The sequence below is a fragment of the Coregonus clupeaformis genome, chromosome 15 (genome assembly GCF_020615455.1).
Source record: "Coregonus clupeaformis isolate EN_2021a chromosome 15, ASM2061545v1, whole genome shotgun sequence".
In the NCBI taxonomy this organism is placed as follows: domain Eukaryota; kingdom Metazoa; phylum Chordata; class Actinopteri; order Salmoniformes; family Salmonidae; genus Coregonus; species Coregonus clupeaformis.
In genome coordinates this window covers 53,237,385-53,302,724 of record NC_059206.1, presented here as the reverse complement: position 1 = coordinate 53,302,724, position 65,340 = coordinate 53,237,385, and the positions used below count along the sequence as shown (strand labels likewise).

The window sequence follows — 65,340 nt, the reverse complement described above, 5'->3', positions numbered from 1 at the left end:
CAAGTAGAAATCGGCTGTGGAGAGCACTGAAAGATACGTTTCCAACAAATGTGCATCCTGACAACATTCTGATTGACCCACTAGGACAACAAGAAAATCCGAGAGCCTATGTGTCAAGAGTTCATCAAGTGTGGAGAAATATTACCGGAAATGATCCAGATATGAGTCAAATTGAGCAGTCAATTTTGAGAGCTAAACTACAGATGGGACTGCCCTCACCAGTAACGAGCAAACTGGCAGAGGTGGTTGGACTTGGAAGCATGACAAAAGGTGTCTATACAGATCATATAGCCCATCAAGTGGATCTGTACCGGAAAAAGGAACACAACCAGAAAGAACAGGACCAAGAAACTCTCAGAAAACTCAATCAAATACAACTGGTGGAGAATAAGAAGGAGAAGAAACAAGCTTTGGTTATGAAGAATCAGTGTGCACCAAATCAACAATCACTGCCACAGCTTCAACCGAACCAGGTCAAATGCAATTGTACCAGCCACAAGTAGTGGTACAAGTTGTTTCATATTCATAGCCAGTCTCTGGACAGACACAGAATTGGAGAGGAAGAGGACGAGAAGGCTTAGGAAGAGGAAGAGGAGGAAGATTTAAGCCATACTTCCAGCAATCTTCAGAAGTGTGTTATAATTGTGGACAGGTTGGTCACTTTGCCCTGAATGTAATGGGCCAGGAGGAAACACCAGAGGGAATTTCAGAGGAAGATACAGGGGCCAGTCAAGATCATCTGGAGGACCGGTGAACCCTTATAGGGGCCCGGAGCAAGGATTCTAGAGGTGCCCAGAAGATCCGAAAGGGGGGTGTCAGCTGGTAGCATCAGGACCGGAAAAAGATCCAACAATTGAGGTGAAAATAAACAACCAACCATGGGAAGTGATGGTGGATAGCAGAACTGCTTTTATTTGTGTTCAGCTTGAAGATGTTATACATCTCACTATGTCAAATCAACTAATTAGGACAGGGATTTGAGGGAGTGAAACAGCTGATTCCTCTTACGGAACCAATTGAGCTCTGCTATAAAAATCAGAAAATTACAATACCCATACTGGTATCAGAACATACACCTATCGCATTGTTGGGAAGAGATGCATTGTGTAAATTGAACTGTACAATAAAATGTACACCAGACGGCTGTCTGGTAGAAGTGCCAAAGGAAAAGGTTTACCAATTGTTGATGACGACAGAGATGGATTTTTCTTCAGTATTCTGGATTGGAAATCTCAGTGAATTTTTTTTGAAGCAGGCTAAGATATGGGAGAAATTCATTGTGGCAAACATGCCAGATGCGAGGCTTCCGGAATATCCATTTAATTGTACGCTCAAGTATTTCAAGAATGCTGCCCAATCGAACTCAGAGGAATGGTTGAGTCATCAACCAAAGAAAGTTCAACTCAGCTCATGTTGCATACTTTTAGGACCACAAGGAGCAGCTATGAAGATAAACACAGACGATTATCTGGATAAAGAATTTGAGATTGAGAAGAGTGTGCCACATGTGACCTTGTTGGTTTCTGAAGGCTATGAGCAGAAGCATATAGGAGAAATGATGACAGAAGCAGAGAAAGCTGTTTTCGTACCGATGAAAGAGAATTTGGGGATTTGGAGGAGTGAAGATCAGCGATTTCTCAAAATCATGATTTCGGCTCAAGGACAAGGAGAGCCACAAGCTGTACGGATGACACATAAATCTATTTGTAGTGTGAAGATGGATTAATACTCTATGAAAAAGGAGATGTTGCAAAAAGTTTAAGAATGTTTGTGGTATCAAAGTAGTACTGATATTGGACTTGTGAAATCAGCCCAATTGAGGTGAAAGTTGAACTTCGACCAGGAGCCAGACCTCCTTGGAAGAATCAGTATCCATTGAAAGATGAAGCAATCCAAGGGATCGAACCACAAATTGAAGGACTTTCGAAAGCAGGTGTTTTGAAGACAATAAAAAAAAAATCTCAGAGTAACATGCCTTTGTTGCCTTTGGAGAAACCATGAGGGGTTGATAGTAGCGCCTCTAGACCTATTAGGTCTGATGATTTAGGAAGCTATGGGTTAGCTAATGTTGCAAGGGGGGTTAGGAGAAAGATCACAAAGGAGTATGGTTTTTGTGAACCATATTTGCTTTAACAGGTTGACTATGTCATAGGCAGGTGCACAATCTGTCTGAAAAATAATGTTTGCAGGGGTGTGACTGTTATTCTTGGTTACATTCCTACACCAAGAGGTGCATAAGATGTCCAACTAAGCTAAAAGATGCTCAGTCGGTTGCAAAGTTTTTGTGTAAAGAAGTCATAAGCAGGTGGGGACTTCCCGATTTAATATCCTCAGAAAATGGGAAAGAGTTTTGTGGATAAATCAGTGAAATGGTTTTTGAAAAAATTGGGAAAAAAAGTCTGACTAAAATGTTATGAAAACTAGGGTTGAAGTAACTCTAGGAAATTTTCAATATCTGATTGTGTGATAATTTTCGCATGTCTTTACATATTATTGTGATATTTAGTGTTTTGTTATGAATCAAAGGGGGGAAATGGAATGTGATTCATTTATATATCATTTTATATTATTTTGATATAGATGTTTTAATTTTCATGTGTTGTTTTGCAAAAGATACTGGTTTGTGTTTTCTTTTCTTCCAGAAGTATATGGGAATGTGTAGAGGGGATTCAAATACTCAAACATGGACAATATGAATGGACTGGAGGAAGTGGAACAAGGAAGGTGTGGAAATGTTCAGATTCCATCATCGACGTTGCATTGAAAGTCGACACTGTGGAGGAGCTGCAGTGTAGTGGACTACATTCCAGTGTTATATTCTTTCTTTATTAATTTTTTGAAGAATTATGTTTTCTGTTGTTGGGTACATGTGGGGACCTCAGATGTTTTTGTTTATTTCATTGAAGCTTAGGGATATTGGGTCTAGGCAGGGACAGAGAGAATCCACAGGAGGATCCGATGGGTCGACCAGCCTGAATGTGGACATTTTTGATTGTATTTTGTTTTCTGAGGTTTTCATGTGTATTCAATTGCATCATAGCTTAAAATGCATTGATAAAGATTTATAAATTGATCTGGAGTACTTAGGTGGTCGCCTGGGGCAGAGGGGCCGTGAGAGAATTTTCCTGTCTTGATTGATTGATGGATATTTGGAATGAAAGCTGCCAGACAGGTTTTTCGCTCTTACACTCCATAACAATTTATTTACACTCCATACAAAAATGTGTCTATATAAACATGTGTTTACTCTCCATAAATTTTGGTTTATTGCTAAAGTTACTCAAGAACAAAAATTGTTATTTGTCATAATCCTATTCTTTTTGTTTTCGAGACTTAATTAGTCTCAAAGGGGGGAAATATGTAGTGTCTGAAGGTCTATGATTTTGCTGACATTTGCAAATGGTGTAATAGATGAACTTTACTCTGCTTTGCTGAAGCATCTGGAAAGCATTGCTACATAGGCTTCTTGGAATAGAGGACATTTGGAGATGTGGGGAGGCCGGGGATTGGTCTGTCAAAAACCACCCATCTTATGTTACATAGGATATAAATACCATGTTTTAAACAAAGGACAGGGAGAAACAACATATTAGCGCTAACTGGGCTAGTCATTGTCTAAATGACAGGTAAAAACACATTCATAACCATAAAGGGCTAGTTACCCCCTAGTACCCTACAGATTGGCTCATCAGATATAGTTTCCTAAAACCAATCTTATAGGATCTTTGTGAGGATTTAAGACCTACTTTAGAAAAGGCAAACACATGCCATTTCGGTGCACATCAAAGTGTTATGCACCCTCGGGTTTTTGGCAACGGGCACTTTTCAGCGGGAGCTTACCCATCGGCATCTCACAATCCTCATGAGCCAATGTTTTGAATGCAGTTTATCATAGCGCACTGTGCTTTATTACGGCAAACACATTTTGTACTCATCACTGCATTCTACATTAACATTTACATTTTAGTCATTTAGCAGACGCTCTTATCCAGAGCGACTTACAGGAGCAATTAGGGTTAAGTGCCTTGCTCAAGGGCACATTTACGTCATTTAGCAGACGCTCTTATCCAGAGCGACTTACAAATTGGTGCATTCACCCTATAGCCAGTGGGATAACCACTTTACACTTTTTAGTAGAAGGATTACTTTATCCTATCCCAGGTATTCCTTAAAGAGGTGGGGTTTCAAATGTCTCCGGAAGGTGGTGAGTGACTCCGCTGTCCTGGCGTCGTGAGGGAGCTTGTTCCACCATTGGGGTGCCAGAAAGTTGTCACTAGGTTGATACATTGCTATGTTTTCATTTATAAAGCCCTTTTACAAAAAGCCCCACTGTACCAAACATCTTTACTAAACTGTAGACATGTTAGTTCAAATCAAATCAAAATTTGTCACATGCGCCGAATACAACAGGTGTAGACCTTACAGTGAAATGCTTACTTACAAGCCCTTAACCAACAATGCAGTTTTAAGAAAGAATACCCCCAAAAATAAAAAATAAATACAATATAAAATAATACGAAATAAAAGTAACAAATAATTAAAGAGCAGAAGTAAAACTAACAATAGCGAGGCTATATACTTGGGGTACCGGTACCGAGTCAATGTGCTAGTCAAGGTAATTTAGGTAATATATACATGTAGGTAAAGTTTTTAAAGTGACTATGCATAGATAATAAACTGTCACGCCCTGGCTCTGGGGACGCTTGTATGTTGAGCCAGGGTGTGAGTTTTCTTTGTTTGTTCTAGTTTTGTATTTCTATGTTGGCCAGGGTGGCTCCCAATCGGAGACGGCTGTAGCTCGTTGTCTCTGATTGGGAGCCATACTTAGGTAGCCGTTTGGCATTGTTTTATGTGGGATCTTGTTCCAGTGTAGGTTTGTGTTTGAACCGAGGACGTCACGTATCGATTTGTTGTTTTGTTCGGGTGATTATTCTAATAAATAAAAGTATGTTCGCCTTCCACGCTGCGCCTTGGTCCTCTGTATCAGACGATCGTGACATAAACAGAGAGTAGCAGCAGCGTAAAAGGGGGGTAGCCATTTGATTAGATGTTCAGGAGTCTTATGGCTTGGAGGTAGAAGCTGTTTAGAAGCCTCTTGGACATAGACTTGGCGCTCCGGTACCGCTTGCCGTGCGGTAGCAGAGAGAACAGTCTATGACTAGGGTGGCTGGAGTCTTTGACCATTTTTAGGGCCTTCCTCTGACACCGCCGGGTATAGAGGTCCTGGATGGCAGGAAGCTTGGCCCCAGTGATGTACTGGGCCGTACGCACTACCCTCTGTAGTGCCTTGCGGTCGGAGGCCGAGCAGTTGCCATGCAACCAGTCAGGATGCTCTCGGTGATGCACCCAGTCTCAGGGATGGCTAACTCTGGAAATTCCTTTTGTTTCTACGGAGTTATGTAAATCAGCTTTTAGGTTTCTTGCACCATTAGTGGAATAATCTTCAAAATGTTCCTAAATGTGATGGTTTGGTGCCTCTAGGGCAATTCAGAAAGCTGATTGAGGACCTTATTACTGATTAATGTGTTCTTTTTTATGACCATGGTTTTTGTTTCTGCATTTATATTTTGATGTGTGTAATTTCTGTAATTCAGGGCTAATCTGTAAAATAGACATTGATCTCAGTATGACTCCCTGATAAAATAAAGGTTAAATAAAAAAATAAGTAAATCATTAGCAAAACAAACTGTAACATACATTTCCATACACCATTGCACAACAGGTTTCTTCGCCATCAATGGGTTCCCAAATAGCCTATGAACGGAACAATAGACAGCACTCACATCGCCATAAAAATCACCATCCCAAAACGAGTTCAACTATGTGAACAGAAAAGGCTTCCACTCTTAGTGTGCAGGTGATAGGTTATGGGATGTGCAAAAAAACGCTGCTGAATGAGGTGGCCAGGTGGAACGCAGAACTGTTGTCCTACAGTGAGGGAAAAAAGTATTTGATCCCCTGCTGATTTTGTACGTTTGCCCACTGACAAAGACATAATCAGTCTATAATTTTAATGGTTGGTTTATTTGAACAGTGAGAGACAGAATAACAACAAAAAAATCCAGAAAAACGCAGGTCAAAAATGTTATAAATTGATTTGCATTTTAATGAGGGAAATAAGTATTTGACCCCTCTGCAAAACATGACTTAGTACTTGGTGGCAAAACCCTTGTTGGCAATCACAGAGGTCAGATGTTTCTTGTAGTTGGCCACCAGGTTTGCACACATCTCAGGAGGGATTTTGTCCCACTCCTCTTTGCAGATCTTCTCCAAGTCATTAAGGTTTCGAGCCTGACGTTTGGCAACTCGAACCTTCAGCTCCCTCCACAGATTTTCTATGGGATTAAGGTCTGGAGACTGGCTTGGCCACTCCAAGACCTTAATGTGCTTCTTCTTGAGCCACTCCTTTGTTGCCTTGGCCGTGTGTTTTGGGTCATTGTCATGCTGGAATACCCATCCACTACCCATTTTCAATGCCCTGGCTGAGGGAAGGAGGTTCTCACCCAAGATTTGACGGTACATGGCCCCGTCCATCGTCCCTTTGATGCGGTGAAGTTGTCCTGTCACCTTAGCAGAAAAACACCCCCAAAGCATAATGTTTCCACCTCCATGTTTGACGGTGGGGATGGTGTTCTTGGGGTCAGAGGCAGCATTCCTCCTCCTCCAAACACGGCGAGTTGAGTTGATGCCAAAGAGCTCAATTTTGGTCTCATCTGACCACAACACTTTCACCCAGTTCTCCTCTGAATCATTCAGATGTTCATTGGTAAACTTCAGACGGCCCTGTATATGTGCTTTCTTGCTTTCTTGAGCAGGGGGACCTTGCGGGCGCTGCAGGATTTCAGTCCTTCACGGCGTAGTGTGTTACCAATTGTTTTGTTGGTGACTATGGTCCCAGCTGCCTTGAGATCATTGATAAGATCCTCCCGTGTAGTTCTGGGCTGATTCCTCACCGTTCTCATGATCATTGCAACTCCACGAGGTAAGATCTTGCATGGAGCCCCAGGCCGAGGGAGATTGACAGTTATTTTGTGTTTCTTCCATTTGCGAATAATCGCACCAACTGTTGTCAACTTCTCACCAAGCTGCTTGGCGATGGTCTTGTAGCCCATTCCAGCCTTGTGTAGGTCTACAATCGTGTCCCTGACATCCTTGGAGAGCTCTTTGGTCTTGGCCATGGTGGAGAGTTTGGAATCTGATTGATTGATTGCTTCTGTGGACAGGTGTCTTTTATACAGGTAACAAACTGAGATTAGAAGCACTCCCTTTAAGAGTGTGCTCCTAATCTCAGCTCGTTACCTGTATAAAAGACACCTGGGAGCCAGAAATCTTTCTGATTGAAAGGGGGTCAAATACTTATTTCCCTCATTAAAAATGCAAATCAATTTATAAAAAAATTTTAATGCATTTTTCTGGATTTTTTTGTTGTTATTCTGTCTCTCACTGTTCAAATAAACGTACAAAATCAGCAGGGGATCAAATACTTTTTTCCCTCACTGTATATGCCTAGAGGGAGCTGTTGAGGATGGATGGCTTATTGGTTTGTTGCCTACTCATTTGAAGTACATTTGCCATTGCTAAAGCAACTTAAATGGTCCTCTCTTTGTAGCTATGTTTGTTTTTACTGGTCAAACCACGAGCAAGCCGAATAAAACCTTTCGGTTGTACTCTCTGACACTAGCACCTCTATGTAATTCAGTCTTTTTTTTTGCTTTTTCCAGTTGCACCATTGTAGGCTATTTCATGGTATGGCGTTGTATATTCCCCACGGGCTTTAAAAGGGATGATTTTGACCATATATGCTTAATTAGGGGCGTGTCTAAATGCAAATAGCCAAAGTCGTGCATTAGCACTGAGGCGGAGTGTATATTTCCACAATATGTTGGAATAAAACTGTGAAATTGTCAAAATGATGTTAATGCCCTTTTAGTGTGAGAGCTGTTTGAAAAGACCACCAGAGACTTCAGCCTGTTTTGGTGGGATGGAGTTTTGGCCTGCCTGGTGACATCACCAAGTGGTAAATTAGTTAATAAACCAATAAGAAAGAGTTCCAAACCAATGCCATTAAAAGTTAGTTTTCCCCTCCCCACTTAAGACCACTCCGACAGTCCTAGCAAAATTCTTGCTTGAGAAATTACTCTTTGCTAAGAAGCTATTTTTGTTTATTGTTGACCATTTTAATTGAAATCAATCACAGTAAGGTACTTAATTGTTACCCAGAAATGTTTTGATATTGAGATAAAAACAGCTGCGTTGGATCTTTAAAGGAAAATACCACTCAAAAACTATATTTTGGTGTTTGTTTCATTAGTCCACTGTTGATGCAGTCCCAAAATGTTTTGCATGTCAGCAATCAAGTTTTCAAGATATAGAACTTTCAAAATACAGAAAGTGTTACAGTATGCTGAGACAGACTGGCGTAGTCATGTTGGAAAAGACTCAAGTTGGCTCTCCTGTTTCATACTAATACTGTAATGTTACAATGAGCAAGCAGGCAAACCATAGAAATAGAATCCCTAGAATGGAACTCTTCAATACAGAATCAGCCATATTTAGTGTACCCATTAATTTACCAGTCACATAGCCATGGGGAGAGGTTCTAATCCCTTTCTAGGCATTCTATTTCTGAGGCAAACACACATGTTGTGAATAGATGTAATAAGACAAACTAATAGACATCTTATTTTGTTATGTATACTTTATTCAACATTTAACAAATGTAACTAAACTCCTTGTCACAGTTAGTTGCATTTTTTGATTCCATGCTAGTGTGTTTCAAACTCCACCTTGTATTTCACTAATCTGCAGAGTGAGAACATAAAAATACAAGTTTATAAATTCACAGATACCTCATATAGCACAGTAGTAGTCCACCACAAAAACAAAGTATGCTTCCTTTCAGATTCGTATAGTTAATCGTTATAGGCACATGTGCTTTTTCATAAATTGTACTACAGTGCACTCCGCATATAGTGATCGCATCTGTGCAGGACTGTCAGTGGTTTATCACAGTGTACTGTATCTAGGGTGTCCAATCAAAAACGCTTCTTTTGACCAATAGGTAAAAATAATGTTAATTGTGTAGATAATCCTCTAAGAAAGAATTAAGGCTACTGGCTACCTGACAGGCTCACTTTCCCGTTGAACTCGTCGTCTTTCTTCTTGAATCCACAGGACATAAAACAATAGAGGTTAGATGAATATTGATTTTGAGACATGTTTTCATATTTTAGTATATGCTTTTCATATTAATTCAAAATTCAATTTTTGGGGGGGAGATTTCTCACAAAAACAAGTGTATATCTGTGAAATGTCAACAGCGAACAGAGTGTATAACAAGCTTTTTATTTTCAAAGCCTTTTACATTTAATTAAGCTTTTTGCGACCTGCGGAAACAACCTTTAAGACGACAACCACAAAATGTAAAATCCTCAAGTTATTACGAGAAACAGAGCGTCAACAGAGCGCAGTGCTTATTATCGGCTGTATTAGGTTACGAAATCCGACTTTTTGGATATCATGTTAATGATATGTTAGACAAAGGCTCCAATGAACAATTCAGAACATTAATAATCAAATTTGTCTTGGTAAAATGTATTTTATAACATAAGGAAGTGACATTTCATCAGCAAAGCGCGTTTTCGACTCCGTCCTGTATATAGTATTTGTATTTACTTCAAAGCCACAAAGTCCACAGACAGCAAGACAGAACGTACAGGTAGTTCCTCCGGTGTCCAGGTGGCTGCCTTAGTGGGAGGGAGTTACTGAAGATGACAACTGGACCAGAAGGGCATATAGACCCCACTCAGGACTGACTGACGGAGACTACAGGCCACACACACAGACTGATGTACACACACACTGGCGTTCACCCACTAAGCTAAAGACACACGTTACACACACACAACGTCATACACACATGGCACAGACTCCATTAAGGAACACAACGAGGCACGACGGGACTTGGCAGGGCGACATGGAATGTTTTGATAATTGATTCTGGATTGTTACAGTAGTTCTGGATTGTTGTGAGATGAGGCACTTGACAGTGCTGTACTTCTAATAGCCATCGGAATCCTCCTGCAAGTACAGAGGGGGAATGGTTACTTTTAGAATTATTATGAAATTATTTTCCCACTTGTGTAACAACTGATAACATTAAACTCTATTACCATGTACAAAGCAGTTACTATGTTACTACAGTTATTTCAAGTTTTAATGTCACGTGCACAAGTACAGCAGAATGCCTTTCTTGCAAGCTCCAAACCCAACAATGCAGCAATCAATATCAACGTAGCACTAAAAATAAGCTAAGGTAGAACAAAAACACACGAGAATTAAAAGTAAGAAATAAGAAGAACACGAGAAAGTAAGAAGCTATATACAGGGTCAGTTCCAATACCATATTTACAATGTGCAAGAATACTGGAGTGATAGAGATAGATATGTATAGGGGTAAGGTGACTAGGTATCAGGATATATGATCAACAGAGTAGCAGCAGCGTTCACTGAGTGTACAAAACATTAGGAACATCTTCCTAATATTGAGTTGCACTCCCTTTTGTCCTCAGAACAGCCTCAATTCGTCGTGGCATGGACTACAAGGTATACTACTATTTCTGATACACACGGGAAACACATCTACACTGATTGAAGTGGATTTAACAGGTGACATCAATAAGGGATCATAGCTTTCACCTTGTTTCACCTGGTCAGTCTGTAATGTTTTTTACACTCAGTGTAAATGATTGAGTACGTGTGTGTAGAGTCAGCATAAATGTGTGCGTGTTGGAGTGTCAGTGTGCGTGAGTGTTTAGAGTCCTGTGAGTGTGCATAGACAATGCAAAAATGAAATACAAGGGTCAACTAATGTGTAGTTACATAGGTATTAGGATAACTTAAGGTAAAGTATTACCCTATTTGTACATAATGTTAAAAATAAGATGAATTAACAAATCACATGCATACATGGTGGTGATGGATCATGATGATGGTGGATGGAACCCAAAATGACCTATTGTGAGCAAACGGGAACATCACCCTTCTGAACAGCCAAAATAAACAATAAAAGCCATGTAAAACAATCTGATGAATGAAACATGGGAAAGGATGACTAACTAACAAGGGGAGGATGATGAGAAAACCATTCATTATTGATGCACTAACCACGTTTCCATCCAACCATTTCATATGGATGAATTTCCTGACTTATGAAAAAAAGTCACGACCGGGCTGATGGAAACATTAAATGCCATTACAATTTTATGAAATGCCATCAAGACAATTTGTTCGTTCGACATGGTGGGATCTTTTTGTGTCTGTAAAATTAATTATGCAAGAAATGGCGGAGGAAACACCTTTATGTGCAAACATTGTGTCACACCCTGGCTCTGGGACTCATTATGTTGAGCCAGGGTGTGTTCATTCTATGTGTTCTGTTTCTATGTTGGGTGTTCTAGGTTGTTTATTTCTATGTTTGACTGAGTGACTCCCAATCAGAGGCAACGAGTGTCAGCTGTGTGCTGGTTGTCTCTGATTGGGAGCCATATTTAACTGTCTGTGTTTCACTTTGTGTTTGTGGGTTTTTGTTCCGTGTTCGGTCATTGTCACTGAGGACTTCACGAGTCGTTTATTGTTTTGTTATTTCGTGTGTATGCTTTAATTAAATAAAGCAAGTATGTTCGCAACTAACGCTGCGCTTTGGTCCACTCCTTCATACGACGTTCGTGACAGAAAAACCCACCATAAAAGGACCAAGCAGCGTGTCCAGGAGCAGGCAGACTGGACATGGGAGGAAGCGCCAGGAAAGGAGATGGAGAGGCTGGCGATGGCCCAGGTGGGCAAATCGTTGTCCTGGGAGGACATGCTCGGGGGCAAGGGACCTTGGGGTAGGATTAAGGCCCTGGCGAGAGAGGAGCAGCGGTGTCAGCAGTGCCATCGTCGGACGGACGAGAGGCACCCCCAATAATTTTTTAGGGGGGGGCACACGGCATGGGCGACTGGGCAGCAGGAGGCTGCCACAGGGCGAAATGGGAGACGAGGAGAGAAGGCCACCGGGTTACGGGAGCCATTGGCGAGAGGAGGGAAGGAAGTTGTAGAGGCACGGCGAGAGGTACTGAGGTGTATTGCCAGTCCGGTCCGGCCCGTTCCTGATCCCCGTTTAAGGCCAGTGGTGTGTGTTCCCAGTACGGTCCGGCCTGTTCCTGCTCCACGCACCAAGCCTACGGTGTGCGTCGCCAGCCCAGTCCGGCCTGTCCCTGCTCCACGCACCAAGCCTACGGTGTGCGTCGACAGCCCAGCCCGGCCTGTCCCTGCTCCACGCACCAAGCCTACGGTGTGCGTCGCCAGCCCAGTCCGGCCTGTCCCTGCTCCACGCACCAAGCCTACGGTGTGCGTCGCCAGCCCAGCCCGGCCTGTCCCTGCTCCACGCACCAAGCCTACGGTGTGCGTCGCCAGCCCAGCCCGGCCTGTTCCTGCTCCACGCACCAAGCCTACGGTGTGCGTCGCCAGCCCAGTCCGGCCTGTCCCTGCTCCACGCACCAAGCCTACGGTGTGCGTCGACAGCCCAGCCCGGCCTGTTCCTGCTCCACGCACCAAGCCTACGGTGTGCGTCGCCAGCCCTGCCCGGCCTGTTCCTGCTCCACGCACCAAGCCTACGGTGTGCGTCGTCAGCCCAGCCCGGCCTGTCCCTGCTCCACGCACCAAGCCTACGGGGTTCGTCGCCAGCCCGGCCCGGCCTGTCCCTGCTCCACGCACCAAGTCTACGGTGCGCGTCGCCAGCCCGGTCCGGCCTGTTCCTGCCACTCGCACCAAGCCTACGGGGTGCGTCGCCAGCCCGGCCCGGCCTGTCCCTGCTCCACGCACCAAGTCTACGGTGCGCGTCGCCAGCCCGGTCCGGCCTGTTCCTGCCACTCGCACCAAGTCTACGGTGCGCGTCGCCAGCCCGGCCCGGCCCGTTCCTGCCACTCGCACCAAGCCAGGGGTGCGAGTCGTCAGTCCGGCACAACCCGTGCCTGGGTCATCGGTGCCAATTCAGGTACCGCTCTACTGCTCCACTAAGGAGCTGAAGCCTACCGCTCCTGCTACGTCCAGTCCAGCTCCAGCCAGCGGGGCCAGACCGGACCAGGGGCGCTATGGGGGGTTTGTTGGAGGGTGGTGGGCAAGCCCGGAGCCGCCGCCGAGGAGGAATGCCCACCCAGCCCTCCCCTGTTTTGCTCGTATTTAGGCGCGGTCGCAGTCTGCGCCTTTAGGGGGGGGTACTGTCACACCCTGGCTCTGGGACTCATTATGTTGAGCCAGGGTGTGTTCATTCTATGTGTTCTGTTTCTATGTTGGGTGTTCTAGGTTGTTTATTTCTATGTTTGACTGAGTGACTCCCAATCAGAGGCAACGAGTATCAGCTGTGTGCTGGTTGTCTCTGATTGGGAGCCATATTTAACTGTCTGTGTTTCACTTTGTGTTTGTGGGTTTTTGTTCCGTGTTCGGTCATTGTCACTGAGGACTTCACGAGTCGTTTATTGTTTTGTTATTTCGTGTGTATGCTTTAATTAAATAAAGCAAGTATGTTCGCAACTAACGCTGCGCTTTGGTCCACTCCTTCATACGACGTTCGTGACACATTGATATAATAACCATCCATAAACTTGGAGTGACGCGATGATATGGTGTGTGGTCCTCCCACTACGACTCGGGAAAGCATGCAGTTTATTAGGCTACAGATGAAATAGATTATGATGAACTTCACAGGGTGGTGAATGTGCAAGGTGATGAGCTTGATGCTCCTTTCCAATAAATATTGAGTGTTATTCTGGTGATGATCGAAGCTTGGCTGCCGTTTGACAAATACAAATAATAAATCGCTCTTATCCATAATAATCTCATAATGTAGGTAGCCTACCCACACTGTATCTGCGTACTATTGGCTAGAGCGCATGTGCCAAGATCAGAGTGGGAACATTTGCTACATAAATCAAATCAAATTGTATTTGTCACATCCGCCGAATACAACAGGTACCTTACAGTGAAATGCTTACTTACAAGCCTTTAACCAACAATGCAGTTTTAAGAAAAATAAGTGTTCAGTAAAAAATAGATAAGTAAAAATGTGCGTGGGCACAGGTTAGTCGAGATAATATGTACATGTGGGTAGAGGTAAAGTGACTATGCATAGATAATAAACAGAGAGTAGCAGCAGCGTATAACGGTTGTGACAAAACCATCAGTAGAGTTGAAAATGCGATGGAAACCCATTTAACTTCTATTTTTCATTCGATACATGGGAATCTATGTACACTACGTGAATCTCTTCCCCTGTGTGCACTACGTTATCACGCACAGCCTTTTATCCACAAAAAGTCTGATTAAACATGTCACTGGTGGGAAAATGTGCATCTTGTTTTATGCAGATTTTAGAATATTTACATGAAAATCTAGCTAATGACTCAGTTTGAGACTCTTATCTCTGAAATTTTGATTAGATTGTCACAAAATACCATAACAGGGCTCTCGAACCCTGTTCCTGGAGAGCTACCCTCCTGTAGGTTTTCATTCCAAGCCCAGTTGTATTTTACCTGATTCAGTTTATCAAAGGGCTAATTATTAGATTAAGGTTAGCTAATTAGGGTAGCTAATTAGCTAGATTAGGGTTGGAGTGAAAACCTACAGGACGGTAGCTCTCCAGGAACAGGCTTGGAGAGTCCTGGACTAGAGCCTCTGACACAGGTTTCAGCTACAGTACAGTAGGCTTGTTGAAATAGCGCTCTAGAACAGTGGTTTGCCTTTTGAGGAACTCTCAGGTACAAAAACGCTTTTCACGAGAGTGGGCACCCCTGGCTGGGTGGGCACCCCTTGCCCACAAACCCCGGATAGACTGGTCCACGGGGTGGCTCATTCTGGAGGGAGGCTCCGCCCCGTCCTGTTCCGGTCTCCACCGACCACTCATCAGCCCAAACCACCATCCCAGACCACCTACCAGTCCTCACCTCTTCCCCAGGTCCCGCACTCCGAACCGCCCTAGCGGCAGATGCCACCGGGAGGACGGCGGCTACAGACTCCGTCACCAGCCCAGACCTGGCAGGCGTTCCCCGGGAGTATTGGGATCTGGGGGAGGTGTTTAGTAAGAGGCGTGCCAAGGGCCTACCTCCTCACAGGCCTTACGTCTGTGCTATCGATCTCCTGCCGGGCGCCATGCCCACACGAGGGCGATTATTTTCCTTGTCCCAGGCCGGAGACGCTGGCCATGAGGGAGTATATCGACGAGGCACTCGTATCTCTACCTCACCCGCGGGCTTCTTCTTCGTGGGGAAAAAGGACGTGGGGGCAGCAGCCGTGCATTGATTACCGGGCGCTCAACGACAACACAGTTAAGAACCGCTACCAATTCCCCATGATGACGACAGCAATCGAGTCATTGCAGGGAGCCCGGGTCTTCACCAAGCTGGACTTACGTAATGCCGACAACCTGGTGAGGATTCGGGAGGGGGACGAGTGGAAGACTGCTTTTAACACACCCAGAGGGCATTACTAAGTCATGCCGTTCGGTCTAGCCAACGCGCCTGCGGTGTTCCAGGTGTTGGTCAATGGCGTGCTCCGGGACCTCCTCGACTACAGCGTCTTCGTGTATTTGGATGACGTCCTAATATTTTTGAAGGACATGAGTAAACACCAGCAGTACGTTCGGCAGGTCCTCCAACTCCTTCTCCGTCACCAGCTCTACGTCAAGGCGGAGAAGTGTGTGTTCCACACAGAGACAGTCTCCTTCCTGGGGTTCATCTTCACCCAGAGGGACCTACGGATGGACCCAGCCAAGGTCAGCGCGGTACTGGATAAGCCCCAGCCCTCAAGCAACGACAACGGTTTTTAGGGTTCGCTAATTTTTATAGGCGATTTATTCACAATTTTAGCTCCCTAGCCACTCCCCTGACAGCCCTCAACCAGATGAGCGTACGCTCCTTCGCCTGGCCCCAGGAAGCGGGGAACGCATTATACACTTAATTGGCGCTTTATATCGGCCCCGGTTCTCGGGCATCCTGATCCGTCCCTGCCGTTCATTGTGGAGGTGGATGCTTCAGACGTTGAGGTGGGAGCAATCCTGTCCCAGCGGTTCCTCACGGACGTTAAGACTCACCGCTGCGCATTTTTCTCCCGTCGGCTGTCCCCGGCGGAGCGGAATTACGACGTGGGGAACCGTGAGCTGCTAGCGGTCAAGCTCGCCCTGGGGGAGTGGAGGCATTGGCTAGAGTGGGCCGCCCATCCATTCATCGTATGGACTGACCACAAGAACTTAGCCTACATTCATAGGGGCCAAGAGGCTCAACTTGCGCCAGGCCAGGTGGGCGTTGTTCTTCACCAGGTTCCGGTTCACCATCTCATACCATCCGGGGTCGAAGAACACCAAGCCTGACGTGCTCTCCCGGCAGTTCGACCCTGTGGACCTGGTGGAGAGGGACGACCCCATTGTCCCCAACGCCCTGATTGCTGCCCCAGTTTCGTGTGGAATTGATAGGCTGGTCAGAGCAGTGCTAAGGCGGGATCCGGGCGGAGGTCCATCGGGGAGGATGTACGTACCCAAGGTTGTGCGCTCGCGACTGCTTCAGTGGGCGCACACGTCCGACCTCACCAGCCATCCAGGGGGCGCCAGGATGTTGGAGTTCCTGCGTAGGAGGTTCTGGTGGCCATCTGCTGAGGGGGATATGCGCGCCTTCGTGGCTACTTGCCCGGTGTGCGTGCGCACGAAGAGCTCACGTCAGCCCGCGGCAGGGCTGCTCCAACCCCTGCCTATCCCCAAGCGCCCCTGGTCCCACATCTCGCTGGATTTCATTTCCGCCCTACCCCCCTCTTTTATTTATTTATTTTTTTTTATTTTTTTTATTTCACCTTTATTTAACCAGGTAAGCCAGTTGAGAACAGGTTCTCATTTACAACTGCGACCTGGCCAAGATAAAGCAAAGTAGTGCAATAAAAACAACACAGAGTTACATATGGGGTAAAGAAAAAAAAACATAAAGTCAGAAAATACAACAGAAAATATATATACAGTGTGTGCAAATGTAGCAAGTTATGGAGGTAAGGCAATAAATGGGCTATAGTGCAGAATAATTACAATAGTATTAACACTGGAATGCTAGATGTGCAAGAGATTATGTGCAAATAGAGATACTGGGGTGCAAAAGAGCAAATTAAATAACAATATAGGGATGAGGTAGTTGGGTGGGCTAATTTCAGATGGGCTGTGTACAGGTGCAGTGATCGGTAAGGTGCTCTGACAACTGATGCTTAAAGTTATTGAGGGAGATAAGAGTCTCCAGCTTCAGAGATTTTTGCAATTCGTTCCAGTCATTGGCAGCAGAGAACTGGAAGGAATGGCGGCCAAAGGAGGTGTTGGCTTTGGGAATGACCAGTGAGATATACCTGCTGGAGCGCAGACTACGGGTGGGTGCTGCTATGGTGACCAATGAGCTAAGATAGGGCGGGGATTTGCCTAGCAGTGATTTATAGATGGCCTGGAGCCAGTGGGTTTGACGACCGAACATGTAGTGAGGACCAGCCAACAAGAGCGTACAGGTCACAGTGGTGGGTAGTGTATGGGGCTTTGGAGACAAAACGGATGGCACTGTGATAGACTACATCCAATTTGCTGAGTAGAGTGTTGGAGGCTATTTTGTAAATGACATCGCCGAAGTCAAGGATCGGTAGGATAGTCAGTTTTACGAGGGCATGTTTGGCAGCATGAGTGAAGGAGGCTTTGTTGCGAAATAGGAAGCCGATTCTAGATTTAACTTTGGATTGGAGATTCTTTATGTGAGTCTGGAAGTTGAGTTTACAGTCTAACCAGACACCTAGATATTTGTAGTTGTCCACATACTCTAGGTCAGACCCGTCGAGAGTGGTGATTCTAGTCGGGTGGGCGGGTGCTAGCAGCGTTCGATTGAAAAGCATGCATTTAGTTTTACTAGTGTTTAAGAGCAGTTGAAGGCTACTGAAGGATTGTTGTATGGCATTGAAGCTCGTTTGGAGGTTTGTTAACACAGTGTCCAATGAAGGGCCAGATGTATACAAAATGGTGTCGTCTGCGTAGAGGTGGATCTGAGAGTCACCAGCAGCAAGAGCGACATCATTGATATACACGGAGAAAAGTGTCGGCCCAAGAATTGAACCCTGTGGCACCCCCATAGAGACTGCCATAGGTCCAGACAACAGGCCCTCCGATTTGACACACTGAACTCTATCTGAGAAGTAGTTGGTGAACCAGGCGAGGCAGTCATTTGAGAAACCAAGGCTATTTAGTCTGCCAATAAGAATGCGGTGGTTGACAGAGTCGAAAGCCTTGGCCAGGTCGATGAAGACGGCTGCACAGTACTGTCTATTATCAATCGCGGTTATAATATCGTTTAGGACCTTGAGCGTGGCTGAAGTGCACCCGTGACCAGCTCGGAAACCGGATTGCATAGCGGAGAAGGTACGGTGGTATTCGAAATGGTCGATGATCTGTTTGTTAACTTGGCTTTCGAATACTTTCGAAAGGCAGGGCAGGATGGATATAGGTCTGTAGCAGTTTGGATCTAGAGTGTCACCCCCTTTGAAGAGGGGGATGACCGCGGCAGCTTTCAATCTCTGGGGATCTCAGACGTTATGAAAGAGAGGTTGAACAGACTAGTAATAGGGGTTGCGACAATTTCGGCGGCTAGTTTTAGGAAGAAAGGGTCCAGATTGTCTAGCCCAGCTGATTTGTAGGGGTCCAGATTTTGCAGCGCTTTCAAAACATCAACTGTCTGAATTTGTGTGAAGGAGAAGCGGGGGGGGCATGGGCAAGTTGCAGCAGAGGGTGCAGAGTTGGTGGCCGGGTTAGTGGTAGCCAGATGGAAAGCATGGCCAGCTGTAGCAAAATGCTTGTTGAAATTCTCGATTATTGTAGATTTATCGTTATCCTCTGATGGATACACAGTCATCCTGGTCGTTGTGGACCGGTTCTCGAAGGCTGCCCACTTTATTCCCCTTCCCAATCTCCCGTCAGCCGGGGGGGAAGAAAAAACAGACATTAGGATCCCAATTCCGTTTCAACATTTTAATGTTCACACTAGAGGTCTTCACGGATCCAACAGACCCAAAATTCTGAGATCCAAGCGGGTCCGGATCCTACAGCTGAAACTGGTTGCTGCTGCTGAGGAGCGCAAGAGCGAGTGTAAGGAGCCTTGGCCTTTGCTACTGTTGATTGTGAAAATGGAGGCCATTTTCATTGAAGTAAATGAAAAGTTGGAGGAGAAAGAGTATAGTGAAAAGAAGCCGACAAGGGGAATGTCCTCTGTGGGTGGACAAAGATGAGAAGAACGTTGGCGCGGCCAAATGGTCTGTGTGCAACTCGCTATTTAGGTTTGATGCAATATTTTTACTTTTAACTGTTTTCATATTTATTATCATTTGTTTTATCATTATTATTGTAAGCCTATTTAAGAATCTCAACCAGTTCTTTAAGTATGCAAGTATTTTGTTTCAGTTGTTGATATTTGTTGGCTAAATTAAGTTCCAACTGTAATGATGTGTTTGCCGCAATATAATAGAATTACCGGTAGGCCTATATAGGGCTGCTCACACTCAAACCATAAAAAGGCAAAACCAAAGAGGGCGAGATGCAAAACGTAATTTAATGCCACAACATAATAACTTGTTTGTATTTTCCATGTAAACAGGCTTATAAAGGCAGTGTGCACCGGCGCTCCAACTCTCTCTGACAGCTGAACTTGAGGTGAGGTGTTTTAGGCCTACCAGTCTTACTCCTTTAATCTAATGCTTATCTTTATAAAAACAATATTCTGATAGTAAATGTACGAATTAGCCTCCTTCTGTACGCCTCTCTGTATATTAGTAGCCTATTTATTTATTTGATTTAACCTTTATTTAACCAGGAAAAGCCCATTGAGACCCAGAGTCTCTTTTTCAAGGGAGACCTGGTCAAGAAGGAAGCAACAATCAATACATTACAGAATTAAAACATACAACAATACAATTCAACAACATGATCCAGTCTAAAAAAAAGCATTTACACTCCTCTAACAGAGTCTCCCATCAACATTTTTAATTCATTCAGTGGCACTAATATATCTAGATGAAGCATGGGTTGTAGACTATTCAATGCCTCTGATGCACAAGACGAGAAAGCAGTCTTGCCTAATACTGTAAATATCCTGGGGACTTTAAGTAGCAACCACCTAGCAGACCGGGTATGGTAACTGCTGGTGGTGAAGAAGACCAGACTAAAGAAGTAAAGAGGGAGTTTACCCAAAAGGGCTATGTAGATGAACACAAATGTAGCCTTCTGCGCATACTGTATAAAGTGAGGTCCAACCCACCATTTGTTACAAGGTGCAATGGTGGGTGAGTGACTTGGTATTTGTAATAAAGCGCAAGGAAGCATGATAAACAGAGTCGTCTCTGTAAGACAGAGGAGGCTGCATGCATATACAACAAGTCACCATAATCAATTACAGAGAGAAAAGTGGCCTGAACACGCTTCTTTCTAGCCATAAGCAGGAAGCAAGCCTTATTACGAAAATAACAACCCAATTTAAATGTAAGCTTCCTCACAAGATTATCCATATGAACTTTAAAGGAAAACTTGTCATCCAATCATATACCTAGGTATTTGTAGGATGACACTTTTTCCAATGGATAAGCCACCAGATGTGACAATGCTAACCTTCTCTGGCTGAGTGCGAGCTCTGGTAAAGGTCATGAATTTAGTTTTTTATACATTCAAGACCAGTTTGAGACCATAAAGGGAGACCTGCAGTGACTGAAAAGCAGTCTGGAGGTCTTCAACAGCCTGAACCAGAGACTCAACAGCCTGTGCCCCGATCTAAAGCCAGACTGAACCCCGCTCAGTATGTTCTTTTCAATTAAGATGTTTTTTAAACTGTGAGTTCACTGGGGATTCATAGACTTTGGCCAGGATATGGAGTTTGGAGATAGGACGATAGTTATTCACGTCTGAGGGATCTCCACCCTTTAGTAGTGGGAGGACATAAGCTGATTTCCAAATGATGGGTATGGAATTGGTCAAGAGACTCAAGTTGAAAATGTGAGCCACAGGCTCAGTAATAATACCAGCTGTTACTTTAAGAGGGATCCGGGATGTCTGGACCTGAATACTTTTTAATTGTCTACTGCCTTTAGTGCTTTATAGACCTCAGCTTAATAAACAGGCTCAAAGTTAAAATGGTTCACATGAGAGCCTATATCATAGTTTACTGTAACAGAGCTTACATTAGAGGCCTGGGCCCCACCATTATCAGAAACTGAACCATCAGATATGAAGTGCTTGTTAAAAACCCCTACAATATCAGCTTTATCCTTCACTTCATTAGAATCCATCATTAAATGGTCAGGAAGGCCAGAGGATACATTAGAAGCTGACGCTGATTTGATTAGCTTCCAGAACTTGGTAGGGTTGTTTAGGTTCCCTGTGACCACATTTAGATAGAAATCTGATTTGGACTTCCTGATCATGTACATTTGTTTCTTAGCGCTCTGAAGGAGGCCCAGTCAACAGGAGCATTTGTATGTCTAGCTTGAGCCCAAGAGACATTTCTCTTTCTAGTTAATTCTGCCAAGTTATCTGAAAACCAGGGATTGTCCCTTCCACTGATTCTAAATTTCTTCACAGGGGCATGCTTATCGCAAATGGACACAAATGTCATATAAAAATAGTCCCAGGCAGTGTCAACATCGAGAATCAGACTTACTGTCATTATTATGGTACAGATCATGTAAGAACACGTCTTTAAAAAATATAACTGGGTTTGGCTTTGGTCATTTTTGTATATCTAACAAGCAATTTCACAGTGATCACTGACATCATTACAGAATATCCCAGTCGATGTGTATTTGTGAGAGATATTCGTTAGAAGAATGTCCAAAAGCTTTGATTTGTTAGGTGCTCTGGGATTCCGTCTTGTAGGCGCATTAATTAATTGCGTGAGATTCAGAGTCACAGTTCTTTAAAAGAGTCCGATACAGATGTAAGCATGTCCCAGTTCAAATCTCCAAAAATAATGAATTCAGAGTCACTTAGCTTGTGCAGGACATCAGAGAGAGAGTTAAGTGAGTCTCCCGAAGCAGAGGGCAGTCTGTAGCAGCCGACTACAGTGATGTGGGAGTCCTTATATACGTTCACTTTAACCGCAAGCAATTCAAAATGTTTGGCTTTGGTAATCGAGAGAATTTGAGGTGTTAAACTTGGATTTCACAAATTGCAACCCCTCCTCCTTTACTCATCCGATCAGTTCTAAAAACCGTGTACCCATCAATAGAAATCGAGATATCTGACACAGATTTCTTTAGCAAAGTTTCTGATAAGGATAAAGAATGCATCTTTCTCTCGGTCTCTCTAGGGCTAGGCCTTAGCTTCTCTTCTTTTATATAATTGTTTAAAAATATTCATATCATACAGTGGACGCCTAGGCCTACAGGCCTATATGCATGCAATGCCCTGATGCATTTAGCGCTCAAATCTCCCACAGCTGAACAGTGAGGTGGACAATTACTGTTTTAGGAAAGTAAAAACCAATAAAACAATAGGCTATAAAGTCTTGAATATGCTACACATCAAAACACAATAAATAGTTGTTTTGACATTTCTTATAGGAAGTTTAAGGACAAGTAAGTAACTGTGGATCATTTGGCCAATGTCACTTGTTTATTGATGGCGCTGGCAGCGCCCAGTCGGAAGTTTATTTCTCTCTCGCTTTCTACTCTCGGATCTGAACGGGTCTCTCAGATCCGAGCCGGCATGGGTCTGTTTGGGTCTGTTTTTCCATAAGCCTTTTCGGAACGGGTCTGACTATCCTCGGGTCCATTCGGAACGGGTCTCCGTTTTTAAATGTTTTATTTATGCATGTTGGGTGGGAAAGCCACAGATCCATTTCGGAATGGGTCCAAGACCTTTAGTTCACATCCCTACTCTCAGGTGTGCCGCAAAACTTTTCCTAATCTTGATTATTTTATCTTGATAGTTTTTTTTTAAATCAAGGTGTACCACGGTTTAAAAAAGGTTGGGAACCACTGCTCTAGAAACTGTTATAAGCGTAGGTAAATATCCTACCTCTGCAGCAGTATCACCACCCTCTGGGTCCCCAGATGACTCCTTGATGGGTGAGTCTTTAGACATAGCATCTTCATCCTGCAATAATAACAACACACATTCACTGACCAGGTCAACAATGGGGAAGTGTTGGAAATATCCACAGTAGACAATGATAACTTTTGTTAGTTGGTTGCTGCTGCAGTAAACACTGAGTGCACAAAACATTAGAAACACCTGCTCTTTCCATGACATAGACTGACCAGATAAATCCAGGTGAACGCTATGATCCCTTATTGATGTCACCTGTTAAATCTACTTCAATCAGTGTAGATGAAAGGGAGGAGACAGGTTAAAGAAGGATTTTTAAGCCTTGAGACATGGATTGTGTATGTGTGCCATTCAGAGGGTGAATGGGCAAGACAAAATATTGAAGTGCCTTTGAACGGGGTATGGTAGTAGGTGCCAGGCACACCAGTTTGAGTGTGTCAAAACTGCAACGATGCTGGGTTTTTCACACAACAGTTTCCCATGTGTATCAAGAATGGTCCACCACCCAACTTGACACAACTGTGGGAAGCATTGGATTCAACATGGGCCAGCATCCCTGTGGAAAGCTTGACACATTGTAGAGTCCATGCCCCGACGAATGGAGGCTGTTCTGAGGGCAAAAGGGGGTGCAACTCAACATTAGGAAGGTGTTCCTAATGTTTTGTACACAGTGTATTCCTCGTTGGTAATGACAAGCGTGCTAACAATTGCAGGCTGTGGGAACCAAACCTATTACAGTAAATTGCTTCTTGATCCATGTGCATGTTCTGTGCTACAATACAAGGCATTAAGAGTTAATGAAGGAGGAGAGGCTCCACAGCACACACATCAGATAGTAGAACTTTATCGGTGCTTGTCATTGGTGTGACCTTCTTTAATAAGATACAGGCAGGTGACACACAGCTCCACTCATCTCCCAGTGTGTGTGTGAGACACGGCTACCAGCTGACACGACCTTAGAGCAGTTACCGCGTGGCATGGGCCCACGTGCCCTCTGCTCCTTTATGCATGTATGTGTGTTTGTGCCCTCTCCTCCTGCTATTCCATTTAACACCGCCCACCGCGTCTCCATCTGTTCACGCAGCAGAGCCAGAGACTCACTGGTGTGCTTCTACAGAGAAAGAAGCACACCACACGGCTTCTCTCAACACCCACCGTGGCCAATAAATACTGTCTCTACTGTGCTATTTTCTATTCTGTTAATCATTTCAAGAAACCCAAACCCATGAAGCCCCATGATATAGTTAGTTCAAATGATAATACTTGTCGTATAAAGAGAATAAAAACTGGAATATCTTATCCAGGTAAGTTTTAACTTGAATTGAGCCATTTCCCATATGAAACATTAACTACATTTTAATTGTGTTCCTCTTGTCTTGTGGCTCATCAACAGAACATACAACATCTGTGACATGAGTACAATGAGTTGGTCTACAGGAGCTGATGAGGTGTGTTCTCTGTTTGGTCTTACAAGCCCAAATCCATTTACCAGCCTGAGCTGTCTCCTCACACACACAGCACTGCTTGTTGTGTGTGTGTGTGTGGGTGGATGGGTGTTCTATCCAACAAACAGGCAGCAGCCTCGCTCTTCCTCTCTCACACTGGCTAACTGATGGCTGTGGACAACCACATGAAAGTAGATTGATCGCTCTGCTCCCTCACCTGCTGTTCCCTTGCTTGCTTTAGGAAGGAGGGATGGAGAGACGGATAGATGGATAAATAAAGGTAAAGAGAGATGGAGCCTGGGTCGGAGCCCCCTAGGCAGAGAAGCCCCTTTGATGGGCTCTAACATGGGGGTCGGTCGATTGGACCTTTTTAATTTGATCGATATCAATGACACTAATGACTGGGGCTCAGAAGTCAAGCAGGGAACAGAGAGGTACTAAGGCTCTGTCTAAATGAGATCAATCCAATTCCGTGCACAGTCTCTGGCTTCGTCCCAAATGGCACCCTATTACTTATATAGTGCACTACTTTTGAACAGCGCCCATGTAGGGAATTAGGGTGCCATTTGGGACGCACTCTGTATTTCTGTGTTTTCTCTCTCAAACTCGAAGGACACATTAAGGTGTTATACAGAGGACACGATTAGGAGTTAGACAGGGTTTGGAGATACACCGTTAGGTAGCCAATCAATGGCCACAGGAAATGCCACAAACAAACCTCTTTAAAAACAAATCGAATGGACAGGGGATTGTGTTGACACACTGGTGATTAACAGAGAAAAACAAAGATTGTAATTGGCTGAAAAATAATACTCAAGACATTACTCTGATTACCAGAGTGGTTCCAAGGCGTTGCCTACTGTCCAGACCAAAATATTTATTCCTTTTGCAGCCCAGAATTTCACTACTTTATCTTATTCATCAGTAGCATTTCTGGGTGTGTGTCGGTAATTATTGTTATGAAGTCCTTGATCTTGGAACCCAGAACCAAATCTTGTGTGGACACTGGCCAGCTACTCGATTTGTTTAACATTTAAGTTAACAGTCTGTCATTAAATCGTAAACCCTAACATCTACAAGTTAAGAACATACATACAGTGGGGAGAACAAGTATTTGGTACACTGCCGATTTTGCAGGCTTTCCTACTTACAAAGCATGTAGAGGTCTGTAATTTTTATCATAGGTACACTTCAACTGTGAGAGACAGAATCTAAAACAAAAATCCAGAAAATCACATTGTATGATTTTTAAGTAATTAATTTGCATTTTATTGCATGACATAAGTATTTGATACATCAGAAAAGCAGAACTTAATATTTGGTACAGAAACCTTTGTTTGCAATTACAGAGATCATACGTTTCCTGTAGGTCTTGACCAGGTTTGCACACACTGCAGCAGGGATTTTGGCCCACTCCTCCATACAGACCTTCTCCAGATCCTTCAGGTTTCGGGGCTGTCGCTGGGCAATACGGACTTTCAGCTCCCTCCAAAGATGTTCTATTGGGTTCAGGTCTGGAGACTGGCTAGGCAACCCCAGGACCTTGAGATGCTTCTTACGGAGCCACTCCTTAGTTGCCCTGGCTGTGTGTTTCGGGTCGTTGTCATGCTGGAAGACCCAGCCACGACCCATCTTCAACGCTCTTACTGAGGGAAGGAGGTTGTTGGCCAAGATCTCACGATACAAGGCCCCATCCATCCTCCCCTCAATACGGTGCAGTCGTCCTGTCCCCTTTGCAGAAAAGCATCCCCAAAGAATGATGTTTCCATCTCCATGCTTCACGGTTGGGATGGTGTTCTTGGGGTTGTACTCATCCTTCTTCTTCCTCCAAACACGGCGAGTGGAGTTTAGACCAAAAAGCTCTATTTTTGTCTCATCAGACCACATGACCTTCTCCCATTCCTCCTCTGGATCATCCAGATGGTCATTGGCAAACTTCAGACGGGCCTGGACATGCGCTGGTTTGAGCAGGGGGACCTTGCGTGCGCTGCAGGATTTTAATCCATGAAGGCGTAGTGTGTTACTAATGGTTTTCTTTGAGACTGTGGTCCCAGCTCTCTTCAGGTCATTGACCAGGTCCTGCCGTGTAGTTCTGGGCTGATCCCTCACCTTCCTCATGATCATTGATGCCCCACGAGGTGAGATCTTGCATGGAGCCCCAGACCAAGGGTGATTGACCGTCATCTTGAACTTCTTCCATTTTCTAATAATTGCGCCAACAGTTGTTGCCTTCTCACCAAGCTGCTTGCCTATTGTCCTGTAGCCCAGCCCAGCCTTGTGCAGGTCTACAATTTTATCCCTGATGTCCTTACACAGCTCTCTAGTCTTGGCCATTGTGGAGAGGTTGGAGTCTGTTTGATTGAGTGTGTGGACAGGTGTCTTTTATACAGGTAACGAGTTCAAACAGGTGCCGTTAATACAGGTAATGAGTGGAGAACAGGAGGGCTTCTTAAAGAAAAACTAACAGGTCTGTGAGAGCCGGAATTCTTACTGGTTGGTAGGTGATCAAATACATGCAATAAAATGCAAATTAATTACTTAAAAATCATACAATGTGATTTTCTGGATTTTTGTTTTAGATTCCGTCTCTCACAGATGAAGTGTACCTATGATAAAAATTACAGACCTCTACATGCTTTGTAAGTAGGAAAACCTGCAAACTCTGCAGTGTATCAAATACTTGTTCTCCCCACTGTATGAGCAATACACTGTTTTCTTCTCTGCCCAGGGAGATTCTATTTGTTTATAACTTCCTCTCAGTAGCATAATCACAGCCTAATTGTGTAATCCCTCTAGAATTATGTCCCACTTAACACTAATTTAATCTCTGTGTGTGCACATGTGTGCCATGTAACAACTTATTAATCTAGTCATAAACGAACGAAGGCAAAGGAGGAAGGCAGCTGAAGTTATATTTCTAATTAGTGCGGTTTTCTCTCTGATTGATGTCATTGATTTGTTCTAATAATGCCAGTGTGTGTGTGTAAGTGTCACGGATTCAGCGAGGCTGCTCCTCCTCCTTGCCCCGGAGTACTAGCTGCTGCCGATCGATGTTTCGGTGTTTGTCTTGTTTGGTATTTATTGTTTACACCTGTTTCCCATTATGTTGGATTGTATTCCCTATATTACCCCCTGTCTCACATTGGTTATTTTGTGTGTGATTGTTCTTTGTTATTTCGGCAGTTGCTTTGTATTACGGGCATTTGTGTTTTCCTCCCTGTTTGGAGGTTTGTTGTTTTGTACGTTTATTTTACTGTGTTCAGTAAAGTACGTTGCCAGCCGCTCTGTGTCCTGCGTTTGACTTCGCTGACCGCATACACGTCGCATGACAGAATCACACACCTAGACATGGAGTCAGCAGGAGCGGCGGTGCCAGCTGGATCAATGGAGGAGCGCGTAACACAACAAGCGGCCATGATCCAGGCTCCCGGCACCGCCATGGAACGGGTGACGAACACCTTGGAGCGATGGGAAAGAGGAGGTTTGCCCACACCTCCTCCGACGATACCACCACCATCAGCTATTCCCATCGCTTCATCTCCGGGGTCCAGTGGGATTCGGCTCTCGCTCCCGAGGGCTTATGATGGCACCGCGGCCGGATGTCAGGGTTTCCTGCTCCAAGTGGAACTCTACCTGGCAACCATCCACCCGGTGCCCTCGGGATACGAGAGCGTGTCCGCCCTCATCTCCTGTCTGTCCGGCAAGGCGCTGGAGTGGGCCAATGCCGAGTGGGGGGGAATAGACGCTGCTACAGTCAACTATGCGGAGTTCACCTGCCGCTTCAGGGCGGTGTTCGATCATCCCCCAGAGGGGAAGGCGGCAGGTGAGCGTCTGTTCCACCTCAGACAGGGGAGGAGGAGCGCGCAGGAGTTAGCATTGGACTTCTGGACTCTGGCTGCCAATGCGGGATGGAATGAGAGGGCCCTCATCGACCACTACAGGTGCAGCCTGAGGGAGGACGTGCGTCAGGAATTGGCCTGCAGGGACACCAACCTAAGCTTCGATCAGCTGGTGGACATGTCGATTCGCCTAGATACCCTGTTGGCTACCCGCGGACGTCCGGAGTCGGGGCCGTCCATTCCATCCCCCAGCACTTCCGAGCTGAGCCCTATGGAGCTCGGGGGTGCTGGTGCTAGGGAGACTAAGAGAGAGACCAGGAGAGAGGCCGTCCCCTGCACCAACTGTGGCCGCAGAGGACACACTGCGGGTCGGTGCTGGGGAGGGTCTCCTAGGAATCGAGGCAGTAGGCAGCGCACTGATGAGTCATTCCAGGTGAGTAAGCACCCAACTCACCCAGAGCTCTCTGTTGTACATATGTGTATTAAAGTTGTGTTTCCCGAGGTTTCTCCTCACTCCCAGCATAAGGCGCTAGTAGATTCAGGCGCAGCTGGGAATTTTATCGATCGCCGGTTCACGTATAAGTTAGGGATTCCTATTGTACCAGTTGATGTGCCCTTCCCCACCCATGCCCTAGATAGCCGCCCTTTGGGGTCGGGATTGATTAGGGAGGTCACAGCGCCACTTAAGATTAAGATGCAGGAGGGCCATGAGGAGATTATACGGTTATATTTGATTGACTCTCCTGCGTTTCCCGTGGTGTTGGGGCTTCCCTGGTTAACATCTCATGACCCCAACATTTCATGGCAACAGAGGGCTCTCAAGGGATGGTCTGATCTGTGTGTCGGGCGGTGTGTAGGTGTTTCCGTAGGGGCAACGACGGTGGAAAGTCCGAACCAAACTCCCACCATGCACATTCCTCCTGAGTATGCCGATTTGGCACTCGCCTTCTGTAAAAAGAAGGCGACTCAATTACCACCTCATCGACAGGGGGATTGTGCGATAGACCTCCAGGTAGGCGCTGCGCTTCCTCGTAGTCATGTGTATCCTCTGTCTCAGGAGGAGATGGCGGCTATGGAAACATACGTCACCGAATCTCTGAGACAGGGATCAATCAATCAATCAATTTTATTTTATATAGCCCTTCTTACATCAGCTAATATCTCGAAGTGCTGTACAGAAACCCAGCCTAAAACCCCAAACAGCTAGTAATGCAGGTGTAGAAGCACGGTGGCTAGGAAAAACTCCCTAGAAAGGCGAAAGCCTAGGAAGAAACCTAGAGAGGAACCAGGCTATGAGGGGTGGCCAGTCCTCTTCTGGCTGTGCCGGGTGGAGATTATAACAGAACCATGCCAAGATGTTCAAAAATGTTCATAAGTGACAAGCATGGTCAAATAATAATCAGGAATAAATCTCAGTTGGCTTTTCATAGCCGATCATTAAGAGTTGAAAACAGCAGGTCTGGGACAGGTAGGGGTTCCATAACCGCAGGCAGAACAGTTGAAACTGGAATAGCAGCAAGGCCAGGCGGACTGGGGACAGCAAGGAGTCACCACGGCCGGTAGTCCCGACGTATGGTCCTAGGGCTCAGGTCTCTCAGTTGGCTTTTCATAGCCGATCATTAAAGAGTTGAAAACAGCAGGTCTGGGACAGGTAGGGGTTTCGTAGCCGCAGGCAGAACAGTTGAAACTGGAATAGCAGCAAGGCCAGGCGGACTGGGGACAGCAAGGTGTCATCATGCCCGGTAGTCCTGACGTATGGTCCTAGGGCTCAGGTTCTCAGAGAGAAAGAGAGAACGAGAGAATTAGAGAGAGCATACTTAAATTCACACAGGACACTGGATAAGACAGGAGAAGTACTCCAGGTATAACCAACTAACCCCAGCCCCCCGACACATAAACTACTGCAGCATAAATACTGTCATACGATCGTCCACTTCCCCTGCGTCCTCAAGTTTCTTTTTTGTGAAGAAGAAGGATGGGGGTTTACGCCCGTGTATTGATTACCGTGGTCTCAATCAGATTCCAATCAAATACAGCTATCCTCTCCCTCTGATTGCTAGTATGACGGAGTCATTACACGGGGCGCGATTCTTCACAAAATTGGATCTCAGGAGCGCGTACAACCTGGTGCGCATTAGGGAGGGAGATGAGTGGAAGACAGCATTCAGTACCACCTCGGGTCACTATGAGTACCTCGTCATGCCATACGGTTTAATGAATGCTCCTTCAGTCTTCCAATCGTTTGTGGACGAGATTTTCCGGGATTTGCATGGACAGGGTGTAGTGGTGTATATTGATGACATTCTATTATACTCCGCTACACGAGCCGAGCATGTGTCCCTGGTGCGTCGGGTACTTGGAAGACTGTTGGAGCATGACCTGTATGCGAAGGCGGAGAAATGTCTGTTCTTCCAGGAGTCCATCTCTTTCCTGGGACATCGGTTGTCCGCGTCAGGGGTGGAGATGGAGATTGACCGCGTTTCAGCCGTGCGTAATTGGCAGACTCCCACCACGGTGAAGGAGGTGCAGCGGTTTTTGGGTTTTGCCAATTACTACAGGAGGTTTATCCGGGGCTTTGGACAGGTAGCAGCTCCCATCACCTCCCTGCTAAAGGGGGGCCCGGTGCGTTTGCGGTGGTCGGTTGAGGCAGACAGGGCGTTTAGACATCTGAAGGACCTGTTCACCTCGGCTCCGGTGCTGGCACATCCGGATCCCTCTTTGGCGTTCCAAGTTGAGGTGGATGCGTCCGAGGCGGGGATCGGTGCTATACTGTCTCAGCGCTCGGGCACGCCTCCAAAACTCCGCCCCTGTGCTTTCTATTCTAAGAAGCTCAGTCCGGCGGAGCGCAATTATGACGTGGGGGACAGGGAGCTGCTAGCGGTGGTTCAAGCCCTGAAGGTATGGAGGCATTGGTTTGAGGGGGCTAAACACCGTTTTCTCATTCTGACTGACCATCGTAACCTGGAGTACATCCGGGCAGCGAGGAGACTGAACCCTCGTCAGGCTAGGTGGGCCATGTTTCTTACCCGATTTGGGGTAAGAACGCTAAGGCAGATGCCCTGTCCCGACGATATGACACAGAGGAGAGGTCCATTGAGCCCACTCCCATACTTCCGGAGTCTTGTCTGGTGGCACCGGTGGTGTGGGAGGTCGATGCGGACATCGAGCGGGCGTTACGTGCCGACCCTACTCCCCCACAGTGTCCAGAGGGACGGAAGTACGTGCCGCTCGAGGTCCGTGATCGACTGATATATTGGGCTCACACGTCACCCTCCTCTGATCATCCTGGTATTGGTCGGACAGTGCACTGCCTTAGTGGGAAGTACTGGTGGCCCACCTTAGCTAGGGATGTGAGGGTTTACGTTTCTTCCTGCTCGGTGTGCGCCCAGTGTAAGGCGCCTAGACACCTGCCCAGAGGGAAGTTACAACCCCTACCCGTTCCACAACGGCCGTGGTCTCACCTATCGGTGGATTTTGTCACGGACCTTCCCCCCTCCCAGGGGAACACCACGATCTTGGTCGTTGTGGATCAGTTTTCTAAGGCCTGCCATCTCATTCCTATGCCAGGTCTCCCTACAGCCCTACAAACGGCCGACGCCCTGTTTACTCACGTCTTCTGGCACTACGGGGTGCCTGAGGATATAATGTCTGATCGGGGTCCCCAGTTCACCTCTAGAGTCTGGAGGGCGATTAGCCTGACCTCGGGTTTTCACCCTGAGAGTAATGGGCAGGTGGAGAGAGTAAACCAGGATGTGGGTAGGTTTCTGAGGTCCTATTGCCAGGACCGGCAGGAGGAGTGGTCGGGGTATATCCCCTGGGCAGAGATAGCCCAAAACTCACTCCGCCACTCCTCCACTAATCTTACGCCTTTTCAGTGTGTGCTGGGTTATCAGCCGGTCCCTGGCATCAGAGCCAGATCGAAGCCCCTGCAGTGGATGAGTGGTTTCGGCGCTCGGAGGAAACATGGAACGCTGCGCATGTCCATCTGCAGCGGGCTATCAGGCGGAAAAAGGCGTGCGCCGATCGGCACCGCAGTATGCACCGGGAGATCGGGTCTGGCTCTCGACCCGAAACCTGCCCCTTCGCCTGCCCTGCCGGAAGCTGGGTCGGCGGTTTGTGGGGCCATTTAAAGTCCTGAGGAGATTGAACGAGGTATGTTATAGGTTACAACTTCCCATTAATTACTGCATTAACCCCTCGTACCATGTGTCTCTCCTCAGGCCGGTGGTAGCTGGTCCACTTCAGGAGAATGAGGTACGAGAGGCTCCTCCGCCCCCACTAGACATCGAGGGGGCTCCGGCGTACTCAGTCCGTTCCATCGTGGATTCGAGGCGTCGGATGGGGGGTCTGCAGTATCTCGTGGAGTGAGAGGGGTACGGTCCGGAGGAACGGTGCTGGGTCCCTAGGAGGGACATCCTAGATCCCTCCCTGTTGAGGGATTTCCACCGGAGTCATCCGACTCGCCCTGCTCCGCGTCCTCCTGGCCGTCCCCGAGGCCGGGGTCGGCGCACGGCTGGAGCCGCGCGTCAAGGGGGGGGGGAGTACTGTCACGGATTCAGCCGAGGCTGCTCCTCCTCCTTGCTCGGGCAGGCTTCGCCGTTCGTCGTCCCCGGAGTACTAGCTGCTGCCGATCGATGTTTCGGTGTTTGTCTTGTTTGGTCTTTATTGTTTACACCTGTTTTCCATTATGTTGGATTGTATTCCCTATATTACCCCCTGTCTCACATTGGTTATTTTGTGTGTGATTGTTCTTTGTTATTTCGGCAGTTGCTTTGTATTACGGGCATTTGTGTTTTCCTCCCTGTTTGGAGGTTTGTTGTTTTTTACGTTTATTTTACTGTGTTCAGTAAAGTACGTTGCCAGCCGCTCTGTGTCCTGCGTTTGACTTCGCTGACCGCATACACGTCGCGTGACAGTAAGGACACTGTACAGATAATGAATGCAATGATTGCTGAGTACCTGTGACGTCAGCAGGGTGCTTTGGGGGGGGCTAATTCACCTGGCAGATTAACACTTAAAGCCACAATCTGTCATTTGTTTTTCATACAAATGGCAGCCCCTCCACTTGTTTTGCTATAAAGCTGAGGGATGGGGCTGGAGAAATGCAACCATTCTCAAATGCATAGATGGAGTTCAGTTCTACTAAACTCTTGAGGCAAGTTATATCTCTCAAGAATCAATGGGTGTTTGTCATTCATTGAATTGACCATTTGAACAGCAGTAAATATTGCATTGTCCCTTTAATTGGAAGAACATGGAAGAGCAGACTGAAGAAACCCTGTTGCTCTGCTGTTGGTTTGAAGATTAATCATCACTACTACTACAAGGCCACCATTGCAGGCAAGTTTTACTTTTATATATTCAAGATTCTATTGAGTTTTGTTTTGAAAGAGAGACAATCATTTTTCATCTTCAAAGACCATCAGGGCTGCAAATTGTCTGTCAGGATAAATGACCTCACTTCTCTCTCTCTCTGCCTTTATATAAACAGACTTTCAGACAGACAATGGAGAATCCATCCTGCTTTTTATGACTGAGAACTAAGAATGCCTGAGGAAGACGAGAAGAGAGGAAGAAGCAACAAGCTGGAGAGGACTCAAGGTGAGAGTCCATTTCACAGAGGGGAAAGAGCAGTGCATAGCTGTCACATAAAATGGTTGAAAAATGCTGTGCTGAAAGGAGAGGCAGATGCCAATAGGTTCTAATGAAATGTCCGTATCAAGACTAAAATGAATAGCAACGGTTGCTTCTGTTCTCTCTTATATGTGTATAAGAAAAAAAAGTAAACCCCACCCGTTTGTCATTCATCTTAATTTAAAATGTGTGAGAGAGGCAGTGCCTAAATGAAGAGATAGAGAGCTGTAAAGTGTGTGTAAGCGAGGTTATCAAATATTGAACAAGGAAGGAGTGTGTCATGTATCGCAGGTTCTCACCTGTTTGGCTGGGTCTTTCTTGACCAATCCAGTCGCAGCAGCGATATTCCCCGCCCCCTCCACAGTCCTGTGGGCCACTGCTGTCACACCTGTCACCATGGCTCCGCCCACCTGGGAAACCCCAGACACTGTTTTACCTGCAACTACCGAGAGAGAGAAAATATGGGGGGGTCACTTCTTGGAAGATTTTATCCCACTTAATCAACATTTCTCCAAGTTTCACCATCATTGTAAAGCCCTAGTTATTTTGTTGCTTTGAGAGTCATTTCTGAAAAACAAGCTTCCATTCCCTGTCACAAGGGGATTTATGGCTGATTTAAGAAGATATCGTCAACCCTGTTACGGTCAACTCATTATTTTTATTTTATTGTGTTACTTTATTACTTTAGTTTATTTAATAAATATTTTCTTAACTCCTATTTTTCTTTAAACTGCATTGTTGTTTAAGGGCTTAAGCAACTCACTGTAAAGTCTACACTGGTTGTATTCGGCACAATACGGTGACAAATACATTTAATTTAATTTGTTTGGCACACAAAAATGTTACCTCAAGATGGGAAACATGTTTTTTATTAACTTGAACATGTGCTCTAATGTGAAACCAAATGTTTTTCCGGACCAAGTTACACTTCTCAAAAGGCACCGAATTGGTGGAACGACCCACTTAGTGCCTTCAGAAAGTATTCATACCCTTTAACTTATTCCACATTTTGTTGTGTTACAGCCGGAATGTCTAATGGATTAAATTGAGAGTTTTGGTCACTGGCCTACACACAATATCCCATAATGTCAAAGTGGAATTATGTTTTTCAAATTTTTTACAAATTAATAAAAAATGAGAAGCTGAAATGTCTTGAGTCAATAAATCTTCAACCCCTTTGTAATGGCAAGCCTAAATAAGTTCAGGAGTAAACATTTGCTTAACAAGTCACATAAGTTGCATGGACTCACTGTGTGCAATAATAGTGTTTAACATGATTTTTTTATGACTACCTCATCTCTGTACCCCACACATACAATTATCTGTAAGGTCCCGAAGTCGAGCAGTGAACTTCAAACACAGATTCAACCACAAAGACCAGGGAGGATTTCCAATGCCTCGCAAAGAAGGGCACCTATTGGTAGATAAAACATATTTTTTTTAAGCAGACATTGAATATCCCTTTGAGCATGGTGAAGTTATTAATTACACTTTGGATGGTGTATCAATACACCCAGTCACTACAAAGTTACAGGCCTGAGAGGAAGGAAACAGCTCAGGGATTTCACCATGAGGCCAATGGTGACTTTAAAACAGTTACAGAGTTTAATGGCTGTGATAGGACAAAACTGAGGATGGATCAACAACATTGTAGTTACTCCACAATACTAACCTAATTGACAGAGTGAAAAGAAGGAAGCCTGTACAGAATAAAAGTGTTATGTTTGGGGCAAATCCAATACAACAGATTACTGAGTACCACTCTCCATATTTTCCAGCATAGTGGTGGCTGCATCATGTTATGGGTATGCTTGTAATCGTTTAGGACTGGGCTGTTTTTCAGGATAAAAAAGGAACAGAATGGAGCTAAACACAAGCAAAATCCTAGAGGAAAACCTGGTTCAGTCTGCCTTCCACCAGACACTGGGAGATTAATTCCCCTTTCAGCAGGACAATAACCTAAAACACAAGGCCAAATCTACACTGGAGTTGCTTACCAAGAAGACAGTGAATGTTCCTGAGTGGCCGAGTTACAGTTTTGACTTTAATCTACAGGAAAATCTATTGCAAGACCTGAAAATGACAAGAGTTTTAAGAATTTTGAAAAGAATAATGGGCAAATGTTGCACAATCCAGGTGTGGAAAGCTCTGTCAATCACCTTAACTTCAGCCAATGAGCATAGCACACTAAGGCAATTCCACCACGCTTGCTGATTAACCTATGGGATCACTTGTGCAATAATCACTTCCCTTTGTCAACCAATGGGCATAAATCTAGGGAGTATTTGTCAACTCACTCCTTGTCTCTCACTTGATGTTTTGCAGCAACAGTCTTCCAACGGCCTTCCACCTCCCCAACACCACTAGCATAATAACCTGAAGGCACATCATCGGAACCCCGTTCTCTAGCATAGGGCAACCTGTCATCAGCATCTGGCTCTAAGGACCATTCCTCGGAGACAAGACCTACCACAAACTATTCAATAAAATTCCATATTGTATTCGGTCTCTGTTGTCATTCAGATAAGCCTGTACTCGACTGAACTACAGTATATTATATTATATAAAATAGCTTAAATGTTGGTAATGGTGACCTGTAGCCTACCTGTTGTGACTCCATCCTTTGTTTTGTTGCCTATGAAAAGAACAAAAATGTGAAGGACGGGTGACAAATATCTAACATGGGACCACTGTCATTCAATAAAATGATCACTTTATGTTGTCTGATCAACCATGGTCATACAGAATTTTTAGCATTCAACATCTCAGCAATGATTAAATATAAAGCAATAAGAAAGAGCATGTAGGCTACAATTGTCAAGACCTACCGACAAAGATAACGCCGTCTTTTGTCATCTCAGCCGCCCCAGTCACTCCCTGCTTCGTCTTCTCCGCTGCTGCCACGACCCCATCCTTGGCTTTTGAGAATCCCTTTATTAGCGCGTCCATGCTGTACAAATTACACAGCAACAGCTGTGGAAATGTCAAACCAGGCAGTGCAATCAGCGCAGTGAACAACTTCTATCTCGGTAACCAGTGGCGTTACGGTGTGAGGGAGGAGGTGGTTAGGGTTTTGCAGAATTGCCACCGCCCACCTTTTTCTTTTGACAGACCTGGCAGGTTAATCTGGTTTATAGATGCAGTCCGGGATCTTAATCACAACAAATTTGTAACATATTATACTATTTGGATTCGTATCATATCCCCCAAAAAATTGTCACATGTGCCGAATACAACAAAAGATACTATATAAAATACGAAATAAAGTAACAAATAATTAAAGAGCAGCAGTAAAAATAACAATAGCGAGTATATATACAGGGGGTACCGGTACATTGTGCGGGGACACCGGTTAGTCGAGGTAATATGTACATGTAGGTAGAGTTATTAAAGTGACTATACATAGATAATAAAAAGAGAGTAGCAGCAGCGTAAAAGAGGGGTGGGGGGGCAATGCAAATAGTCTGGGTAGCCATTTGATTAGATGTTCAGGAGTCTTATGGCTTGGGGGTAGATGCTGTTTAGAAGCCTCTCGGAACTAGACTTGGCGCTCCGGTACCACTTGCCGTGCAGTAGCAGAGAGAACAGTCTATGACTAGTGTGGCTGGAGTCTTTGACAATTTTTAGGGCCTTCCTCTGACACCGCCGGGTATAGAGGTCCTGGATGGCAGGAAGCATGGCCCCAGCGATGTACTGGGCCGTACGCACTACTTTCTGTAGTGTCTTGCGGTCGGAGGCTGAGCAGTTGCCATTCCAGGCAGTCATGCAACCAGTCAGGATGCTCTTGATGGTGCAGCTGTAGAATCTTTTGAGGATCTGAGGACCCATGCCAAACCTTTTCAGTCTCCTTAGGGGGAATAGGATTTGCGTGCCCTCTTCACGACTGTCTTGGTGTGCTTGGACCATGTTAGTTTGTTGGTGATGTGGACACCAAGGAACTTGAAGCTCTCAACCTGCTCCACTACAGCCCCGTCGATGAGGGAGAGGTTGTTGTCCTGGCACCACACGGCCAGGTCTCTGACCTCCTCCCTATAGGCTGTCTCGTCGTTGTCGGTGATCAGGCCTACCACTGTTGTGTCATCGGCAAACTTAATGATGGTGTTGGAGTCATGCCTGGCCATGCAGTCATGAGTGAACAGGGAGTACAGGAGGGGACTGAGCACGCACCCCTGAAGGGCCCCTGTGTTGAGGATCAGCGTGGCGGATGTGTTGTTACCTACACTTACCACCTGGGGGCGGACCGTCAGGAAGTCCAGGATCCAGTTGCATAGGGAAATGTTTAGTCCCAGGGTCCTTAGCTTAGTGATGAGCTTTGAGGGCAACGCTGAGCTGTAGTCAATGAATAGCATTCTCACATAGGTGTTCCTTTTGTCCAGGTGTGAAAGGGCAGTGTGGAGCGCAATAGAGATTGCATCATCTGTGGATCTGTTGGGGCGCTATGCAAATTGGAGTGAGTCTAGGGTTTCTGGGATAATGGTGTTGATGTGAGCCATGACCAGCCTTTCAAAGCACTTCATGGCTACATACGTGAGTGCTACGGGTCGGTAGTCATTTAGGCAGGTTACCTTAGTGTTCTTGAGCACAGGGACTATGGTGGTCCGCTTGAAACATGTTGGTATTACAGACTCAGACAGGGAGAGGTTGAAAATGTCAGTGAAGACGCTTGCCAGTTGGTCAGTGCATGCTCGGAGTACACGTCCTGGTAATCCGTCTGGCCCTGCGGCCTTGTGAATGTTGACCTGTTTAAAGGTCTTACTCACATCAGCTACAGAGAGTGTGATCACACAGTCATCTGGAACAGCTGATGCTCTCATGCATGTTTCAGTGTTACTTGCCTCAAGCGAGCATAGAAGTAACTTAGCTCGTCTGGTAGGCTCGTGTCATTGGGCAGCTCACGGCTGTGCTTCCCTTTGTAGTCTGTAATGGTTTGCAAGCCCTGCCACATCCGACGAGCATCAGAGCTGGTGTAGTATGATTCGATCTTAGTCCTGGATTGACGCTTTGCCTGTTTGATGGTTCGTCGGAGGTCATAGCAGGATTTCTTATAAGCTTCCGGGTTAGAGTCCCGCTCCTTGAAAGCGGCAGCTCTACCCTTTAGCTTAGTGCGGATGTTGCCTGTAATCCATGGCTTCTGGTTGGGGTATGTACGTACAGTCACTGTGGGGACGACGTCATCGATGCACTTATTGATGAAGCCAGTGACTGATGTGGAGTACTCCTCAATGCCATCGGAAGAATCCCGGAACATATTCCAGTCTGTGCTAGCAAAACAGTCCTGTAGCTTAGCATCTGCTTCATCTGACCACTTTTTTATTGACCGAATCACTGGTGCTTCCTGCTTTAGTTTTTGCTTGTAAGCAGGAATCAGGAGGATATAATTATGGTCAGATTTTCCAAATGGAGGGCGAGGGAGAGCTTTGTACGCGTCTCTGTGTGTGGAGTAAAGGTGGTCTAGATTTTTTCCCCCTCTGGTTGCACATTTAACATGCTGGTAGAAATGAGGTAAAACGGATTTAAGTTTTCCTGTTTGCTTATGGCCATATACAGTTCATTGAGTGTGGTCTTAGTGCCAGCATCGGTTTGTGGTGGTAAATAGACAGCTACGAAGAATATAGATGAAAACTCTTGGTAGATAGTGTGGTATACAGCTTATCATGAGATACTCTACCTCAGGCGAGCAAAACCTCAAGACTTCCTTAGATATCGTGCACCAGCTGTTGTTTACAAATATACATAGACCGCCACCCCTTGTCTTACCAGAGGCAGCTGTTCTATCCTGCCGATACAGTGTATAACCCGCCAGCTGTATGTTATTCATGTCATCGTCATTTCATTATCAAGCGATTGTAAATTGGCCAATAGTATCGATGGCAAAGGCAGATTAGCCACTCGTCGCCGGCTCCTTACCAAGCACCCCGATCTCCTTCCGCAATATCTCCTTTTCTTTCTACTGTGAATGACGGGGATGAGGGCCCTGTCGGGTGTCTGGAGCAAATCCCTCTCGTCCGACTCATAGAATAAAAATTATTTGTCCAGTTCAAGGTGAGTAATCGCTGTTCTGATGTCCAGGAGCTCTTTTCGGTCATAAGAGACGGTAGCAGCAACATTATGTACAAAATAAGTTACAAACAATGCGAAAACACACACAAAATAGCAGTTGGTTAAGAGTCCATAAAACGGCAGCCATCCCCTCCGGCGCCATCACTACACAGAGTAGGATGGCGCCGGAGGGAAGACAAATAACAAATCATACGAATTGGAGGTAACATATCATATCACAGCTCCTGAGTGGCGCAGTGGTCTAAGGCACTGCATCGCAGTTCTAACTGTGCCACTAGAGATCCTGGTTCGAATCCAGGCTCTGTCGCAGCCGGCCGCGACCGGGAGACTCATGGGCGGCGCACAATTGGCCCAGGGTAGGGGAGGGAATGGCCGGCAGGGATGTAGCTCAGTTGATAGAGCATGGCGTTTGCAACGCCAGGGTTGTGGGTTTGATTCCCACGGGGGGCCAGTATAAAGAAAAAAATGTATTCACTAACTGTAAGTCGCTCTGGATAAGAGCGTCTGCTAAATGACTAAAATGTAATACGAAATGGTTGACTTGGTACACAATTGGATGAGGTAGTACACACAAAATGGGGTCCCGTTTTGGCTCTTGAGCACCACTTTCAAAACTACTGGCTGAAATTATACAAAAGTTCTGGAATATCACTTTAACATGTATTCCAATTCCCTTTCACATGCATGACAATGGTTATATGCACAACATAAGCCAGTTACTTCTCGTTAGAAGCCTTGCTGATGCCGACTAGGCTAAAACTAGCCCACAACACCTGTTGGCAGCACACATCACATCGTCCTCCAGAAACGGTGTCTCACAATTCAGACAATTGTATCATAGCTACATCAAGCCTACTTTTATCATGAACAATTCCGATACCTGCTCGGTCTTACATTTTCATAGAGAAGGGAAATAATAGCAAATGTAGTTTATTGAGAATAATTAATTATAAAACAAAATCGACTAGTGTTGAAAAAATGGCATTCGAAATGCTACAAACCTGTGGATTATTCGCGGACCTGTTATTTGTCTTCCAACTTCCCCTATCGAAGCTGAAATGCGTGTTGCCTTATCTTGTAAAATAATAGATTTCGCCCTGCAGGTTTGAAACCGATACTCTTCTCCGTTTCAGAAGCAGACAGAGATCGCGCGTAATCCCGTGGTGTTGATGCTGGGTGAGCTCGAGACAGAATGGCTGCTTTACCGTCTGCATTCGACCACCTCACACACACATCCCCTCTCCTCTCCATTACCCTTTTAATAGGAGCGTTGATTACGTGAAATGCCAAATTGAACGCCTCTATTCTCCTCTGCATGGTAGGTAGTTATCCACGTGTAGTCGTCAATAATTTGAACGAGACATGCAACGATTACGCATACATGGAGATACCAATCAGTGATATCAATCAACATACAACTGATGAGGAACTAGAGTCTAGACATTGACATTTTGAATAATAAAAATCCACCCTTACATATTACATGATTTGACCATTTAATGGATTGATCTCCTGGTCTGATGTTAACATACATATACCATATAACATCTTTAACATGCTTCTGGCTTACACTGAAGTAAACCTAGCTAACATGTATAGCACATCAGTGGGCTCCCAAAGGAGGAATGTTAATCATACATGCTTAAGAACAATTAAGATAATTTGATTAGGCCTATACTGATTGATTGGCTTTGTAATAGAGTTTAATGAAGTTCGCTGAGCTACTCTTGTGTGATGACTTTCCCTGATAAAATTCCCCTATAAACCCTAACGGCTTTAACTTGGTGGGATAATGCAGTTGATTAGCCTAACACATGTCAGAAATGTCAGAAATCACACAAAGATACAAAGGTCTACAGTACATTCAATCGGTTATGGTGACAGTGGATCTTGGATGGATGACAAGCATCATGGGAGAGGATGATGAATGTCACACACTGTAATGACGAATAGCATCTCTGTCTGATCACCCACTTCCCTCCCTCTTATTTCTTCCTCCATCCTCTCCATCCCCCCATCTTCCCCCTCTGTTTTCTGCCATCTCCTCCTCCCTCATCCCCACCCTCACACTCCTCCCCCTCCCCCCTCTTCTCCCTCCTCCACCCTTGCCCCGCCACTTCCTGTGGACCACCCTGGGGGCCCAGTCGGAGTCTCTCTCTCTCTCTCTCTCTCTCTCTCTCTCTCTCTCTCTCTCTCTCTCTCTCTCTCTCTCTCTCTCTCTCTCTCTCTCTCTCTCTCTCTCTCTCCTCTCTTTCTTTCTCTCCCTGTCTCCCTCTCTCCCTGTCTAACTCACTCACTCAATCTCTCTCCCACCACTCTCTCTCTATCTCTCTATTTCATATTTCGGTTTCAAGCTGATAGTTACAGTTACAGTTTTACTTTTTTCCAAAGTTGTATATTTTTCTCAAAATCATAATGACAATGTGATATCCTTCTCATTATAATGGCACTGTTTGAAATGTTTGCTTCACAACTGATACTATTTACATCTAGGTAGGCTTAATTACAGTGTTTGTTATCTGGGTTAGAGTTTTGGCCCGATAAACATTTATTATTGTAACTGCATGTGTGTAGTGTAACACAGTTGTGCTATGGAAGTTTTCCAACAGAATATGTTGTGTTTGTGGTACAGTAACTACATTCACCTTGGGCTACTTTACTTGATACATTGTATCTGAATTTCAATCCTTCCAGGACATTTATACCAGGTGGTGTCTGAGGAAGGACCGGAATATTGCCAAAGACGTCAGCCACCGGAGCATCAGGTCTCGGACCAACAGGCTCCGAGACAGCTTCTATCTCCAAGCAATAAGACTGTTGAACAGCTAACCATAGGCTGCTCACCCTCATCCACTGACTATTCTGCACCGACTCTATCTGCACTGACTCATAGGTCTCTATGCGCACACTCACACACACTTACACTGACACTCTCGCTCGCTCGCACACACACTCATACTCACGCACACACACACATATATATTGAACGTCACTCACACACATACCTAAATACACTGCTGCTACTGTTTATTATTATTTATTTATCCTGCTGCCCATTCACTTTTACCCCTGCCTACATGTACAGTGAGGGAAAAAAGTATTTGATCCCCTGCTGATTTTATACGTTTGCCCACTGACAAAGAAATGATCAGTCTATAATATTAATGGTAGGTTTATTTGAACAGTGAGAGACAGAATAACAACAAAAAAATCCAGAAAAACGCATTATAAATTATTTGCATTTTAAAGAGGGAAATAAGTATTTGACCCCCTCTCAATCAGAAAGATTTCTGGCTCCCAGGTGTCTTTTATACAGGTAACGAGCTGAGATTAGGAGCACACTCTTAAAGGGAGTGCTCCTAATCTCAGCTTGTTACCTGTATAAAAGACACCTGTCCACAGAAGCAATCAATCAATCAGATTCCAAACTCTCCACCATGGCCAAGACCAAAGAGCTCTCCAAGGATGTCAGGGACAAGATTGTAGACCTACACAAGGCTGGAATGGGCTACAAGACCATCGCCAAGCAGCTTGGTGAGAAGGTGACAACAGTTGGTGCGATTATTCGCAAATGGAAGAAACACAAAAGAACTGTCAATCTCCCTCGGCCTGGGGCTCCATGCAAGATCTCACCTCGTGGAGTTGCAATGATCATGAGAACGGTGAGGAATCAGCCCAGAACTACACGGGAGGATCTTGTCAATGATCTCAAGGCAGCTGGGACCATAGTCACCAAGAAAACAATTGGTAACACACTACGCCAAGAAAGACTGAAATCCTGCAGCGCCCGCAAGGTCCCACTGCTCAAGAAAGCACATATACAGGGCCGTCTGAAGTTTGCCAATGAACATCTGAATGATTCAGAGGAGAACTGGGTGAAAGTGTTGTGATCAGATGAGACCAAAAATTGAGCTCTTTGGCATCAACTCAACTCGCTGTGTTTGGAGGAGGAGGAGGGATGCTGCCTATGACCCCAAGAACACCATCCCCACCGTCAAACATGGAGGTGGAAACATTATGCTTTGGGGGTGTTTTTCTGCTAAGGGGACAGGACAACTTCACCGCATCAAAGGGACGATGGACGGGGCCATGTACCGTCAAATCTTGGGTGAGAACCCCCTTCCCTCAGCCAGAGCATTGAAAATGGGTCGTGGATGGGTATTCCAGCATGACAATGACCCAAAACACACGGCCAAGGCAACAAAGGAGTGGCTCAAGAAGAAGAACATTAAGGTCCTGGAGTGGCCTAGCCAGTCTCCAGACCTTAATCCCATAGAAAATATGTGGAGGGAGCTGAAGGTTCGAGTTGCCAAACGTCAGCCTCGAAACCTTAATGACTTGGAGAAGATCTGCAAAGAGGAGTGGAACAAAATCCCTCCTGAGATGTGTGTAAACCTGGTGGCCAACTACAAGAAACGTCTGACCTCTGTGATTGCCAACAAGGGTTTTGCCACCAAGTACTAAGTCATGTTTTGCAGAGGGGTCAAATACTTATTTCCCTCATTAAAATGCAAATCAATTTATAACATTTTTGACATGCGTTTTTCTGGATTTTTTTGTTGTTATTCTGTCTCTCACTGTTCAAATAAACCTACCATTAAAATTATAGACTGATCATGTCTTTGTCAGTGGGCAAACGTACAAAATCAGCAGGGGAACAAATACTTTTTTCACTCACTGTATAAATCTACCTCTACTACCATATTTGCATAGCTCTCTTTAAGATCCTATTCTGGATTTTCTATTTTATTTCCTTTGATATTGAACACTGCATTGTTGAGGAAGAGCTTGTAAGTAAGCATTTCTCTGTATACACCTGTTGCATTCTGTGCATGCGACAAATAAACTTTGATATTGATCTTTCTCATAATTATAGGAATGATTGCAAAAGGACATTCTATAACATGCAATACAATGACTGTGAAGACACTGTGTTAGAAGCCATACAAATAAAGTAATACTTATCACAAAGCAGCAGCAGCAGCAAACATGGTGGCAGCATGCTGGATCAATCTCCTAAGCAGCCAGGGGCTCCAAGGACTGTTGTGAGCATCTGCAGGACTATCACATCAATCTGGTTAAGCTTCAGCAGTAGGAGGGTGGATGGGCAAACTGGGCATTCAGTTAGCCACCATCATAGCTCAGCACAAAGCTTATGGACAACATCTTCTCGATCCAGCAACGGCAAGGTTGTGGGTTCAATTCACACAGGGACCACATACACACGCTACAAATATGGTAGCAGGATAGGAAGATGTGAATTATGATAGAATAGGGTGTTTTTATTAAAGTTGTGCACTTTGTGCTCCCCAAATCTACATTGGATTCACCCCAAAGACCCAGGCGATCTGACTGTATATCATTCAGTATCTCCTCTCCTCTTAGCATTGTTTACATCATATAAGAGCAAACTCTCTAGATAATGCTACAAACACTTGGGAAAAAGCCTATGGAAAATGTCCTGTATATTGTCTTCTAACTCCCAACCTCTATGTTGCATCACTGATAATATAGGATGCGTCCCAAATGGCACCCTATTCTCTATAAACAGTGGCTTGCGAAAGTATTCACCCCCCTTGGCATTTTTCCTATTTTGTTGCCTTACAACCTGTAATTAAAATTGATTTTTGGGGGGTTTGTATCATTTGATTTACACAACATGCCTACCACTTTGAAGATGCAAAATATTTTTTATTATGAAACAAACAAGAAATAAGACAAAAAAACAGAACTTGAGCGTGCATAACTATTCACCCCCACCCCAAAGTCAATACTTCTTTTGCAGCAATTACAGCTGCAAGTCTCTTGGGGTATGTCTCTATAAGCTTGGCACATCTAGCCACTGGGATTTTTGCCCATTCTTCAAGGCAAAACTGCTCCAGCTCCTTCAAGTTGGATGGGTTCCGCTGGTGTACAGCAATCTTTAAGTCATACCACAGATTCTCAATTGGATTGAGGTCTGGGCTTTGACTAGGCCATTCAAAGACATTTAAATGTTTCCCCTTAAACCACTTGAGTGTTGCTTTAGCAGTATGCTTAGGGTCATTGTCCTGCTGGAAGGTGAACCTCTGTCCCAGTCTCAAATCTCTGGAAGACTGAAGCAGGTTACCCTCAAGAATTTCTCTGTATTTAGAGCCATCCATCATTCCTTCAATTCTGACTAGTTTCCCAGTCCCTGTCGATGAAAAACATGCCAACAGCATGATGCTGCCACCGCCATGCTTCACTGTGGGGATGGTGTTCTTGGGGTGATGAGAGGTGTTGGGTTTGTGCCAAACATAGCATTTTTCTTGATGGCCAAAAAGCTAAATTTTAGTCTCATCTGACCAGAGTACCTTCTTCCATATGTTTGGGGAGTCTCCCACATGCCTTTTTGCGAACACCAAACGTGTTTGCTTATTTTTTTCTTTAAGCAATGGCTTTTTCTGGCCACTCTTCCGTAAAGCCCAGCTGTACGGCTTAAAGTGATCCTATGGACAGATACTCCAATCTCCGCTGTGGAGCTTTGCAGCTTCAGGGTTATCTTTGGAATCTTCGTTGCCTCTGATTAATGCCCTCCTTGCCTGATCCGTGAGTTTTGGTGGGCGGCCCTCTCTTGGCAGGTTTGTTGTGGTGCCATATTCTTTCCATTTTTTAATAATGGATTTAATGGTGCTCCGTGGGATGTTCAAAGTTTCAGATATTTTTTTAGAACCCAACCCTGATCTGTACTTCTCCACAACTTTGTCCCTGACCTGTTTGGAGAGCTCCTTGGTCTTCATGGTGCCGCTTGCTTGGTGGTGCCCTTTGCTTAGTGGTGTTACAGACTCTGGGGCCTTTCAGAACAAGTGTATATATACTGAGATCATGTGACAAGTTGAAACAAGTTATTTTTTTCATTTCACTTCACCAATTTGGTTTAATTTGTGTATGTCCATTACATGAAATCCAAATAAAAATCAATTGAAATTACAGGTTGTAATGCAACAAAATAGGAAAAACGCCAAGGGGGATGAATACTTTTGCAAGGCACTGTAGTGCACTATGTTTGACTAGGGCCCATAGGGCTCTATGCACTGTGTAAGGAATAGGGTGCCATTTGGGACGCAACCATAGAGATTTGTTTCTGTGGAATAAGAAAGGAAAGAACCTAATATATTCCACTGTAATATCAATTAAACAGGCACTTGTATTCCCAGCCCGATTCCAAAGACGTAATTGTGATGTTTAGCCATTATTTTCTGAGTTTAGTTGCAAGAGCGATCCCTGTGTGTTTAACAGAAGTGCTTTTTGCTGTTTGTTTTGGTTGTGTTTCAGATTATTTTGTGCCCAATAGAAATGAATGGTAAATATTGTATTGTGCCATTTTGAAGTCACTTTTACTGTAAATAAGAATAGAATATGTTTCTAAACATTTCTACATTAAAGTGAATGCTACCATGATTACAGATATTCATGAATGAATCGTGAATAATGATGAGTGAGAAGGTTACATAGGCATAAATATCATATCCCCCCCAAAATGCTAACCTCCCCTGTTATTGTAATGGTGAGAGGTTAGCATATCTTGGGGGTATGATATTTGTGCGTCTAATTTTCTCAAAATGTACCCTGAAAGACTCACAGCTGTAATCGCTGCCAAAGGTGCTTCTCCAAAGTACTGACTCAGGGGTGCCAATACTTATGTAAATGAGATATTTCTGTATTTCATTTTTAATAAATATGCAAACATTTATAAAAAACAAAATTCACTTTGTCATGTATTGTGTGTAGTTGAGTGTTTAAAAAAAAAGATTGAATCCATTTTGAATTCAGGCTGTACCACAACAAAATGTTGCCCTGTATTTATGTTATCTTAGGCTTTCATAAATCCCCCTTGAGTCTAATTAACATAAAATAAAAATCACCATAAAAATCAGTCTGTTTAAGCTAGAGATATCCGTTTTTTTTGTATGGGATGCATCTCAATCCACCACATCCGCCTATGTCGGTGATCCGGATATCGGGATGTCTCCTAACTAACTTACATTACTTTTTATTACCAAGGATTCTTACTGCCAAGGACTATCCAGCAAACTTTCTGACAAACCAGCAACCAGCAAAAGAAGCACAACAGATATCCAACCTGGAACTGAGTAAGTCATGTTCAGTCTGAAGCTACTTTGAAATCCTAGAAGGAAAAGAACATTACAATAATCTCTAGATATTTAACTTTATAAAGACTGAATGCTAAATTAAAAGGCTACCAAGCTTGCTAGGAAAAAACAGACCCGGCTGCAACATTAATTAGCACTGAAGTGTGCAGTGAGAGGTGTGAAGCCCCTGAGCCCAACAATGGCAGCTGAGTTCCTCCCCCACCCAAATGCAGAGGACTCTTTGGCCCCCTGCTCCATGGCTTCCCCCTGTGCAGAGGTCACCACAGTACAGTACCCCTTGGATATTGAAGATGACAAGGCACGGAAAGAGTACAAAGAGAAGCTCCTCATGGACAATCTAGAGATACTTTTTGCTGACTGCTACAAAAATGGGAACGTAAGCAACCTAATCTTCCACACAGATCATCCCTGGGCATGGCACACAGCTATAAGAGCACAAAACCCCTCTTTTAAGAGAGAGGGTATTGGCGGAGGGTGGGAAATCAGAATACTGGAAAACGAGGACCCTGAGACACCCTCTGTCAACCTGTACAAGAATGGAACAGTGGTGGTGCAGGGCAACTTCATACATTTCCAAAAGGATTTCCACAGAATCAAAGCGAGAGCACGGCAGGAGAAGCTTTCTCTTGGTGACGACCACCCCACCCCGAGCGAGTCTGATCAAACCTCTTCAAACTGTCCTGCAAACACCAAGTAGCTAAACTCTGGTGTCCGAACGCTTGGCGTGTCCTGGAGCTGCTGTCAGGGGAGCGACTAGGGTCCCCCAGCCACATCATAATACACACAGGCACAAACAACTCGCCAGCCAGAACCACATCAACCCCAAACCCCTTAATCGCCAACAGACTTACATCTCTCTTTTAGTCTCCCTCCAAATATTCTTAATTTTAGCATTCGGTGCCACAGAGATCATTATGTTCTACATCATATTTGAGGCCACACTTCTCCCAACACTAATCATCACCCGGTGGGGCAACCAGACGGCGCGCCTCAGTGCAGGCACCTACTTCTTATTTTACACCTTAGCCGGCTCCCTGCCCCTCCTTGTAGCCCTCCTCCTTCTACAAAATGACAATGGAACACTGTCCATATTGACGCTGCAATATACACAACCTCTTCACCTTTTAACATGAGGAGACAAGCTATGATGAGCTGCCTGTCTCTTAGCCTTTCTTATAAAAATACCCCTATACGGCGTTCACCTATGACTCCAAAAAGCCCATGTAGAAGCCCCAATCGCAGGTTCTATAGTCCTGGCTGCTGTTCTTCTTAAACTGGGTGGGTACAGTATAATACGTATAATAGTCATACTGGACCCGCTAACCAAGGAGCTAGCATATCCATTTATTGTCCTAGCCCTTTGGGGTATTATTATAACCGGATCCATTTGCCTGCGTCAAACGGACCTGAAGTCACTGATCGCTTACTCCTCAGTAGGACACGGGGTTGGTCGCAGGGGGTATTCTAGTTCAGACACCCTGGGGATTTACTGGCGCAATTATCCTTATGATTGCACACGGTCTTGCCTCCTCAGCACTATTCTGCCTGGCTAATATAAGCTACTTACGGACACATAGCCGGACAATACTTCTAGCCCGAGGGATACAAATAATTCTCCCCCTGATGACCACCTGATGATTTGTAGCCAGTTTAGTCAATCTAGCCCTTCCACCTCTTCCTAATCTAATGCGATAGCTAATAATCATCACCACCATATTCAACTGATCGCATTGAACTCTTCTCCTCACAGGGGTCGGAACACTAATTTACATTTACATTTACATCATTTAGCAGACGCTCTTATCCAGAGCGACTTACAGTTAGTGAGTGCATACATTTTTCATACTGACCCCCCGTGGGAATTGAACCCACAACCCTGACGTTGCAAGTGCCATGCTCTACCTAATTACGGCCAGCTATTCCCTTTTTCTATTTCTAATAACCCAACGGGGGCCCCTGCCTTCTCATATTATTGCTCTTGAGCCCACCCACACCCGTGAACACCTGCTCATCACCCTGCACCTTATTCCCATCATCCTCCTAATCCTCAAACCGGAATTTATATGAGGCTGATGTTTCTGTAGATATAGTTTAACTAAAGCATTAGATTGTGAGGTTAAAGCCCTCTTATCCACCGAGAGAAGTCTGTTGACAGTAGGGACTGCTAATCTTCTACCCCTTCGGTTAAATTCAAGCAGACAACCTAAGAAATTTAACAATGACAAATGGTTTGATGAAGAATGCAAAAACCTAACAAAGAAATTGAGAAACCTATCCAACCAAAAACATTGAGACCCAGAAAACCTGAGCCGTCACTATGGTGAATCACTAAAACATTACAGAAATACACTACGGAAAAAGAAGGAACAGCATGTCAGAAATCAGCTCAATGTAATTGAAAAATCCATAAAATCTAATCACTTCTGGGAAAATTGGAACACACTAAACAAACAACACGAAGAGTTATCTATCCAAAACTGAGATGTATGGATAAACCACTTCTCCAATCTTTTTGGCTCTATAACAAAGAACAAACAGCAGAAACATATACATGATCAAATACAAATCTTAGAATCAACTATTAAGGACTACCAGAACCCACTGGATTCTCCAATTACATTAAATGAACTACAGAACAAAATACAAACCCTCCAACCCCAAAAGACCTGTGGTGTTAATGGTATTCCAAATTAAATTATAAAATATACAGACCACAAATTCCAATTGGCTATACTTAAACTCTGTCATCTTCCTCAATATTTGGAACAAAGGACTGATCACCCAACTCCACAAAAGTGGAGACAAATTTGACCCCAATAATTACCGTGGGATATGCGTCAACAGCAACCTTGGGAAAATCATCTGCATTATCATTAACAGCAGACTCGTACATTTCCTCAGTGATAACAATGTACTGAGAAAATGTCAAATTGGCTTTTTACCAAATTACCGTACGACAGACCAAGTATTCACCCTGCACACCCTAATTGACAAACAAACAAACCAAAACAAAGGCAAAGTCTTCATGCTTTGTTGATTTCAAAAAATATTTTAACTCAATTTGGCATGAGGGTCTGCTATACAAATTGATGGAAAGCGGTGTTGGGGGAAAAACATACATTATAAGTGTGTGGTTAAAATTGGCAAAAAACAAATTTCTTTCCACAGGGCTGTGGGGTGAGACAGGTATGCAGCTTCAGCCCCACCCTCAACATATTTATCAACGAATTGGCGAGGGCACTAGAACAGTCTGCAGCACCCGGCCTCACCCTGCTAGAATCTGAAGTCAAATGTCTACCGTTTGCTAATGATCTGGTGCTTCTGTCCCCAACCAAGAAGGGCCTACAGCAGCACCTAGATCTTCTGCACAGATTCTGTCAGACCTGGGCAGGGGCGGCCTGTTCAATAGGGCGATATGGGCGACGCACTGCCAAACGGGAAAAGGAAGGGATTTTTTTTCTAATCAATTATATCACGGCAACAGTAGTTATCAGTGTTGTAATCTATACGTCTGATCTGCCACAGTGCCACACTGCCACTAAATGTCGAATCAGGCTAAAGTCGTGCTTCAAATGGCTCCCCCCCCTTTTGGGGCGATTTCAGTCAGGTTGAAAATCGCCCAGAAGTCTCTCATAGCCTCTAATGTAAAATCTATTTTTTTCAAATTTCAGAGCCTTCAATACAATCTCTATGGGTGTCTGAGGGCTTGCACTTACGCCGCTTTCGTCATACGTAACGTAACGTAACCATGAACGTAACTGAGAAAAGAGCGGATTGTGTCTTTGAAAGAAGTTCCTTTTTGTCGGCGAACAAATGAAGATAAATTGGCAACGAAACAATTAGGACCTCCCAGACCAAATTTAATAATTCAACAGGTTTCTACTAAAGGCGGAAAGTCCTACACCCGAGGATTTTCCAAAAATTGGTACGAACGGAAAAATAACATTGCCACTCAACTTGATGAGGGATACAGGCTAGCTGTCCGCCGCCACAACGATGAGGTTAGTGTTGATAATCACAAGTTTACTGGAGAACTGAGACCAAGTAGAGACTTTGGACAGGGTGGATATGGTATAATAAAGGCAGTTTATTCAGAGGTAAAGATATCTGGAATCGCGTGCACGGACCCGTTCGTCAAACTCTTAGGGAGCTATAAATTAAGCCCCATTACTTACCATATCAGATAAGAGAAATTGCTGCAGCTACATATATTTTACATCCTGGCCCTACATAGTTCACTATTTGCATCACTTACCAAAATATTACATGTGGTCATATATGCTTGGAAAGTGGAGATGCCATAGAACGTCAAAAAAGTAAACATTGCTGGAGACACATTGCCGTTTTGGAGAAGACATCGCGTTTGCTAGCGAAGAGATTTGTTGTGGCAAATGAACTTGGGCTGGGAATTGCCAGGAACCTCACGATAAGATATATGCATCAGCATTGCGAGTCTCATGATTCTATACGTATTGCGATTCGATACTGTGATTTTATTGCGCACCATATGTCTGTTGCAGAGGGATCAGAAAGCCATGAGAACGAGTTTTGATCAGTCATGGAAATAAAAGTGCTGAAAACAAATTGGCTCCCAATGTGAAAAGATTGAGAACAAGCTATGAAGGAACAATAATGGTGTTTTGGTGCAGGTACAGCCAACTAGCGCTAAAATATTGCGATATTGTCAATACAGTATATCGTAAAGTATCACTATGTAACTCGATTTCTTTCACCCCAATCCCTCAAATTAACGGTAAATAACTGAATTGTTTGCCCCACATTTAGCTAAGATGATTAGCTAGCCAGCTAAAATGTTTTATTTAGTTAGCAGTCACATCTACAATAGTTTACTGTCAATAACATGTCTCCAAAAATGACGTGGTGTCTCCAATTGTGTTGACATTTTACAATTGCGATGCGCATCCATGAGTATCCACTTTCTGTAGCTCAGCTGGTAGAGCATGGCGCTTGTAACGCCAAGGTAGTGGGTTCGATCCCCGGGACCACCCATACACAAAAATGTATGCACGCATGACTGTAAGTCGCTTTGGATAAAAGCGTCTGCTAAATGGCATATTATTATTATTATTATTATTTCTGAAGAGAGCCCCGAAACATTGTGTGCAGACATTTTATGCAATAAATGAAGTAGGTTGAATCTAGTAGTTCTGATCTTCTGATTGGTCCTGATGAGTTGGGCGAGGTCCCCTCCAGGCTACTGTCACTGTTGCATTGGCTCTGAGTCGGGTTCTCTGTCTTCAAATGTTCAGCCTAAGAGAGGGGATTTTTGTGTGTGTGTGTGTGTGTGTGTGTTTAACAGTGATGATGTGTGTGTGTGTGTGTGTGTGTGTGTTTAACAGTGATGATGTGTGTGTGTGTGTGTTTGTGTGTGTGTGTGTGTGTGTCCTCAGAGCAAGAACTCGTGAGTTGGAAGAACTGAGAGGCCTATGGCGTGGGTGTTGTCCTTGGCCACCTGCTGACAAGGCTGACAAGATAGGACCCTTTTGTCCATTGTTATTGGATAGGAACAGAACTTATAACCAGCTCCTGACCTAAATAGATCTTAGCACAACATTTTACTCAACATATCATATTCCATATTCACTATAACAAATATATTTACTACGACATTAGCAAGAACCGCCACATCCTCAGCCGGCTAATCCAGTGTGTGAAGTTTTGCGGAGTGTTTGAGTTAGCTTTGCGAGGCAAAGATGAAACTGAGGGCTCCACCAACCCTGGTAAGCCAACACTTTTGAGATCAGTCAATAAATGCTTCTGGTATTGACTTATATGCTGCCCCTGTCTTCATGTTGTTGCTGGACATATCTTTTTTAAAATGTGTGTAGGTCACCTAAATCATCAGAAAAATTGCCCCCCCTGAGAATTTTTTCAGGAGCCGCCACTGGACCTGGGCCCTGACAGTACATCTCAGTAAGACAAATAATGGTGTTCCAAAAAAGGTCCAGTTGCCAGGACCACAAATACAAATTCCATCTAGACACCGTTGCCCTAGAGCACACAAAAAACGATACATACCTCGGCCTAAACATTAGCGCCACAGGTAACTTCCACAAAGCTATGAACGATCTGAGAGACAAGGCAAGAAGGGCCTTCTATAGGAACATAAATTCAACATACCAATTAGGATCTGGCTAAAAATACTTGAATCAGTTATAGAAAAAATTGCCCTTTATGGCTGTGAGGTCTGGGGTCCACTCAACCAAGAATTCACAAAATGTGACAAACACCAAATTGAGACTGAGATGCAGAAATCTGCAAGAATATCAGTGTACAACGTAAAACACCAAATAATGCATGCAGAGCAAGCAGAATTAGGCCAATACCCGCTAATTATCTAAATCCAGAAAATATACAATAAATTCTACAACCACCTAAAAGGAAGCGATTCCCAAACCTTCCATAACAAAGCCATCACCTACAGAGAGATGAACTTGGAGAAGAGTCCCCTAAACAAGCTGGTCCTGGGGCTCTGTTCAAACACACAGACCCCACAGAGCCCCAGGACAACAACACAATTAGACCCAACCAAATCATGAGAAAACAAAAATATGACTTGACACATTGGAAAGAATTAACAAAAAAAAGAGCAGCTAGAATGCTATTTGGCCCTAAACAGAAAGTACACAGTGGCAGAATACCTGACCACTGTGACTGACCCAAAATTAAGTAAAGCTTTGACTATTTACGGACTCAGTGAGCATAGCCTTGCTATAGAGAGAGGCCTCTGTAGGCAGACCTGGCTCTCAAGAGAAGACAGGCTATGTGCACACTGCCCACAAAATGAGGTGGAAACTGAGCTGCACTTCCTAATCTCCTGCCAAATGTATGACCATATTAGAGACACGTATTTCCCTCAGATTACACAGACCCACAAAGAATTAATAAACAAATACAATTTTGATAAACTCCCATATCTATTGGGTGAAGTACCACAGTGTGCCATCACAGTAGCAATATTTGTGACCTGTTACCACAAGAAAAGGGAAACCAGTGAATAACAAACACCATATTGATGTTTATTTATTTTCCCTTTTGTAGTTTAACTCGTTGCACATCGTTGTAATGGTAACGAAGACGCAGGGAGTCAGGAAGCAGGTGCAGTCGGTGAGTTTAATAAGAACGAACATAGAGTGAATACACAAATAAGATTAGCTTCTGAACATGAACACATAAACAATACAGCCTGTAGGGTGATAACGGTGTGCTAGATAAATGGGGAGTAATCAGGGAAGTGATGAAGTCCAGGTGTTCCTAATGAGGCGTAGGTGTGCGTAATGATGGGTTGCCAGGACCGGTGGTTAGTAGACCGGCGACATCGAGCACCAGAGAGTGGGAGCGGGATTAGACGTGACCGTACCCCCCGATGTGTGGTCGGCCAGGTGGACGGCCCCCTTGGGCGAGGAGCGGGCTGGTCCGGACGGCGAAGGTGGAAATCTCTGATGATGTTGGGATCTAGAACGTTGTCCACCGGAACCAAAAACCACTCCTCTGGACCGTACCCCTCCCAGTCCACCAGGTACTGGAGCCGACCTCCATGACGTCGGGAGGCCAGGAGGGATCCAATGGCATAGGTGGGGCTTCCCTCGATGTCCAGGGGAGGCGGAGGGGTATTGTGGGGGACGGCATCAGCCAGGGAACCAGGAACCACCGGTCTGAGGAGGGAAATGTGAAAAGAGGGTGAGATCTGGTAGTTCGTGGGGAGCTGTAGTCGGTAAGTTACCTCATTGACCCTCCAAAGAACTTTGAAGGGCCCCACAAACCGGGGGCTCAGCATCTGGCAGGGCAGGCGGAGCGGGAGGTTCCTGGTGGAGTACGGGTGCCTCACTGCGGTGGCGGTCCGCCTGCTCCTTCTGACGGCGGATGGCGCGTTGGAGCCTCACGTGGGCAACGTCCACCGCAGAGACTTCGGTCTGGCTTGGGGTCCACGGGGCCGGCTGGTATCCCAGGACACACTGGAAGGGAGACGGCCCGGTGGAGGAGTGACGAAGTGAGTTCTGGGCGTACTCCACCCAGGGAAGGAACTGGACCCACTCCCCCTGCCAGTGACCCCTCAGGAACCTCCCTAGCTCTTGGTTGGTCTCTCCACCTGCCCGTTGGACAGAGGCTGGTACCCAGATGTGAGGCTGACTGTGACCCTCAGCTTCTCCACGAAAGCTCTATACCCGCGATGTGAATTGGGGACGATGGTCGGAGACGATGGCCTCCAGAAGGCCATAGTGCCGAAAGACCTGTTGGAACAGTGCCTCAGTGACCTGGAGAGCGGTAGGGAGACCAGAGAGAGGGATAAAACGGCAGGATTTGGAGAATCTGTCCACAGCAACCATAACAGTGGTGAAACTATCAGACAGGGGAAGATCAGTAACAAAATCTATTGACAGATGGGACCAAGGCCGCTGAGGCACGGGGAGGGGAAGGAGTTTCCCTGCTGGAGCGTACCGGGGAGATTTGGTTTGGGCACATACGAAGCAGGAGTTGACGTAGCGGGCGACGTCCTGCGCCAAGGTGGGCCACCAGTACTTAACAGATGGAGTGAGGGCTGCGGGTGATACCTGGGTGTCCAGCGGCAAGGGTTGTGTGCGCCCAGGTTAATAGCTGAGGGCCCACCTTGCTTGGCGCAGGTTCAGCCGTGTTGCTGTCCGTATGTACTCCAGGTTCCGATGGTCGGTGAGAATGAGAAACGGGTCCGTGGCGCCCTCCAGCCAGTGTCTCCACTCCTCTAATGCCAACTTCACCGCCAGGAGCTCCCGATCGCCGACGTCATAGTTCCTTTCTGTAAATAGACAGCTTCTTAGAGTATGCACATGGATACAATTAGTGGATTACCTTGTGACAGGATGGCCCTCACGCCCACTTCTGAGGCGTCCACCTCCACCACGAAGGGCAGCGTAGGATCTGGGTGTAACAGCAACGGGGCGGAGGTGAAACGCCCCTTCAGTAGGCAGAAGGACTCCACACCAACCTACGAAGTGGCGGGACAGCCAGCTAGTGAAATCGGTACTAAAAAAGGGCTTGGTGGAGAGTGATGGAATACTCACACCTACCCAAGGAGATGGATGATCACGGGGCCGTCCCTCTGCTCTAGTGGCTCCTGGGTTGGGAAGTAGCGGACACCGTTGAAGCTGGTGCCCGTCCTGACCGCAATAGGGACAGAGCCCCAGCTGTCTCCGACGGCGTCGCTCAACCGCGGGGAGGCGTGTAGCCCCTACCTCCATGGGTTCAGGCTCTGACTCAGAACGGTCAATGAAGGCAGGAGAGAGGCGAGGGGGGTGCCGACGCTCCCGAAGGAGGTTATTCAGACCGATGGCCACCGCGATGAGTGCGTCCAAAAGAGGGTGTCGTCTCGGCATGCCAACTCCGTCTGGACCTCTTTGCGCAGTCCTCTTCTGAATAAGGTGCGGAGCGCCGGCTCATTCCATCCGCTGGATGCTTCCACTGTACGGAAGGTGAGGGCGTACTCCGCAGCGGTCTGGCCCTCCTGCCGTAGTTGGAGTAGGCACTCACCCCCCTCTCTGCCCTCCGGTGGATAATCGAAGACTCCTCTGAACAGAGCCATGAACCTCTCATAGGAACCCAGCTCCTCCTCTCCCCTAGACGGTCATAGCTCACGCCAACGCCCGCCCGGTCAGCAGGGCAACCTTGGACCTCTCGGTGGTGGGGGCTCCCATTTGATGAGCGAAATAGAGGGAGCACTTGTGGAGAAAGCCACAGCATTTGGATGGAGTCCTGTCATATTTGTCCGGGAGGGACAAACGGGCATCGCTGACCTGGGCAGACTGTTGAATGGGCTGGGGTGCTGGCTCGCTGGGTCGACTCATGGTAGAGGATCCTTCACTCATTGGAGGTGACGCGGAGGACCTTATCCATAGCCGTCCTCAGTTGGGCCAGCTGGTCGTGGTGTTGGCGAAGTAGGTCTCCCTGTTCGTCGACCATCTGGGAGATGTCTTGGTGGGCTGCTGCTTCCATTTTGTGAGGCAGTATTCTGTAACGAAGATGCTGGGAGTCAGGAAGCAGGTGCAGTCAGTTTAATACGAACGAACATAGAGTGTATACACAAATAAGATTAGCATCTGAACATGAATACAGAAACAATATTGCCTGAAGGGTGATAACAACGGAGTGCTAGATAAAGGGGGAGTCATCAGGGAAGTGATGAGGCACTGGTGTGCATAATGAAGGTTGCCAGGTGTGTGTAAAGATGGGTTGCCAGGACCAGTGGTTAGTAGACCGGCGACGTCAAGCGCCGGAGAGTGGGAGCGGGAGTAGACATGACAGCAACTATATATATAGATATTATATGACATTTTAAATGTCTCTATTCCTTTGGAACATTTGTGAGTGTAATGTTTATTGTTCATTTTGTATTGTTTATTTCACTTTTGTTTATTATCTATTTCACTTGCTATGGCAAAGTAAACATATGTTTCCCATGCCAATAAAGCCAATGAAACTCACACCTCATTTCAGACATAAAGTGCCCTCCATCCCCTCTGGCATCAGACACACAACCAAACAAATAAGACCAGAAAAGCACAGTAACGGTCACTCTTCAATCATTTGTATGGCAGTTTTGTGGTTGTTGATGTTGGGTTTTTGTTGTTTCCTGTCAAACTACTTGAAAGAGAGATAATGTGAGACAGAGTGAGAAAGAGAAAGAAAGAAAGAGAGACAGAGAGATAGAGATAGAAAGAGAGAGAGAGAGAGAGAGAGAGAGAGAGAGAGAGAGAGAGAGAGAGAGAGAGAGAGAGAGAGAGAGAGAAGGGAAGGAAGGAAGGAAGGAAGGAAGGAAGGAAGGAAGGAAGGAAGGAAGGAAGGAAGGAAGGAAGGAAGGAAAGAAAGAAAGTGCCCTCCATCCCCTCTACTCTCTGTGGACAGACACACTCTCTCCACGGCTCTGTCTGGTCTGAGACAAACGAACAGACATGAAATCATTGTCTCCCTCTCAGTCTGTCTGTACTGTTGCATTATTTAACCAGACACTCCTGTCTTTGGCCCTGGTCTCATACATATTCAGCACCTTGAAATCAAATACTACTACATGTATTAACACACACACACACACATTGCATCGCATTCTACCTCCTCCTCCTCTGAAATAATAATGATCTTCAATATTGGTAACATTTAATTGTGTTTGTGCCTGTGTGTGTGTGTGTGTGTCTGTGTATGTTTGTGTCTGTGCCGGGGCTGGAACGTTGTGTGTGTATGCAAATTCTCATGAGTGTGTGTGTGTGTGTGTGTGACGTTCATCTGTTGTTTTCTAAAACATTTTATACAGCTAATTAGAGACATTTCTCAGGCTCTGTGACATGTTTCTCATCAAGGAATGTGTTTTGAAGTGGGCAGTGTGCGATGTCACCACTTATTCATTATTCTGAAGCAGACTCTGGACTTGGAGGTGTGCAGAAAGATTGTTAGGGTTATTGACACTAATATGTTATAAATGGTCTGTCTAAAGTGCAAGGAAGAAATAGGTGTTTATTGTACAATCATTCTTTGCTATGTCATTGTTGAGGAGAATTATGCCTATATCCCCAAGTTTAAAGCTAGAATCCTTAGTTTCTACATCCAATTTTGGACTTCTAAATTAATGACATATACCCATTGATTCTTGAAAAATATAACTTATAAATGCCTCATGAGCATAGTTCAACTGTTGTACCCCATCTGAACCAAAGACATAAGCTTTTTTTACTCCAATGTTTGTAAATAATGTAAATGTAAACAAACACTGTATAGCCTGAAAACATGGTTAAAACTGCTATTTTGAAAACGTGGATGGTCAGTCCTTGCATCCATAGCTCTGCCTACGAATTTGAGAGTGGATACATTTCAAGTCCATCCCTCAGCCTTTTACCAAAACAGAGGTGGGGTGACTTTGTTATTGTTTCAATCAAGGATTCTAACTTTAAAGGGACAACCTGTAATTGTTTAATTTTTCAGCCAAAGTGCAACCCGACACTTTTTTGTTATAAAGCTGAGGGATGGGACTGGAGGAATGTAACCAAGTTATAGATGCAAGGACTGACTGTCCAAATGTGATATTGGACAATAAAGAACCAGAGAAAGTCTAATACTTGTGGTTCATATTACATCAGAGCGCCTCTCAGTCTCAAAACAATTCAGACTTGCAAATGTACTTCCATAAAAATATATAATTAGCAATATCATGACAATAGGTAATAGGAAGAAATAAAACTTGAAAAAAGAAAAGGTAGAGAAACGAACTTGTGGTTACTGAAGCACACAGAACAAGTCATTATAGATGGAGAGACATTAAACATGACATGACAGTGAACTGTTGCAAACACACGCACGCACGCACGCACGCACGCACACACACACACACACACACACACACACACACACACACACACACACACACACACACACACACACACACACACACACACACACTCACACATGCACACACACACATACACACACACACACACACACACACACACACATACACACACACACACACAAACACACACACACACACAGACACACTCTCTGTTGTCTTCAGAAGACAGACTCAGTAATTGGTATGTGAAAATCGAGGGAAAATCAGGTAGGAGTGGGAAGATGAAAACTTTTCTTCAGTGAAACTCCATAGCCCTTCTCTTCTGTCTGGCCTGTTCTCATTAAAAATACAGTGACTTTGGAGGACAAAGCAGAGGCTGGTTAGATCTAATGTTAAGTTAACACTTAAATGGTTTGGGAGGCCAAACACTACAAAGACCGCATTGCCTTTTACCAGAACAGACAGACCCCCTAGTGGTATGAAGAGGTGGAATGATGTTGCACATTTTATTCTCTCTAGATAAGATTTTTCCAGTATATCAGTGGCTGTGCATCTAACACTAATAGTGTACATTTAAAATGTACATATTAAATAAATATAATTACTGTGAAACACATATATGTTTGCTTTATTTTGTGTGTTAGGATGTTGTGTCATACACATTTGTGCCATACACATTTACCTATTATCATTATGGACATATTCTTAGTTGAGGATCCCTAGTGATGTTCATGTCTGGGGATCCAGTGCCACCTAGTGTACTGTCATGTAGCTGCTCTGTTCTCCTCTGGTGGAGAACCCAGAGTGTTGTCAAACCTTAGAACCACAAGGCTCTCCTGAGCCATGTTCATTAGGGCCAACAAAAACAAGCTTTTCCTATAGAACAAGTTCAGATAGTATCTCTCTGTTTCATACCCTTTTCTTCTGTTTGGTGGCTCCTGAACACGACCCTAGTTGGAGGGATTTAGTCAGCCTGCACAGTTTGTGATCCGACATAGACGCTACACAGGCTGTACAGGGTTCAGTCATTGGTGTGGTTTGGAGAGGGAGTCCTATACTGTAATAATAGCATATTATAAGCCACATGCACATAACTGTTAGTGTGCTGACACTAGCTCTTGCAGTCTTCCTGTGTAGTCACGTGGATCGCGCGTCAGCCAGGCTACATAACTGTCTGCTATTCTCAGCAATGTTGGAGCCTACCAACTCTTCTGAGGGACCAAAATCATACAGATTGACCTGTTAAGTAAATGTCCAACAATTCTTTAATGGATTACCATTCCGTGAGTCACTTCCTTATGCTTAGTCATGCCTACTTCCACTGGCTCCTCTCCTCTGCTTGGCTACCATCCCATCCGGCTGGGCAACTTTCATATGAATCATCATTAGGCACTTGGCTCTAAGGAGTGAGGGACAGTTAGTCATTGCTAGGGCGTTAGTTGGTGCACTTCATAATAATCTACGAGCGGATGAAGTGGGTGCAGCTGGACTGGAAACACTACTGAGAGATTAGTGTGAGGTGTAAGTGGGGTACAGGTAGGCTGTTCTGTCCAAAAATCATAATTCAAAAAGCAGTGACGAACCCAATGAAGAACTGTTTAGAAGAGATGAAGAAAGAACCCACTGGGCACACCATGTCATGTCAACGTGGAAATGTTGGTAATTTCTGGTTGGGATGTTGATCAATGAGATTTCAACCTTTATTGAACCACTCAAAAAGACAGCCAGAAGTTTGTTGAATTCCAAATGTGGTATCACTATGCTTTCAAGCATCTAAAAGCAGAACCAAATTCCAATGGAAAAACAATGTCAGATTTTTGGTTTAGTTGTCATCTAAATGTGTTATCACTGCACTTTTAACTATTTAAAAGCACAACAAAGTTCAAATGGGAATACAATGTCATATATTTTTTATTTATATAACAACTTAATGTGTTATCACTGTGCTTAATCTAATAACACAACCAAATGACCTGGATTGTAGTTGAGATTACATTAAAAGTACGTAGTGCAAGTAATATTTATATTGTGAAGATCTCCACAGACCTGCGACCTTTGCATGCTATTTTGAACATGCAAGCTTTCCATGATTACATAATAAGAGTTTTATAGTTATAGTAACCTCAAAATGTGGCCATGGATGAGTTAGACATTTTAACGTTGAATAAAAACTGTTACATTAGTTTGTAAGATAGCCTTAACTTTAGGCTATTTACTGTATTACAAAAGTCATATAGAATTGTGTTAGGTTGACAACGCAACCAAATATCAACATTTGAAGGAGTGAATGTACAGTCCCAGTCAAAGGTTTGGACACACCTGCTCAAGGGTTTTTCTTTAGTTTTACTATTTTCTACATTGTAGAATAATACTGAAGACATCAAAACTATGAAATAACACATATGGAATCATGTAGTAACCAAAGGAGTGTTAAACAAATCAAAATATATTTTATATTTGAGATTCTTCAAATAGCCACCCTTTGCCTTTATGACAGCTCACTTTTGGCATTCTCTCAACCAGCTTCACCTGGAATGCTTTTCCAACAGTTTTGAAGGAGTTCCCACATATGCTGAGCACTTGTTGGCTGCTTTTCCTTCACTCTGCGGTCCGACTCATCCCAAACCATCTCAATTGGGTTGTGGTCGGGGGACTGTGGAGGCCAGGTCATCTGATGCAGCACTCCATCACTCTCCTTCTTGGTCAAATAGCCCTTACACAGCCTGGAGGTGTGTTGTGTCATTGTCCTGTTGAAAAACAAATGATAGTCCCACTAAGCCCAAACCAGATGGGAAGGTATATCGCTGCAGAATGCTGTGGTAGCCATGCTGGTTTAGTGTGCCTTGAATTCTAAATAAATCACATACAGTGTCACCAGCAAAGCACACCATAACACCTCCTCCTCCGTGCTTTATGTTGGTAAATACACATGCGGAGATCATCTGTTCACCCACAACGCGTCTCACAAAGACACGGCGGTTGGAACCAAAAATCTCCAATTTGGACTCCAGAAGAAATGACAAATTACACCGGTGTAATGTCCATTGCTCGTGTTTCCTGGTTTCTTATTGGTGTCCTTTAGTAGTGGTTTCTTTGCAGAAATTAGACCATGAAGGCCTGATTCACACAGTCTCCTCTGAACAGTTGATGTTGAAATGTGTCTCTGACTTGAACTCTGTGAAGCGTTTATTTGGGCTGCAATTTCTGAGGCTGGGAACTCTAATGAACTTATCCTCTGCAGCAGAGGTAACTCTGGGTCTTCCATTCCTGTGGCGGTCCTCATGAGAGCCAGTTTCATCATAGTGCTTGATGGTTATTGCGACAAAGTTCTTGAAATGTTCCGTATTGACAGACCTTCATGTCTTAAAGTAATGATGGACTGTCGTTTCCCTTTGCTTATTTCAGCTGTTCTTGCCATAATATGGATTTGGTCTTTTACCAAATAGGGCTATCTTCTGTATACCACCCCTACCTTGTCACAACACAACTGATTGGCTCAAACGCATTAAGAAGGAAAGAAATTCCACAAATTAACTTTTAAGAAGGCACACCTGTTAATTGAAATGTATTCCAGGTGACTACCTCATGAAGCTGGTTGAGAGAATGCCAAGAGTGTACAAAGCTGTCATCAAGGCAAAGGGTGGCTATTTGAAGAATCTCAAATATAAAATATATTTTGATTTGTTTAACACTCCTTTGGTTACTACATGATTCCATATGTGTTATTTCATAGTTTTGATGTCTTCACTATTATTCTACAATGTAGAAAATAGTAAAAATAAAGAAAAACCCTTGAATGAGTTGGTGTGTCCAAACTTTTGACTGGTAGTGTATATTTTGTGCCACTGACTTAGTCTGACGTTAATTCCAATTTGTCTACAAATTAATAATTGATATGTTGGATTCACGTCTCCATCTCAACCAAAAATCTAAGTTAAACAATAGGACTAAATCAAATAAAACTTTAAATGTACTAGTCTTATTCTTTAACTTAGATTTTTGTTTGAAATCGAGACGAGGCCAACATATTTATTATTAACTTGAAAATTAAATTTGACATCATCCAAAGCTTGAAACCCTAGGCCTATGTGTATTGTCAATTTTTTGTTGAACCCTGGGTTGTGTCACGATCGTCGAACGGAGTAGACCAAGGCGCAGCGTGATGAGCGAACATACTTTATTATCAAAAGTGATAACACGAACAAAACAATAAACGATAACGTGACGTCCTAGGTTAAACACAACCAACACGGAACAAACCAAAAAGGAACAAGATCCCACAACTACTGTGGGAAAACTGGCTGCTTAAGTATGGCTCCCAATCAGAGACAACAAGCAACAGCTGATACTCGTTGCCTCTGATTGAGAACCATACTGGCCAACATAGAAAACACAATACTAGAATCCCGACATAGAACAACAACACATAGAATCTACACACCCTGGCTCAACATATAGAGTCCCCAGAGCCAGGGTGTGACAGTACCCCCCCCCAAAGGCGCAGACTGCGACCGCGCCTCAACAGACTGCGACCGCGCCTGGCATGGTGCGTGGAGCAGGAACGGGCCGTACCGGGCTGACGACTCGCACCCCTGGCTTGGTGCGTTGAGCAGGAACGGGCCTTACCGGGCTGACGACTCGCACCCCTGGCTTGGTGCGTGGAGCAGGAACGGGCCTTACCGGGCTGACGACTCGCACCCCTGGCTTTGTGCGAGTGGCAGGAACAGGCCGGGCCGGGCTGGCGACGCGCACCGTAGGCTTGGTGCGAGTGGCA

At 44.9% G+C, this 65,340-nt stretch overlaps 1 protein-coding gene and 1 pseudogene across 4 annotated transcripts; one reads left to right on the top strand and one right to left on the bottom strand.

The window, feature by feature from the left end:
• Nucleotides 1-8,680: 8,680 nt before the first annotated feature.
• On the bottom strand, nt 8,681-41,337 carry LOC121583389 (alpha-synuclein). 4 transcript variants are annotated; one of them, XM_041899568.1, is made up of 6 exons: nt 41,105-41,337; nt 36,872-37,016; nt 36,649-36,678; nt 34,343-34,485; nt 23,096-23,173; nt 8,681-10,080 (listed from the first exon to the last, which is right to left on the bottom strand). In XM_041899568.1, the coding sequence occupies exons 2-6, from the start codon at nt 36,990-36,992 to the stop codon at nt 10,060-10,062; spliced, it is 393 nt and encodes a 130-aa protein (XP_041755502.1). In that variant the 5' UTR covers nt 36,993-37,016; nt 41,105-41,337; the 3' UTR covers nt 8,681-10,059. The 4 variants fall into 4 exon arrangements, with proteins under 4 accessions (XP_041755502.1, XP_041755504.1, XP_041755503.1 ...); XM_041899570.1 differs by having other exon boundaries at nt 36,872-36,993; XM_041899569.1 differs by having other exon boundaries at nt 41,124-41,337.
• A 7,079-nt stretch (nt 41,338-48,416) lies between these two features.
• On the top strand, nt 48,417-55,718 carry LOC121583525 (annotated as a pseudogene).
• Nucleotides 55,719-65,340: the final 9,622 nt, after the last annotated feature.

Bases quoted from the DNA above. Each gene is read 5' to 3' on its own strand.
- LOC121583389 (XM_041899568.1), bottom strand. From the start codon at position 36,992: ATGGACGCGCTAATAAAGGGATTCTCAAAAGCCAAGGATGGGGTCGTG. The intron at 36,679-36,871 runs GTAGGTCTTGAC...TTCTTTTCATAG, and splicing joins AGACGGCGTTATCTTTGTCG to GCAACAAAACAAAGGATGGA. The intron at 10,081-23,095 runs GTAGGATATTTA...CTGTACTTGCAG, and splicing joins GTGGTGATACTGCTGCAGAG to GAGGATTCCGATGGCTATTA.